General features: G+C 40.3%; 1 protein-coding gene and 1 pseudogene across 3 annotated transcripts; one reads left to right on the top strand and one right to left on the bottom strand.

Annotated features, from left to right (window-relative positions):
- Nucleotides 1-4,261: 4,261 nt before the first annotated feature.
- On the top strand, nt 4,262-5,244 carry LOC116866040 (annotated as a pseudogene).
- Nucleotides 5,245-33,870: 28,626 nt separating this feature from the next.
- On the bottom strand, nt 33,871-66,007 carry SINHCAF (SIN3-HDAC complex associated factor). 3 transcript variants are annotated; one of them, XM_032855139.1, is made up of 6 exons: nt 65,806-66,007; nt 51,250-51,397; nt 49,314-49,413; nt 47,258-47,384; nt 39,884-40,034; nt 33,871-35,957 (listed from the first exon to the last, which is right to left on the bottom strand). In XM_032855139.1, exons 2-6 carry the CDS (start codon nt 51,375-51,377, stop codon nt 35,798-35,800), a joined length of 666 nt encoding a protein of 221 aa, XP_032711030.1. In that variant the 5' UTR covers nt 51,378-51,397; nt 65,806-66,007; the 3' UTR covers nt 33,871-35,797. The 3 variants fall into 3 exon arrangements, with proteins under 3 accessions (XP_032711030.1, XP_032711028.1, XP_032711029.1); XM_032855137.1 differs by lacking the exon at nt 65,806-66,007 and adding an exon at nt 65,461-65,564; XM_032855138.1 differs by lacking the exon at nt 65,806-66,007 and adding an exon at nt 63,637-63,878.
- Between the last annotated feature and the right edge of the window lie 6,082 nt (nt 66,008-72,089).

Below are 72,089 nucleotides of genomic sequence, written 5' to 3'. Positions count from 1 at the left end.
ATGTCGAATTTGTTCAATAAAAAAACAAAAATTCTGGAGTGCCTGGGTGTCTTAATTGGTAAGCCACTGCCTTTGGCTCAGGTCATGATCCTAGGGTCCTGGGATCAAGCCTGGAATCAGGCTCCATGCTCAGCAGGGAGACTGCTTCTCCCACTGCTTGTGTTCCCTCTCTCACTGTCTCTCTGTCACATAAATAAATAAAATATTTTTTTTAAAAAAATTTTAAATAAGCAAGTAAATAAATATTTTTCTTTTAAAAAAGAGTTTCTCAGTGAACCTGTTACCTTCTTGCCAGGCCAGGCTTTATACTGGGGCAAAGGGAGCATCCTCTGGGCGCACCCCCAGAACACAGTTACTCGTGGGTTTTCTAGTCTACATAGTGTATTCAATCTCGCATCCCCACTTCTCTGACACTTCCGATTCCATGCATCGCCATTTGTCCACGGCCTTTCTTCCATCTCTGCCTCATTTAATGGGGCTGGTACTTTTTTCCGGTTTCGAAGAGGCAAACTAACAGTATATTAGCGCCATCTCCTGGGCTCCTTGTTGAGGCGTAAATCCTGTGCCAGGAGGGAAGGCTCTCCTGGAAACAAACGCTGCGGTCTTCGGATGTTATATTCCGTGCACCCTCGGGAGCGGGTCCCTCGCGAACACTCCCACCTTCGGATTCTTCGTGCTGACCAGGTCCTACTTCAGGGCGTAGTCCCGTTCTCTCTTCTCAGGCCCAGCACTTCTCAGCCAAGTTGTGTTGTGATTGGACCCTATAGGGAGCCTAATGGCCAAGAGTAAGGAGACAGAGAAGCCTCCTGAGAAAGGCATGGTGTTCTTGCGAAGCAAGACCTTCTGCATCATCTACAAATAAACAAAAGGCTAACTAGTCTTCGGGAGGGAAGATGGAGGGAGGAGCAGAGGGAGAGAGAATCTTAAGCAGGCTCCGTGCTCAGCACAGAGCCCACACGGGGCTCGAACTCTGGAGCCTGAGATTAGGACCTGAGTAGAAATCAAGAGTCTGACGCTTGCCGGACTGAACCACCCAGAGGTCCCAGCACTAGTCACTGAAGCAGGAGTGTGGGGCACCAGAGTGGCTCAGTTGTCCAAGTGCTAAAGCAGGACTCTGGCTTCACCTTTCCCATTGTACTGCTAAGTAATCATCCTAGCCTTTCCTTGTCCCTCCCCAGTGCATTCCTGACTCCAAGCAACCGCCATCTAATTCCACAATCCTTACTTAATTCCCCCTCCCCAAAACCCTCCAACCTCGGGACATTGCACCTACCAATGCATTCGTTGCCTTCCATCAGAAAAGCCTATCCCAGTTCTCAGCTGTACAGATTTTCACAACCGCACTGGAACTGTATGCCTGGCTTCCCCCTACGACCAGCAAGGGCATCTTTATTCCATTCAGCCCGGTCCAGAAACAGGATCCCGTTTCAGAGACAGTTCCTTAGGACCCCATCCAGGATCAATTCACAGGATGGATTTACTGGGAAACAAACTCTGAGACATTGAGGTTTCTGTGCAGAGGTTATCGGAGTGTCCTTGCAGAAATAGAACCTGTGAGTGGTGAAGAAAGAAAGACCCAGCAGACAAAAGGGCTGAACTGTAGCGTAGCTAAGGGGAGGGCTCAGCGGATCCCATGGGGATCCTGAAGCTGGCGCAGCTCTAATAAGATATCCCACATCAAGGCAGGGTGGACATGTCTTTGTGCACACATGAACCAGTCATCAGATCTGCATGGTCCTGGGGGTGGGGGTTGGGGGCTCAGGGTGGGTATCACATAACCTTGGAAAAAAGACACTTCGGCTGAGGACAGTTGCAGAAAGCAGTCCAGCTGAGAGGCATCTGCCCATAGCTGCTCCCCTGCCCCCGCAACCCAACCCCGGAACTGGAGGAATGAGGGAATGACCACACCCCCTCAGTCCTGAAGGGGAATCTGGCTGGCAAACCACAGCATCCACAATGCTCAGCAATTCTGGGGATGTCACTCACCTTGCTGAGACTGTTCCCTGACCTGCAAAATAAGAGAATAACACCGACCTCACAGGATATCCAAAGGAGCAAATGAAAACACAAATGCAAACAATCTGTAAGCTGTTAACAAGGTTATTCTTTTCAGCCTGAATTCTGTAGCAGTCTCAACACCACCCTGCTGTTAAGCCCCACACTCAATTCCCATCTCTAGAATGGTTGACATTTTACATCGCTGCCAAGATTTCTCTTTCAAGTCAATTTTATTACTTCTCTAAAAAGTTACAGTTATGGTGTTGACACATAGCTAATTTATTATGTGTGTCTTCGGATTGTTTTTCACCGTAAATTATTTCAACAATAGGCCTTACAGTAATTAAAAAATTAATTATTCTATTATCTGAAACACTACAAAGAATACAATTCAAGAATTTGTAGTTCTTAAAAATTGAAAACTGCTCTTCAAAAACCAGTTCAACGATTCAGAAATGAACCATTCAATTTTAAATAATTCTCACTAGAGGGAGCTATTTACAAATAAATCCTCGTACACTTAGCCTCAGTTTGAGCTTAAACATATTTCAGACATGTGTAAACTACTTTCAGACATATGTACACTAAATCTGGTCCATATGAGCATATTTTTAAAACTCAAAGATAATTTCAATTGAAGATAGAAGATTAGACCTTACACAAAACCTTAACGTAGAACTTAACAAATCTTACCTCTTTCCAAACATTTTATTTTTTTTTTTACATTTACTTAATAATCTCTACACCCCATGTGGGGCTAGAACTCACAACCCCAAGATCAGGAATCACAGACTCTTCTGACTGAGCCAGTCAGGCACTCCAAAACATTTTAGAACAATTAAAATATATGTACAGTAATTCCAAAGCATTCACATTAGTATTTAAGGAGAGAATATCAGCTCTATGATCTGGAAATTTCCCTCCAACTTCAACCTTCTGTGACCTATAAAATGATCAAATTTGGTATATGGAGTATAGAGGCATGATTTATAGAGGCAATATTTATAAATACATTAGAGTTACTTTTAAATGTTTTTGTAATGAATGGAGCTACAGCACAATGAACTATAAGAAATTTATCATGTGTTGATTTGATTTCATTTATTAAAACAAGGCAACAACTTGAGAATAGAAAACACTTTACCTACACCATGTTTAAACATGATTTATCCCATTGATTCAGTTCCCTCTAAGGTGTCATTAACTATGGAAAGCCCTTGCTTAAAAAAGAATTGGCAATGAGGGGTTGGGGAGGAGAGAAATATCCAAAATTTGCCATCTGGAATTCTCAATTATTGCTGTTTTTCTGAACTATCCCAAACAGAGTTACAAGTGTTGAATTTCTGCTCCTTCTTTTCCTCCTCCTCCTTTTTAAAAACTTCATTGATGTCTTAGGACGCTTGGGTGACTCCGTTAAGTGTCTGTCTTCAGTTCAGGTCATGATCTCAGGGTCTTGGGATCGAGCTCCACGTCAGGCTCCCTGTTCAGTGGGGAGTCTGCTTCTCCCTCTGCCTCTGCCTGCCACTAACCCTGCTTGTGCTCTCTATCTCTCTCTCTCTCTGTCAAATAAATAAATATATTTTTTTAAAACTTCATTGACTTCTAAAATCTGAACATTTTCTACTCTTTCTCATTTTAGTTTCTTGTCTTGTAAAGACTAGGACAAAATAATCCAGAAGGAAGCAGGAAATAGAGTCCATTCAACGACTTTGGCTCTAAAGTCAGATCAACCAGAATCTGAACTCAGTTGCACTGCTTGTTAGCTGTATGCGCTGGGTAAATTCCATAACCTCTGGTAGCTTCCCAGTTCTCCTGTGTCAAAGGGAGACAGCATAAGATTCTTGTAAACCTTCAGTACATGTGAGCATGCTAAGCAGTCAACATAGTGCCTCACAAAGGAAAAAGGCCTTTGGTACATGTTGGACATTGTAATTGAAAGACAATTACAGGGGCATGGGCATGACAGGATGACAGGCTGTGTTCTTCAACCAAACTCCTGAAAATCAAACCAGGGACTAGGGATCAGGAAGAGACCTCAGAGATCAGCCAACCCAATACTCTTTTTTTCTTTTTAAGTGATGCAAACCAGGACCAGAGAGGCAATGTGGTTTTCAAAAGTACTCACAACAGGGAGATAGCATGCCCACGGGCACAGAGGGGCCACAGAGGAAACTGAGAGGTCCTCTCAGTGACTCGGACCCTAGATTTCTAAGGTTTTATTACTAAAGGGTTCAGCTTCCAGAAAGCTGGATCTGGTTTTGAGATGGTTTAAAAAAAAAAAAAAAAAAAAGTGGGGGTGGGTGCTTCAGGTCGATGTTAAATGTTTGCTTTGTAGAAAAAGTCTCTGGAGTCGATCGACCATAGGCTCCAACTCTATAAAAAGTGGAAAGTACTTGCCAGGGTACATGTAAACTCTGAAAATGTCCAGACAGGGCAAAGTGAAACCGGTCACCCTTGCCAACCACTGCCCAGCCTTGAGGAAACCTGAAATAGAATACTACGCCATGTTGGCCCAGACTGGCACTGGGGTCCACCGGTACAGTAGCAGTAATACTGAACTGGGCACAGCAGATGGGAAACACTACAGAGTACGCACATGGGCAATCATTGATCCCAGAGATTCTGATATCATTAGAAGCATGCCAGAACAGACTGGTGAAAAGTTAATCACACAGAATTCTTCTTCAGTAAAACTGACAAGGGCTTGTTCAAAACAAACAAACAAACAAAAAAAAAACAAAAAAACTTCTCACCATAATCTGTCCACGAGACAGCCAGTGATAGATCTGAGGCTTCCTGGCAATTTGTTCCATTGCTTTGTCAGGGGCTTTGATCCATGACCCAGACCTCAATGAAGAGGGCACCAGGCTAGGGCTCAGGAATACACAGATCGCCAGAGGAGGGTGGGACTTTCCCTGGAAACTGCAAAGACTTGAGAAGCTCTCACGAGGCTAGCCCATCACTCTTTTTCCATGGTGATTTCTTTGGGGCTCATCTTCCTTTGGATTTGTATCAAGGACTCAGTGGGATCGGGATGGGGCTCAGAGGCCAGGATACAAGGGCTAAGTACTTAAACGCGGAGATGTTTTGTTGTGTTTGCTCAGTTTTCCCTTAATAGGGCTGTAATCTTTCCCACTCATCCAGAAAAAGCAGCAGAGCACCGACAAATGCTTTAGGCTGTACCTCAATCTCAAGGGGCCCCAAGCTCCTGTGATCCCCCGAGGCTCTCCCAGGTTGCTACAGTGACTAGCTGCTGTCATCAGGAGGAAAAGCCCTGGGCAGCAAGAAGGGCTGTTCACGCCCCAGGATGGCCAAGGGGAAGGCCTGAGGGTTCAGCGACTGGGTCAGAGTGGCTTCTCTCCGGGTGGCGATAATCACGTGGCAACTCCTTCCCACAGGCTGGGCATTCCACCACCTTCACCTGCATCTTTCTATCATCTGTGTGTTCTGGGCAAATGAAACTGCTGTTTTAGTCACATTTCTGCCTTTGAATCATGGATCCAAGACATAAGCTGTGGCACAAATTAGCTGATGTCAAAAATATCCTTTTTCCCGAGTCTTTCACTTTACACTCTTGTTCAACATTAAACATTATAAAATGTATATCCTCAAAATCAGTTGGTTTAATCTGGGACATATGGAAATAGCATCAAATAAGGGAACGAAATGACTCAAAAGCAATGACATCTACTAGTTTTCCCAACATTCTTCTCTGGCATAATTTTGAGAAACTATTTTTAGAGAAGAATGGAACGAAGAGTTGTTCCACTTTTTTTTTTTTAAGATTTTATTTATTTATTTGACATAGAGAGAATGAGAGAGAGAGATCACAAGTAGGCAGAGAGGCAGGCAGAGAGAGAGGGGGAAGCAGGCTCACTGCCAAGCAGAGAGCCCGATGCGGGGCTCGATCCCAGGATCCAGGTGCCCCAATTTGCTGTTTGGTTTTATGTTTAATGACACCCTGAGGTTTAAAATTTTTATGCAGTCAAATGGAATGTGATATTTTCTTTTGTGTGTAAGTTTAGAAAGTCCTTTCCTATTCAAGGTAAATGTAAATATTCATGTTATAGTATAGTTTTTGTTTTTATTATGCTTGGATCTCCAAATCATTGAAATTTATAATTTTTTGTATCACCAAATAGCTAGCTATCTTTACAACACTATTACAACACTATTTATGCAATAAATAGAACAATTTCCCCATGTTTCCCGTTGATAGTGATTTTTATATATTAAGTTCTGTTAAAGTCTAGTGCCTGTTTCTGTGCTATTTGTTTCAGTGAAAAACTCTTCTTGTATCAGTATCACTCTACTTTAATTATTGTGGTTTAGAATGTTTTAGTAAATGGAGGGACTAGTCAGTAGAATGACTTTAAGAAGTATGACCTCATGGTCTCACAAAGCTGCAGAGCTTTCCAGAATGCTATCAGATGCCATTCAAAAATGTTGAAGAGTTGGGTGGCCCTTCACCTGAGAGTATGAAAGAAGGCAAAATTTCATACCAATCAGAGGTCTGTGGAGCTGGCCAGAAAAAACATTTTAACATTCTAAGAGCCACAGAAATGGAAAGTGCAATCAAGTGTTTTAGCAGCCTGGGTGAGAGTTGCAGACATCCATGAGTAAATGGAAGAAAGCAGTCATGATATTCAAACTCAGAGATGTAGATGAGTTCTGCTGCATAAACAAAGTTTGGCCAAGAAATTAGTTTTCATATTTTCGTGCCTGTTTGTCAAACCATGGAAAGTAAAATTCTACTGCAAAACTAACTGAGCTTGGAAAGCTTCTGTGGACATTCCTTGGATAACTTAAACAATATTTCTGTTATAAGTTTCGGGTTTTCAACTTTTGAGTCAATTCTGGCCATCACAATTTTTCCATTAATCATTCAATGGGTATTCTGTCAATACTGAGATTTCTGTTTATCTCCGTATATTGATATTCATTATTTTGTAATAAAACATTTCCAGTATATTGCCCATTTCTTATTTTATTTATGTTTTTCTCTCCTTTGTGTGTGCCTATCAAATTTGACAGGAAATGTTTATTTTGTTTGTTTTCTCTTTCCTCCCAAAACACCTATTGGATATATTTGTTCTATTGGTTACATTTTCTTTTGATTTAATTCTATTTTCTTTATTAATATATTAACTACTCTAATTTTGTAAGTTGAATAGTTTGAATTTTTTTTAAAGATTTTATTTATTAATTTATTTGTTTGAGAGAGAATGAACGAGAGAGAGAGTACAAGAGAGGTGGAGAGGCAAAGGGAGAGAGAAGCAAACTCTTCGATGAGCAGGGAACCCTGAGATCATGACCATACCCAAAGGCAGATGCTTAACCGACTGAGCCAACCAGGCAACCCCCAATTTTTTTTTTTTTTTTTTAAAGAAGGAAAGCATTTCAAGTCTAAGGTCATTTACCACTGAGTACAGATTGGTTACATCTCCTAAACTAAGTCTTCTATATATTATTCTCATTTTCATTATTTTGCAAATAGTTTAATATTGTATTTGTTTTTCTCTTTGCCTCAATATTATTTTACTAAAAAAATGAAGTCCTGACTAAGCAAATCACTTCTCTCTCTTTACATTCTTAAAAAGTGGAACAACTGGGGCGCCTGGGTGGCTCAGTGGGTTAAGCCTCTGCCTTTGGCTCAGGTCATGATCTCAGGGTCCTGGGATCATCCCCACATTGGGCTCTCTGCTCAGCAGGGAGCCTGCTTCCCCCCCCTCCCCCTCCTGCCTCTCGGCCTACTTGTGATCTCTTTCTGTCAAATAAATAAATAAAATCTTAAAAACAAACAAACAGCAACAACCAGTTGAAAAACATAACCAACAATTTAAATGATTAATGCCCTTTATTGATAAAGAGTTCACACAAATTACTAAGAAAAACACTAAGATCCCAGGAGATTAAGCAAATTATATATGAAAGAGGATTCCCAGAAAAGAAAATACAAATGGAAAAGAAATATGAAAAAAATAACCTACTACACTACCAACAGTGAATTCTAATACAAACTATAGACTTTGAGGTGATCATGATATATCAATGTAGGTTCCCAGGTGTAAAAAATGTACCACTCTGTTAAGAGATGCTGATGGGGGGTGGTGCTCTGCTTATGTGGGTAAGGGGGTTTATGGGAAATCTCTGTACCTTCCTCTATTTTATTGTGAACCTAAAACTGTTCAAAAAAAAAAAAAAAAAAAGGCTAGGGGCGCCTGGGTGGCTCAGTAGGTTAAGCCTCTGCCTTTAGCTCAGGTCATGATCTCAGGGTCCTGGGATCCAGCCCAGCATCGGGCTCTCTGCTCAGGGGGAGCCTGCTTTCCCCCTTCCTCTCTGCCTGCCTCTCTGCCTACTTGTGATCTCTCTCTGTCAAATGAATAAATAAAATCTTTTTAAAAAAAGAAGGCTAAAGAAAGACTATAAGAAAAAAATATTAACCTCACTAGAGATCAAATAAAAGCAAAAATTTTAAGTGGCAAAATGCTCACTTTTTTCTATGAAATTAACAAAGATTACAAAATTGAACAGTCACTAGTGATGAAGTTGTAATAATATAAGCACTCACTCATAGTTCTGATGAGAATTAATCAATCTAACATTTCTCGAAAGTCATTTAACACTATCAACCATGTTTAAATGTTCCACCTTTTAATCCAGTTTGTCTATCTATTACTAATCTACTGTGAATAACAAAGTACTCCCAAATTTAGCACCTTATAGCACATTTTCTATTGAGATATATTTAACATATAATATTGCGTAAATCTAAGGTGTTCAACATGTAAATTTGATATTTATACATTGTAATGTGATTACCATTGCGGTGATAATTAGCTCCTGTATCACACGTTCCATAATCATCATTTCTTTTTAGTGGTTGGAATAACTAAGTTCTAGTCTCTTACAGGTTTGAGGATTATAATACAATATTGTTGTCTATATTCACTATAGACAATAACATTTATCTTACACAGTTTCCACAGGTCAGGAATCTGGGAGGAGCTTGGGCTAGATGGTTCTGGCCAGGGTTTTTCAAGCTGTTGGCCAGGTCTGCAATTATCTGAAGGCTTGACTGAGGCCAAATGATCTGCTCCCGGGACAATTCATTCACATAGCAGTTGGCAGGTGCCTCAGTTCTTTACCACAAGGACCCCTCATAGAGATGCTCAAGCGTCTTCACAACACATCAGCTTTCTGCTGCCAGTGTGAGTGATCCCACAGAGAGAGAAAACAGGCCACAATGACTTTTGTGACCTAGCCTCAGAAGTCACCCTTCACCCTTAACCAATATCCTATTGGTTAAACAAAAAAACTCTATTTAGTGTGGGTTGGAGGTAGGGAGACTTAGACAAGGGCAAGAATACCAGAAGGGGATCGTTGGGAGCCATATTGGAGGCTCGTCACCACAGTCTACTTGCAGGAATCTACTTAATCTACTTTAATCAAATAATCTGAAATGCAGAGAAGACTTTAGGCATTAAGATAGTCATCAAAATAGGGGCACCTGGGTGGCTCAGTGCATTAAGCCTCTACCTTCGGCTCAGGTCATGATCTCGGGGTCCTGGGATAGAGCCCCACATCGGGTTCTCTGCTGGGCTCCCTAGCCTGCTTCCCCCTCTCTCTCTGTCTGCCTCTCTGACTACCTGTGATTTCTCTCTCTGTCAAATAAATAAATAAAATCTAAAAAAAAAAAAGTCATCAAAGTAATATTGATCATAGTAACAATTTGGAATCACAATATTCAGGAACAGAGCTGTTCAAGTAAATTATGGCATAGTTATCCAATGGAATATGATATTCGGTCATACATTCATTAAGTAAAGGTTTTAAATTGTTTTGGAAAATGCTACGCTCTGGTGTTATATGGCAAAAAATATTTAAACCTTACATATAATACTGAGTGTTTATGATGTGCTAAGAAGAGTGTTAACATGTATTAACTTAATCCTCACTATAGCTCTACAAAGTAGATCACTACCTTATTCCATATTATAGCTAAGGAAACTGAGTTACAACTGATAGTAAGTAAATTGCCCAGATTACCATAATTAGAAAGTGGAAAAGCCAGAATTCAAACCTAAGTTATCTGACAATGTTAACCACTATACTATATTATCTTACATAAAGTATCATAGTATCATATAAAATATATCATTTTCATATTTCTGTTTATACTTATTTGTATAGCAAAAGGACAAGAAGAAAACACACCAAAATATTAGTGATTACTACCTCTGGATGATGGGATTGTGAGTGATGATTTACTTTATCTTTTGTACTTCATTTTCAAAATTTTCTTTTTTTTTTAAGATTTTATTTATTTATTTGACAGAGATCACAAGTAGGCAGAAAGGCAGGCAGAGAGAGAGGGGGAAGCAGGCTCCCTGCTGAGCAGAGAGCCTGATGTCAGCTCAATCCCAGGACGCTGGGATCATGACCTGAGCCAAAGGTGGAGGCTTTAACCCACTGAGCCACCCAGGCACCTCATCATTTTCAAAAAAAATTTTTTTAAAGATCTTATTTATTTACTTGACAGATGGAGATCACAAGTAGACAGAGAAGCAGGCAGAGAGAGAAGAGGAAGCAGGCTCCCCGCTGGGCAGAGAGCCCCATGCGGGGCTCCATCCCAGGACTCCGGGATCATGACCCGAGCCGAAGGCAGAGCCTTTAACCCACTGAGCCACCCAGGCACCCCCATTTTCAAAATTTTCTAACATGGGTGTCTACTACACAGATTACCAGAAATAACACTTCCAAGGACCTACAAATACTGCTGGGACACTGTGCCTAGATTCTAGAAGCAAGAAAGCACAATTTTAAAAAACTCATTGATCTGGGACGCCTGGGTGGCTCAGTTGGTTGGACGACTGCCTTCGGCTCAGGTCATGATCCTGGAGTCCTGGGATCGAGTCCTGCATCAGGCTCCCGGCTCCGCGGGGAGTCTGCTTCTCTCTCTGACCTTCTCCTCGCTCATGCTCTCTCTCACTCTCTCTCAAATAAATAAATAAAATCTTTAAAAAAAAAAAAACTCATTGATCTTGGAAGAGCATTACCAAAACAATTTCATTTTCAGCCCAACACACTGCAAAATCTTTTTGTGGAAGGTGGATTGTATTAGCCTATGTGCATGCATTGTGTACACAAATACAGAAAGAATGACCACAGATATTTTTAGAGCGTTTTGTGGAGTTTACAAAGCTCATTCACATCTTCACTTGATAAGCCAGCTTACTTCTGCAATTAACACCCTTCCCAACAGCTTAGACCACTCTTGAGGTGTTTGAAAAATGCCCTTTGTTCATCGGAACTGAACACAGCCAGATTGTTCTAGGACACGTGGTTGTACAACCTTCACTGAGGAAAGCAAGCAACTGTATGTGTGCACACCGCAGGCTGAATTAGTTCAAGAGAACTGAAGTATGTTTGAGTTGAATCTTTTCCTCCTCTGGCTAAATGGTTACTTTAACTGTGCTCCTTTGAAAGCTTTATTACACAGCCATGAAAATACTGAGCTTTTAAGTCTGCTGATGGGAAGCAAGTAATCTCATTCTTTAAAGGTGCACTCATCACTCATTCTTTCAGGTCAGTAGGGTCACATTGCAAGATCCTGAAGGTTAGTGCACAGTTGGATTAGAAAGTTAATGGTTGAACGTCCATAGCTAAGTATTTTAACCACTGCTCCTCGGGTGTCCCCAACAGAATTTTGTGGAAGGGTATATTTTCATTATTTCTTTCCAAGTTTTAAAGCACGCATGTTTTATTGCAGAAACTAAGTAATTCTCCATGGGGCAAGGGGGTGCGGGGGAACAACGACCATAGCACATATTATATATATATTCTAGTTTCTTATGTAAGAAAACATAAAAAGGTATTGCCAGGTGAGTAGACTATTTTATTCTGAATCTAAATGATAAAGCAATCTTTTAGAGGGTGTATAATCAAGGAAAAGAAGGACATTTGGGTATTTTTTCTATAGTTAAGGGAATGGTTATGTGCATAGGGATGATGCACTACATAATCCCCAGCTTGTTCATTTATGTTTAAAAGTGACCAGATATCGGGGCGCCTGGGTGGCTCAGTGGGTTAAGCCTCTGCCTTTGGCTCAGGTCATGCATGATCCCGGGGTCCTGGGATCGGGCCCCACATCGGGCTCTCTGCTCAGCGGGAAGCCTGCTTCCTCCTCTATCTCTCTCTGCCTGCCTCTCTGCCTACTTGTGATCTTGCTCTCTGTCAAATAAATAAATAAAATCTTTAAAAAAAAAAAAAAGTGACCAGATATCATAGAATGGCAGGGAAAGCCCATATAACCCGGAATATGCCCAGTTGGCTTCCACTGGTGTGATCTTCTGACCAGCTGCAAACTGTCATATGCTGCATGTTATGGTCAAAACTGTGTAGTGTATGAGAAAAAGACAAAAATAACGACAAATTCCTTGCAGCAACTTCTATAAAAATGTTGATTTTATTTCCCCACCTCTTGCAACTGTATTGGCTTGTGACTTACTTTGGGTAATGATGGGACATTAGCAATTGTGATGCAAGAAGTAGCTTGAAAAGCATTTATGGGGCACCTGGGTGGCTCAGTCAGTTAAGCATCTGCCTTTGGCTTAGGTCATGATCTCAGGGTCCTGCAATGGAGCCTTGCATTGGACTCTCTGCTTCTCCCTCTCACTCTCCCTCTTTGCTCTCCCTGTCTCTCTCTCAAATAAATAATTTTTTTTAAAGCATTTATGCAACAAGGCAGGTCCTTTCTATTTTTTGAAATAAGCTGCTAAATTAGGTTGAGATTTCTCTTCTTTTTCTTTCTTTCTTTTTTTTTTTTAAGATTTATTCACCCATTTTAGAGAGAGAGAGAGAGAGCCTGCATGCATGAGCATGTGGGAGAGGGGAAAAGGGAAAGGGAGAGACAGTCTTGAGCACTCTGCGCTGAGCAGGGAGCCCTACACAAGGCTGGATCCCAGGACCCTGAGATCACAGCCTGAGCTGAAACCAAGAATCCAACCTCAGCCGTGTCCCCTGTGGGTGACCACTCAACTGCTCCACCCACGTACCCTTTCTTCTTTTTCAATAACCATTAAGCTCAACCATTTTGGTAAAACAATTGGTTTAATCTCAATGTTATTTTGGGGGTAACTGGGTGGCTCAGTCGTTAAGCATCTGCCTTTGGCTCAGATCAAGATCCCAGTCCAGGGATCGAGTCTGCATCAGGCTCTCTCCTCGGAGGGGAGCCTGCTTCTTCCTCTCCCTCTGCCTGCTGCTCCCCCTACTTGTGCTCGCTCTGTCAAATAAATAAAAGTTTTTAAAAATAAAAATAAAAAAAATTTGTTTGGGTTAAGACATATTTATATTTACTTGACAAGGAACTATGGAAGATTTATGAAAGTCATGAAAATGAATACATTCCTGTCTATGTCCTAGAGGGAAATAAAGTAACTGGAAAAGAAATAAGGCAATAGCCCTCAAAATATACAATAGGGTCCCAACTAACACATAGGTCCTATTCTAACAGTCATTTATAAGTCAGTGGTCTGAATCTTAGAATACATAACCAAGCATCTATGACAGTGTTTGGTAAATGGCTAGGGATCAAGATACAGTTCTTGACAAACTGAGGGTTGATGGAGGGAGGCGGGTGGGGGATGGTTGTAATGAGTGATGGGTATTAAGGAGGCACTTGTTATGATGAGCACTGGGTGTTGTATGTAAGTGCCAAATCACTGAATTCTACTCCTGAAGCCAATATTGTACTGTGCATTAACTAATTATTGATTATTTTAATAATAATAATAATAAATTATTTTATTAATCTAAATAAAAATTTGAAAAGGAAAAAAAATATATAATTCTTGAATAAACAAATGAATGAACAAACAAACGGAAAGGAGAAATGGCTGTTATATTTCCTGACCTACAGCAAGAAAGAAATTTGATGTGCTTTGTGCTGGTTGGTTTTATGTGTCAGATTAGCCTGGCCATAGTACCGCAGTTATTCAACTAAACACCGGTCTAGGTGAAGGCCTTCTTTAGACACGGTTAACATCTACAGTTAGATTTTAAGTTAAAGAGATTATCCTGAGAATTTGGGTGAGCCTCCCACAATCAGGTGACAGGCCTTAAGAGCAAAACTAAAAGAGAGAAGGGTGGGAGTAGGGAATAGAAAGAGAAATGTCAACGATTGGTGAATCTTGGTGAAATTTTCAGCACTGTTATTGTAACTTTTTGAAGTGTAAATTTTTTCAGAATCAAAAATTTTTGTAAAGGCAGGAGGACGGTAAGTGGGGTAAAAGTGCTCAAAGCCCTCACACTGTCCAGGCAATGGTAAAAACACATATTTACATTAAAAAGTTTAGGGGAGGGACACCTGGGTGACTCAGTCAGTTTGGCATATGTCTTCACCTCAGGGTCTCGGGATTGAGTCCCATCCGGGGCTCCTTGCTCAGTGGTGAGTCTGCTTCTCCCTCTGCCTGCTGCTCTCCCTACTTGTTCTCTCTTTCTCTGACAAATAAATAAATAAAATCTTTAAAAAATAATAAAAAATAGAAGTTCAGGCGTTCCTGGATGGCTAAGTCAGTTAAGCGACCAGTTCTTGGTTTCAGCTCAGTTCATGATCTCAGGGTTGTAACATCAAGCCCCCCATTGGGTTCCGTGCTGTGTGCAGTCAGCTTAAGATTCTTCCTCCCTCTTGGGGCACCTTGGTGGCTCAATCGGTTAAGAAACTGCTTTCGGCTCAGGTCATGGCTCCGGAGTCCTAGGATTTAGTTCTGCATTGGGTTCCCTACTCAGCAGGGGAGTCTGCTTCTTTCTCTTCCTCTCTCTCTGCCACTGTTCATGTGTTCTCTCTCTCACTCACTGTCTCTCAAATAAATAAATTAATAAAAATAATTTTCCTCCCTCTGCCCCTCCCCCCACTCACACTCTCAAATAAATTAAATCTTTTTTTTAATTAATTATATTTAATTAACCAAGGAGTCATGGCATAATGTTTTGGGTAACCACTAAAAAGTGTAGTAAAAAATAACTAACAAGCTAATGGGAAAAGGAGTGGGCAGCAATGAAAGAATAAAAGATAATTATGCCAAAGGAAGCAAGAAGTGAGGGGTAAAAAACACAGAACATATTGGATAAAATAGAAAACAAACTGTAAGATTTTTTTTTAAAGTCCAAATGTATTAGTAATTACATTAATTGTAAACAGACTAAAAGAGAATGGTTGTCAGACTGGGTTAAAAAAGGATTCTGTTTTTATAACAAAAATAAGACATTATATCCCTTTTTCACTCTGTTCACACCTGCACTGATGGTGGAAAAGGCAGTGTTACAGGGAAAACTGCTGGCATTTAAGCCCAAGTCACGGCAGTGACACCAAACTGTACCAAGAACCGTTGTATTTTTCACTGCCAGGCACTTGCCAGAGCAAAAAGTCCATTTCACTCAAGAATGCCCTTGATGGGGATGCCTAGGTGGCTAAGTCAGCTAAGTATCTGCCTTTGGCTCATATCATGATCTCAGGGTCCTGGGATCAAGCCCCACATCAGGCTCCCCACTGCCTACTGCTTCCCCTGCTTGTGCTACCTCACTCTCTCTCCCTAACAAATAAATAAATAAAATCTTCAAAACAAACAAACAAAAATGTCCTTGATGAATCATTAAACATTATCAATTTTATGAATCCAATTCTCAAATACAGTACTTTTAATTTTTTATTTATTTCTTTAAAGATTTTATTTATTTATTTATTTGACAGAGAGAGAGACACAGTTGAGAGAGGGAACACAAGCAGGGGGAGTGGGAGAGGGAGAAGCAGGCTTCCTGTGGAGCAGGGAGCCCAATGTGGGGCTCGATTCCAGGACCCTATGATCGTGACCTGAACCCAAGGCAGATGGTTAATGACTGAGCCACCCAGGCACCCAGTACAGTTTTTTTTTTTTTTTTAATTTTATTTATTTATTTGAGAGAGAGGCAGTGAGAGAGAGCATGAGCGAGGAGAAGGTCAGAGGGAGAAGCGGACTCCCCATGGAGCTGGGAGCCCGATGCGGGACTCGATCCCAGGACTCCGGGATCATGACCTGAGCCGAAGGCAGTCGTCCAACCAACTGAGCCACCCAGGCGTCCCTACAGTTCTTTTTAATACAGGAATCTTAGCAGTCTTTTCCTCCAGTCCTATTCTCATATACTAACCACCTCTTCAGGATTCTAATAAATGGTCAATTGGTTTTGACTTGAATGCTGCAAGGATAGGAATGTGTTCCCCAGAATACAGTTTATTGAGCGGCCATCTATTCCTACTGTCATATCCCTGACCAGCCTCTGAGTACCCCTAGGGAACGGTTGTTCACTTCCCTGTAAAGCAAATGGTGCCATCTTTAATGATGCTAGTTGCCAAAGGCAACATTCTAATAGCTTGGAAAACACTTGGTTAACAAGGCTAGAGATTTCATAAAAATTATGAACCACATAATACCAAAAGAGCCAGGAGTTTACTATGTTTAAGATCATAGAGGAGTACCTGGTGGCTCAGTCAGTTGAACACTCAACTCTTGATTTTGGCTCAGGTGGTGATCTCGGGTTGTGGGATCAAGTCTCACAACGGGCTCCATGTTCAGTATTGAGTCTGCTTGAGATTCTCTCTCTCTCCCTCTCTCCCTGCTAGAGCACCCCCACATGTATACATTCTCTCTCCCTCTCTCTCAAATAAATCTTTTTTTTTTTTTTAAAGAGCCAACAATAAAACAGTCAACACTCTGTTTAGATTGACAAATAATGTGGAAATGCTAGCCATGTTTAATATTGGTCACGAAGGCTCAAGGAGCCAAAATTCTATCTGATGGCCTTTACAGTTACATTTTTGGAGAGACTATTTCTGACAAAGTTACATTACTGATGTTCCAAAGAATTACCAAGGACGTTCAGGGCAAAAACCTGCCTGACCAACTTCTGTGGTAGATCGTATTCATAAAGTGTGTACTACCATCAAAAAGGGACAAACTCGGGGCACCTGGGTGGTTCAGTGGGTTGGAGCCTCTGCCTTCGGCTCGGGTCATGATCTCAGGGTCCTGGGATCGAGCCCCGCATCAGGCTCTCTGCTCAGTGGGGAGCCTGCTTCCTCTTCTCTCTGCCTGCCTCTCTGCCTACTTGTGATCTCTGTCAAATAAATAAATGAAATCTTAAAAAAAAATTATAAAAAAAAAGGGAGAAACTCTGATGCACACATTCATGGCAAACAAGCAGTTGGTATTTACCTTCTTTAGATATTGGATTTGCATATTGGGTTTACCAAAAACCATACAAGATTTCTTTTTTTTTTTCTTTAATTTTTTTTTTTTTTAAGATTTTATTTATTTACTTGACAGGGAGAGATCACAAGTAGACAGAGAGGCAGGCAGAGAGAGAGAGAGGGAAGCAGGCTCCCTGCTGAGCAGAGAGCCCGATGCGGGACTCGATCCCAGGACCCTGAGATCATGACCTGAGCCGAAGGCAGCGGCTCAACCCACTGAGCCACCCAGGCGCCCCCACACAAGATTTCTAAAATCTCTGATAGCCAGCTGCATTCATCAGTATCCAGTAGGTGTTTCCAATATGGAAAATGATGGAAATCATGTCAGAAGATATTTTTTAAATGACTTCAAATAAATGCTCAATAACCTTGGGAATGACATAGAAAAATCTTACTGATCTAAATCTACTAGAAAAAGATAAAAAAAAAAAAAGCTGAAGAAGCCTAAATTTGAATTGGACAAATTAATGAAGGCAATAGTTCTGGAAAATCTTCTGGGAAATAAAAATGCCTAGCTTAGCAAAAGATGGTGATAGATTTAAGCTACGGACCCAAGAATCTTCATAAAAGCAGAACTTTTAAACACTGACAAAGAAGAATTCTAACGGAGAGAGCGGAGGAAGCAAGTGAGTGGTTGAGAGAATACAACATGTAACATTTTAAAAATATCAAATAAAATTTTTTGCCCTCACAAAATCTATTATATTCACTTCATGCACAATTTATTATCCTCTTTGTTCTATTGTCTTTAACTTCTTTGCCAAATGGTAGCCACTATTTAAATTATTTCTTCATAGAAGGAAACCACAAAAAACTATTATTTAAAAACAGCAGCAACAACAACAAGGGTGAGCCTGGGTGGCTCAGTAAATTGAGCATCTGCCTTCCACTCTCAGGTCATCTCAGGGTCCTGGCATCAAGTCCCACATCAGGCTCTGCTTGGTGGGGAGTCTGCTTCTCCCTCTGTGCTCTCCATGTGTCTATCTGCCTCTCTCTCTCTCAAATAAGTAAAAAAAAATTTTTTAAACTAAAATTAAAAAAATTTTTTTAAAAATCATAATCAGTGTATATGCAATCACATTTATATACCAGTAGAAAAGGATGGTGAAAACCCAATCAGGAATGTGAAAACAGTAGTGACCAAAAATAAAAACCCATTTTTAAAATCAATCACACAGTGCCAGTAATATTAAACATTTATTGAGAGGGCTTACTATGTGCCAGACACCATCTACCATTTGTCATATACAATCCCACTGTTTACAACCAATCTGACTGTGTCAGCTGGATCCTCTGGGAAGCAGATGGAGCTTTACTGCGGCACAATGCCTGCAAAAGATAAAAGGGTGGAAAAAGTAGGATTGGGCAGGGAGTCTTCAGAACACACTGAAGGTTTGACATCGATTAAATGTCAGGTTGGACGGGGAGAGTCTCACTGAGACCTCGCTGCTGTCCGACAAAGCCTTGGCCATCAGAAACACTGGAGCAACATTTGCCCATGGAGGAGTATCATCTTGGGCTGAAATGACTATGCCCACACTTCCCTGAGCTCAGTCACTGGCTGGGGGGCTATCTAGGAGGATCATGATCTCGCCTCAAAATCCGGGTTGACTCCTGAAGGTCCTAAGAGCAAAAGCACTCCTCAGAGCTGAAGAGCTAGCTAGTTCCTTCCTGCAGGGAGCTCTGCACGGTATACCTTGTGGCCGCCACAGTGAAAAAGGTTTTATGATGATCCCAGTTTTTCAGAAAGTAAAATGAAGCACAGAGGTTATGTAAACTTCCTGAAGTTACACAGCCAATAAAGAGCTGATAAATGTCTCCTCTGTTCTTTGTGGCCGATAGTAAAACTTATTCTATAATTTATTGGAGTTTTTAGAAATGCTCAACATTTATCAAGAAGTCATTTAAAAATGCCTTCTTTAAAACATCAACTGTTTCATGTTGTTTTTTAAATCTGCCAAGCATACAAAAAGACTACCATGCCAAAAACAAACAAATAATTAAAGACTGGGTAAAAGTTTTCATTTTAGAAAAGCAAAATGATGTGGGAGAATGTATTCCAAGCTCCAGCAATGTTCAGTCCTACTTTTCTTTTCCTTCCAGGCAAGAGGTGGTGTTGTTTTTAACAATTACATCTCTGGGCTTCAGTCAAAGGTGCTAGGTTTCAAGGCGGATGAAGAGTTTACAACGGTAGTTCTAAACATCTGAAAACTGGAATCGCAGGAAAGTGCTCAGAGACCCATAATTACAGGAGCACTCCCAGGTGTTGCTATAACAATTTTATTGCCAACACACTGCTCTCTTTTACCTCCTACACTAGGGAAGTATGAAGGGCCAGAGGAAACTGTCAAGCACCAGGCAGTCCAGCGGTTAGAGGTACCATTTGCCTAATGACATTTTCTAAATCGATTTATTACCTAGAGACCCTTCTCCTTCCTCTTCAATTGTCATGTTTTCCTGACTCTGAGGAAAACACCGCTTTGTGCAAGCCTGAGAGCCCAGGTGGCATAGGTCTTAAGAATTCTAGACTCCTCCATTCTTGCTAATTCTTTCACCATAATCTGTCAAGGGAAACAAGTAGAGGGAAACCTAGGGGAGAAAATTTTAGAGCCAGAGTTGGGATCACCTTTGCATGAAATATAATTCTTCTGGCTCTTTAGCTTTGTTTTTGTTTTTTAAGATTTTATTTATTTATTTGACAGAGATCACAATTAGGCAGAGGGGCAGGCAGAGAGAGACGGAGAAGCAGTCTCCCTGCTGAGCAGAGAGCCCGATGCGGGACTAGATCCCAGGACTCTGGGATCATGACCTGAGCCGAAGGCAGAGGCTTTAACCCACTGAGCCACCCAGGTGCCCCTTTAGCTTTGTTTTTAACATAACTTTTGAAGAACACAGCCTAAGTTTATTGTAGAACAATCAGAGAGGAGGAGAAAAGAGAGAAAGAAGGAAAGAAAGAGGGAGGAAGGGAAGGAAATGAAGCACCAGAAGGAAGGAGAGAGGGAAGGAAGGAAGGAAGAAAGGAAGGAAGAGAGGGAAGGAGGGAGGGAGGGAGGAAGGGGACAGAAAGAAAGGAAGAAAATCGCCACCCAGAGCTCCCTGACAGGTTGTTGCAAGTCCTTCCAGTCTCTCACTCTGGTGTTATTTTGTTGTTATTCCTTAACTATTATTTTGTAACCAGTTCTTCTTTACCCATCATGAACTTCTTTTTATGACAGTAAATTAATTTCTATAAATTTGTACATGTCTGTAACACAATGTATTCAAAGACTATCCCATCATGGAACATGTAAAATTTTTTCTTTTTCTTCTATTTTTAAATTAAAAATAACCATTAGGGGCATCTGGGTGGCTCCATCAGTTAAGCGACCGACTTTTGGGTTTCGGCTCAGATCATGATCTCAGGGTTGTGAGACTGAGCTCCACCTTGGGCCTGTGCTCAGCAGGGAGTCTATATGTGAAAGATTCTCTCCCCTCCACTCCTCCCCCAAGTCATGTGTGCTCTATCTCACACACAAGTGCGCTCTCTCAAATAATCCTTTTTAAAAAGTAAAAAAAAAAAAAAAGGGGGCGCCTGGGTGGCTCAGTGGGTTAAAGCCTCTGCCTTCGGCTCAGGGCATGATCCCAGGGACCTGGAATCGAGGCCCGCGTCGGGCTCTCTGCTCAGCAGGGAGCTTGCTTCCCTTCCTCTCTGCCTGCCTCTCTGCCTCCTTGTTATCTCTGTCAAATAAATAAATAAATAATCTAAACAACAAAAAAGGAATTATGATAAAAAAAAAAAGTAAAAAAAAATAGTGAACATCCTTGTAAGCCAAATATTTTTGCAAGTTTTTTAAATAAAATTCACAAAACAAAATTTATCATTTTAACAGTGTTAAAATGTACAATTCAGAAGTTGCTTGTATAGTCACAAGATTGGGCAACCATCACTGCCATCCAGCTCCAGAGCATTTCCATCACCCCCAAAAGACTCCCCATACTATTAGCAATCACACCCAAGTCCCCTGTTCTCGAACCCCTGGCAACCACTCATCTACTTTCTGGCCTATGGGTTTACCTCTCCTGGATGTTTCATATGATTAGAAGGATACTATGTCTAGCCTTTTATGCCTGGCTTCTTTCACTTAACATGTTTCAAGATTCATCCATGTTGTGGCACTTTGGTGCCACAGGAATCAGTGCCTCATTCTTTTTAACGGCTGAGTATTTGGCTGATGTTTGGGTCGTGCTGACAAAACTAGAGAAAGGGGAGCCTGGGTGGCTCAGTCGGTTAAGCGTCTACCTTCTGCTCAGGTCATGGTTTCGGGGTGCTGGGATCGATCCCGCAGTGGGGGGGGGGGTCCCTACTCAGCGGGGAGTCTGCTTCATCCTCTCACTTTGCCCCTTTCCCAGCTTGTGTGCACTGTCTCCAACTCTCTCTCAAATAAATGAATAAAATTCTTAAAAACAGAAACAACTAGGGAACCATCTCTGTGACTCTTCCGCCATATGCTGATGTGGAAACCTGCTTATGTGGCAGAGGCGCAGGAACAGCCCCTGGGAAAGAGCAGGGCTCGAGAGTGAGCTCCACAGCCAAGGACAAAGACAAGGCTATTAGTACACTGGGGGTTGGGAATGGAAACTTGGATTTACAAGTGATTTTTTTGCTTTGTTCTTAAAAATGTTGTTCCATTGGGTGCCTGGGTAGCTCTGTTGGTTAAGCATCTGCCTTTGGCTCAGATCATGATCCTAGGGTCCTGGGATCAAGTCCTGCATCAGGATCCTAGGAGCCTGCTTCTGCTTGTAACTGCCACTCCCTGGCTTGTGCACTCTCTCTCTCTCTTTCTGGCAAATAAATAAAATCTTTTTTTTTAAAAAATGTTGCTCCATTATCTTTACAATGAGAATACTTTTTTCTAAAGCCAGACGGCTTGGCTTCGTGGCTATGGTTATTGTTCTGACGCAAAGAGGGCCATGTTTAATGTGCCCATTACACCCTACATAACATGAGGTATCTGCAGCCAAGGAAAACCGAGTGAACTTGCTCACCTAATGTGTGTGTGTATATATATATATATATATTTTTTTTTTATCAGAAAAAGAAGAATCCTATATCGAGCCAAGTATTGAGTTCTCTCACAATGTGGAAAAATAACTAAAATGTGGGCTTTAAACATAGTTAAGGTCTAAAAGTTCTCTCCTTCGGGTGAGTAAAGAATCTGGCAGCTTGGTCCTCTAAGCTGACTGGCATAGCTGATTCAAGGAATATGCACCACAATAAGCTCCAGTTGGTGTATTTTCTGCACAGAGCACACTTTGCAGTTTCACTTCATACTTAAAGCCCTAGCAATGCTGTTTTCTGAGCTCCTTTGATTGGAGAGAGACCATTCCATACAATGCTATTTTTTCCATGCTTCCTATCAACGGTAAGTCTCCTTTTCCATTACATACAATGTCCATTTCACTAAATACCTTGCAGTAAAGATTTCTTAGAGAAGATATAAAGACAAAACCACGGGGGCACCTGGGTGGCTCAGTCAGTTAAGCTTCCACATCTTGATCAGGCCTCAGGTCACGGTAGTGAAGTAGAGCTCCGTGTAGGGCTCCGCGCTCCGCACTCAGCATGGAGTCTGTTTGTCCCTCTCCCTCTGCTCTTCCCTGCCTCTCTCTCTCCCTCTCACTCAAATAAATAAATAAAATATCTTGGGACACCTGGGTGGCTCACTTGTTGAGTGTCTGCCTTCAGCTCGGGTCACAATCTCACTGGAATCGAGCCTTGCATGGGGACACATTTTTTTTAAAGATTTTATTTATTTATTTGACAGAGATTGCAAGTAGGCAGAGAGGCAGGCAGAGAGAGAGAGGAGGAAGCAGGCTCCCTGCAGAGCAGAGAGCCCGATGCAGGGCTCGATCCCAGGACTCTGGGATCATGACCTGAGCTGAAGGCAGAGGCTTTAACCCACTGAGCCACCCAGGCGCCCCTAAATTAAGAACATTTAAAAGATCGCACTAAGAGATCTGAAAGGCAAAAAAAAAAAAAAAAAAAAGAGAGATCTAAAAGGTAACCTACAGGGTGGGAATAGATATTTGCAATACATTTATGTACACATACATTATGCACACACATACACACACACACAAAGCCTTCAAAGGATTCATATCCAGAATACATATAAAACGCGTATGAATCAGTAAAAAAAAAAAAGAGAGTCAAGTAGGAAAATACAAGACTCCAGACATTTCACAAAAGGCTATATGAACGGCCAATAAACACCTGAAAATGTGCTCAACTTATCAGTCATTAAGGATATGTGGATTAAAAGCTAAAAATGTGACCAGAATGACTAAAATGAAAAGATGCTGAATACCAATTGTTGGCAAGGATATGGAACAAATGGAACTCTCATACACTGCCGGTAGAGTACAAAATGGTATGAACACTTAGGAAAATCATTTGCCAATATCTCTAAAAAGTGAACATATGCAATATTCTATGATACAATAATTCCACCCCTACTATATATACTCAACAGAAATGTTATCCATATGTTCACCAGAAGACATGTACTATAAGGTTCATCAAAGCCACCAAAGTATCTATGAAAAAATTATGGGACACTCAAATGATGAAAATTATATTGTAAGGAAAAGGAGCGCTCTAGAACCATATACAACAATACAGATGAATCTTAAAACACGGTATAGCAAAAAAAAAAAAAGGATAGAAAAGAATACGTGTTATCCAATTCCATTTATATAAAGTATAAACACAGGCAAAATTAATCTACATTATTGGAAGTCAGGGAAAGGTAGTGACTGGAAAGGAACATGGGTGGGGGGGCTTCTGAAAAAAACTAGTAATGTTGCATTTCTTGAACTGGATTCAAGTTACATGGGCGTGCTCAGTTAGCAAAAGTCATTGAGCTATACATTTATGATAATGCCCTTCTTTTTTTTTTTTTTTCAAGTAGGCTCCACACCCAATGTGAGGCTTGAACTTACGATCCTGAGATCAAGAGTCACATGCTCTAACTGACGAAGCCAGCCAAGTGCCCCGATAATGTCCTTCTTTTTAGGTTTTACACTTTGATGAAAAGTTTAAAAATAAATGTACCCAGGGAAGCTTAAATTTTTAGTGGCTAAATGTTTCTCTTATCTGCAAATACTTTTCAAATTATTGTTTAGTTTTTCAGATTTCTACTTACAGAATTTTTGGTACTAACATCAAATTGTTTCTTATCAGTTGGCCTTTCTGAACCTCTGTTTTCTCATCTGTGAAATGAGGACAACAGTAAAATTTAAGTCAGTGTGATTTTTAGGGGTTCCTGGCTGACTCAGCCAGAAGATGCAACACTGGATCCTGGGGTTGTAAACTCATGCCCCATGTTGTGTGCAGAGATTACTAAAACAAATAAATAAACTTTAAAAAGGAAATAAAAGCCAGTGTGATTTTTTAAAGTGCTTAGCATGTTGCTTGGCACAAATGTTCACTGATAATTTAATGCTTTTCTCTAAACCTATGGGACTTCCCATGTGGCTCATATATAGCATCCTGCACTAACCTCTGTCTTAGCATTTCTTACTGACGATTTTCCAATACTGTGAGGCACTGGACAGCTGGGATACTGTGTAATATACAATATTCCCAGAGTCTAGTTCAGCATCCGGCATAGAATAAGAACTTGGTATTTATTAAGTAGATGACTGAATAAGTAAGTTTGCAGTATATTTTATTGCTAAATTATGGAATCGCATTCATTTTCCCTGAAACAAGTTTTCTTGGTTTCTTTCATCCACTAATAATTTCTCCCTAAATATCCTTTCTACCCTCCCCTCATATTCTTCATTACCTGTCTTGTTAGGGCAGCTGTAGAACTTCATTTTTACAACTGCTAAATCTAAATAACTTCATTTCTACCCCCCACTCAACCTTCTTTAAAAAGCCTTTCAAGTCATAATTCTTCTGCTCTGGGCCAAATGTAGAGACTTAATTTTGATGAATAAACTGGTTTGGCCATTCCAAATGTTATAATTTCTACAACATTTCAACATGATTAAGAGAAAATAATCTGGGGCTAAGAACTGTGGGCATCCAGCTGAATGGGAGGTGAAGGAAGAAACCAGAAATCCCCAGCTAAAGCCAGGTTTTTGTTTGCTTTCCACGGATGACGTGACATGCTTAATAACTTTACTCCTGAGGGAGGATATCCCATTCTGAAAAGCACACTACGTGATCAAGGCAAGGGAGAGGAAACAACTGCTTGGTAAACATATAATATAAAACAGTTCTGGCTGCTGTCACTCCTTCTCCCTCAAATCTAGGAGGTTCATAAACCCACTTTCATCAAAATCATCTCTTGGGCTTGAAATTAGACAGCCCCCACCCCCAGCCTTCCATGGCGCTATGGTTTCCTTCAAATACTTTTCATCTTATTGACATGTGATACACACACAGAGAGGTATACAACTCTCCAAACCTTTCTGATCTCTCCTTACTTTATTTTTTTTTAACATTTTATTTATTTATTTGACAGACAGAGCCAGTGAGCACAAGCAGAGTGAATGTCAGAGAGAGAGGGAGAAGCAGGCTCTCCACTGGGCAGGGAGCCCGATGTGGGGCTCTATCCCAGGACCCTGGGATCATGACCCAAGACGAAGGCAGACACTTAACCGAGCCACCCAGGGGCCCTTCTCTATTTTTCATTAGGAAAAAAATGAATATGTACCCATTTTTTTAAACATGTTATGCAATTGTAGCACTGTGCTGATATTATATATACTATAAAACATAAAATAATGCATAAGCAGATCTTAAAATGTATCATAAGAAAAAAATTTTGGAACTATGTATGAGGAAAGATGTTAACCTAGACTTACTGTGGTGATCACTTTGCAATATATACAGATATCAAATCACTGTTTTGTATACCTGAATATATTACGTGTCAATTATACCTCAATAAAAAAGGAGAAAAAAGAATGAGAAAAAAATAAACAGAAATGGCAGTCTTCTGAGATAAGGCCATTTCAAGGAAGAACACCTTCCTTCTCCTTTGTAATAATTTAAAGTTAATCCCAGAAAATAGTAAGGGCTGGTTTTTAGTTCTTATTAAAGAGTAAAACTGTTTTTTCCACACTTGATCTTAGCCAAAAGGCCGAGAAGCGGTATCAGTAAAACTGTTTTTTCCAAAAGGAACTAAACTCTCCAAACATTTAAACGTTTCTAAGGCTTACATTTAAGCTAAATGACTACTTAGCTATGGATGAAGCAATGGATTAGCTCGTTTTAGCTCTACACCTACCTACCTATGTGACGGGTAGGTAAATTTCATTTGTAAAATGGACGTGCTCACTTGGATGATGCCCAAAGCTTCTCAAGAGTGTGATGTGTGACTAGCACCACCTCGTGGACATTCCTATAGAAATACATGCTGGGGCACCTGAGTGGCTCAGCGGGTGAAGGTTCCGCCTTCAGCTCAGGTCATGATCTCAGGGTCCTGGGATCGAGCACCGCATCGGGCTCTCTGCTCAGCAGGGAGCCTGCTGCCCGTCCCCCGCCCCGCCTGCTTCTCTGCCTACTTGTGATCTCTGTCAAATAAATAAAAATTAAAAAAAAAAAAAAAAGAAAGAAAGAAAAGAAAAGAAAGAAAGAAATACATGCTAAGGGAAGTTAATGGCCAGGGCAGAAAAGCTGCTGATTAAAAGAGCAGTAAAAGGTCTTAGTCGCTCAGGTCTTTCTGGCAGCCTCCTCAATAATTCATAGTTCACTGGGAATATGCAAAATGGTTTTAGTTTTTCAGGAAAAAAAAAAAAAGAAAAAAAGAAAAGAACTATGACATTTCTTCCTCGTAACACCTGACAGACCGACATACCCAGGATGCTCTAGAAATAGCCAAACCTATCCCTACCGCACTCCTCCCTCATCCCTGGCTTATTTGGAAAAGAAAAAAAAACATCACAAAGAAACCTGAAATCTGTCTAATGAAGAGTTTAAGTTACAAGAGCCAAAACACCTCTGAAACTCTGCACTCCAGTGCCACTGTCTTTGGCACCAGCCCAACAGAGAGAAGGGGGCAGCATTTCAGTTACACAGTGAATGGTGCTCCCTTGGAGCTGTTCCAGGCCAGGCTGGTGGAAGCAGGCCACTGGCCAGGCTTAAACTGTTCAGAGATTTGGACCTGGAGGCTAAAAGGTATTCTGTACTATTTCAGCATGTTTGATGAATTGATTCCACTGTTACAACACACCCAAATTTTACCCTTCAAAAACCATCCCAAGAGCCTATCTTGGCCACTCCCTGCATTTCAGGACACTTTTGTGCAGCTTAATTGTAGTATATTTGGCACCGCCTCATGCCCTTTATACACTTTCCCAATCCTGGGATTCATGTGTTGCCAAAGCACAATCATCTTGTAGTGAATACATTTTCTCCTTTAGGCTCGGAAACTTAAGCTGTAGAGCTCTTTTTTGAGGGGGTAGGTGTCTTGATGTGCGATACTGAAGACCTTTCCTGTGTTCACCCTAACTACAGATAATACAAGTTTTCATTCCTATTGTAACCACTTAGACCTCATGAAGACGAGAAGAACAAATGATGGCACACACCTTTCAGTGCACACCTATTTTAGGCCAGGCCCTTTATGATGCATTCTCTCATTTATTCTTTTTGGGTTGTTTTGCTTTTTAGATTTTAAATATTTATTTATTTGACACACACAGAGAGAGAGATAGTAGAAGCATGGGGAGCAGGACAGAGAGAAGAGAGCACTCTGCTCAGGACCCTGCAATCAGGACCTGAGCCAAAGGCAGATGCTTAACCGACCGAGCCACCCAGGCACTTCATTTTCTTCTTATTACAGCTCTACTATAGTTCCTCCTATTTACATAGGGGGAAATAAGCTCAAAGAAATTATCAGAGATCATAAAGCCAGAAAGTACCAAAATTAAGATTTGAACTCAAGTCTTCTGACTCTAATTCCATTGTTTATTCATCTATGCCCTGGCGATATTTACTCACAAGTTCATGTGCCAAATATAACCCCTACACCTTATCCACAACCACCTTACTTCTGAATGGAAACACAGAGAAATCTTCATTATGAGTCAAGGGCCATGAAAGGACAAGAATAATAAGCACAACACCCTAAGCGAGCCAAGATCCTAAAAGGAGTCAACAATGACACAATTTCTCAAATGTAAGGGACTATTTAGAACATGTAATAGGGTGTTGGACACAGATGCTCAATGAATACTTGAATGAAAGTTTAAAATGTCTCACAGTACTTACCACCCCACAGATTGTTCATTTACAAAAGGAAAAAATGTCCTTTAAAATGGAAAGGTCTGGCCACCAGTATCTTAACCAAGTGATCAATCCTAGCATTAACCAGTGGGGCAACCTGACATTGTGTGCATCTTGATGTGATACAATAAGAGATGAACCACATAGCTTGTTATATATTCTTACCAAAAAGTATAGTCCAAATCTACTAAGAAAACCAGAAAAAATCCAGGATGTGGGACATTGTAAAACTGACTGGGACACTTCAAAAAACTCAACATCATGGGGGGAAAAAAGGCAGGGAGGACTATTGCAGAATAAAATGTATGCAAAAAACCTTGATTACATCCTGGATGAGGAGAAAGTTTTAAAGATTTTTATTTGAGAGAGAGAAAACCTGGGGGGATAGTGGACAGAGGGACAGATGAGAGAAAATCTCAAGCAGATGCCCCACTGAGCAGAGCCCAACACAGGACTTGATCCCAGAATCCTAGGATCATGACTGAGTTGAAATCGAGTCAGACACTTAACCAACTGAGCCACTCTGGCACCCACAGGAAAAGCTTTTAAAAAACATTTTTGGGGGCGCCTGGGTGGCTCAGTCACTAAGCGTCTCCCTTTAGCTCAGGTCATGATCCCAGGGTCCTGGATCAAGCCCCGAATCCGGCTCCCTGCTCAGCGGAAAGCCTGTTCCTCCCTCTTCCACTGTATTCTCCTCTCTCTCTCTGTTGCTGTCAAATAAATAAATAAAATCTTAAAAAAAATAAAAATAAATAAAAGACATTTTGGGATAATAGGGCAAATTTTCCCATACAGATTGTATTAGATGTTACTGAGTTATTAATTATCTCATGTGTGGTGGGATGCCTGGGTGGCTCAGTTGGTTAAGCAACAGCCTTCGGCTCGGGTCATGATCCCTCTGTCCTGTGACAGAGGCCGGCAGAGAACCTACTTCTCCCCCTCTGCCTGCCTCTCCTCTCCCCCTCCTCGTAAGCATGCTCTCTCTCCAACAAATAAATAAAATCTTAAAAAATTGACTTTCAAATGATTCACCAAAAAAAAATTAGACAAAGTACATGTGGTAAAACGTTAACAGTTGGTAGATCTAGGGAAATGTTAACAGTTGGTAGATCTAGGGAAAAGTTACACCGTTGTACTTTCCTTCCACTTTTAAATGTATTTTAAATTCTTAAACTTCATCAAGATCATTAGCATAGGAACACCTGGGTGGCTCAGTGGGTTGGGCCTCTGCCTTGGACTCAGGTCATGATTTCCAGGTGCTAGGATCCAGCCCTGCATCAGGCATCGGCCTCCCTATTCAGCAGGGAGTCTGCTTCTCCCTCACCTTCCATCCCTCCTCCCCCTTCCCCACTTAGGGTCTAAAATAAATTTTTTTCTTTTTAGTATTTATTTGACAGAGAGAAAGATCACAAGTAGGCAGAGAGGCAGGCAGAGAGAGAGGAAGAAGGAGGCTCCCCGCTGAGCAGAGAGCCCGATGCAGGGCTCATTCCCAAGACCCTGAGATCATGACCCAAGCCGAAGGCAGAGGCCCAACCCACTGAGCCACCCAGGCACCCCTAAAATATTTTTTAAAAACAGACCATTAGCATATATTCAACTCTCCTATGAACTTCTGAAAATACACAACATAAATATGTATTGTGCTATTTACACAATAGTAATCACTGTGCTAGACTCTGGAAACAATAGTGGTGAGAAAAGACATAGTTCCAGCTTTCGCAGAACCTACTCAGCATTTAATTATGAGCAATGTGGTGGTACGGTGGCTGAACTGGAAGGCTTCTCCATGTAGTACCTGAGCGGAAACCTGAAGCAAGAGTAGGTGATGCCTAGCTGGAAGGTGGTGGGGAAATAGGTCAGGGGGACCAAACAGTATGTGTTAAGGCACTAATGATGGAGTTGGTCAATCTGGAGAGTGACAGGAATGTATATTCCTGCTGTTTCCCACAATCTCCCACCCTTTCTACAGTGGGCCTCCTGGTTCCATTAACCACTTCCTCCCTTCAAACTTTCAGACCTAAAGGTGGTAAAAGCACCCCAAGATTACTAGTCCTAGTGTTACTGGGCCTGAGAACTACATTCTACTCAGGTTTCCCTACACCCTGTGCACCGCTTAAGTCCCTTTATTAAGTTTTCCTCAAATTATACATTTTCAGTAAGTCATCTACCTCCTGCCCAGCACCCTGAGTGATAAAAAGCTCTGGAGATAGACTTGAGAGATGCCAACATATTTTTAGATAGTATCTGGGATGGTGGGAAGTGTAGATGGCCCAGAAAGAGGGCCGAAGATGACCCTGGGACCAGCAGGCATCTGAGGTAGGAAAACCTAGAAGTTGCTGTGTTATCAGCCAAGAATATTTGAAGATACTATCCACTCTATCAAGTGCAACTGAGGGGCTGAATGAAAAAACTGATGGCTTTGGAATGTCCCATGAGAAAGCTACCAGTGGTCCCTGGATGGGCATAGAATCAACACCGGGGTGGACTGTAAAGGTGGTTGGAGGCAAAGAACACACTTGTTACCTTAAAAAGGTTATGTGTGGGGAAGACATAATTGTTCAGGTTCCTATTTTAATCCTACTGATCAATGACTTGCTGAATAATCTTGAGAATTTTGAGTCTTAATTTTTGATATTTAAAACAACTGCTCTTTCTTGTAACTATAAAAAAGCAAAACCAAAAACCCCGGGCAATGTTAAAGCTAATGTAAGCTGAGCATAGACAACTGAAGTTCTAAAATGGAGCAAATTATCCCCCCCCACTTTCAAGCACTGAAACAAAGGACAGGCTTTGCCAAAATCTTTCCAGTTCTCTAAACTACAAGATTAAGCTCTTTTATACTGAAGCCTGCAACTAAGTATGTCCAAGACCCCCTAACTCGACATACAATAAAAAGCAGCTGCTAACTAGGGTGCAAGATATCGGAAACCTAAAGCATTCTCATGATCACAATGAGTAACCGAACTCTACAGTTCGAGAAATTGTTAGAACCCTCAGATCCCTTTCTTTGAGAATGTAAGCCTGTGAAATTATCTTTGATCCTATTTGGCATTTTCCTCCCTTCTCAGTTCACTGAACATCACACAGAAATGATTGCCAGAGTACCCCAATGCTATATCTGGAGCAGTAGGAAACTGTTATAGGAACGCTGAATCAAGAGGATCCCCGGACATCTTCCATCCTTCACTGCAGAGCAAGCCATGGGCTCTGGCTACCTTCATTTATTTTGAGAATATCCAGTTGTTTCACTACACAGAAAGACAGTATATTACTAGGTACACCACAATGGAGAAACAAAACCTGATCAACTGATTTAGACTGCATCAGCCAACCTCTCAGCAAGGTAACACTTGCCTCTCATTTTCAGCCTTCAAAACAGAACAAGGTAACCACCTCCAAAGATAGGTTAAGACAATACCACTGCTATAGTAGGGACGGGGCCAATTCAGTGAGGAAAGGCTTTGGATCAGCAAAGTTGGTTTCATTTAAGTTACAAAAGACCTCCTGGCACCTCCACTCACCTGTGAACAGGTTTTTGTTGTTTTGTTTTGTTTTTAACTTTGCAAAGTTGTTTAAACCATGTTTAAAAGTGTCTGACCCACAGTAGAGGAACTTTTTTAACTTGCTACAGAAAGCACTTGTAATGTAGGGCTAAGAGGCCTAAATTCAAGTGATTCAGTCAGAAAAGAAAATGAGGTGCCATGGCAAACACTTCTAAGATGTCCCACATGAGCCCCACACCCCACCTCGTTGTGTTCATTGTGTCATCTTCATCCGACTGTTGGCAGGACCTGAGGAGACTTGGACTCACTAACAAACTGGCTCTGGAGACCTGTGGGCTTGATGCAGCAAGCAGTCACATCAGAACTGGGTGGCAAGGAACCCAGAAGCCCTGCAGCCAGTTAATGAATCTGGATTCTCCATCCTCAAGTCATAGGAAATGATTTCTGCCAACAACCCGAGTTTAACTTCAGGTTAACTTGGTAACGTCAGAGTACTAGATCAGGTGTTGGCAAATCATCTGGACCACTCTAAACCAAATTTAAACCTTAACTGTATGGGGTGCCTAGATGGCTCTGATGGTCAGGCATCTGCCTTCCATCTCAGGGTCCTGAAATCAAACCCCACAAACTCCCGGCTCAGCAGGGAGTCAGTTTCTCCCTCCCTGTTCTGCGCTCTCGCTCTCTCTCTCCCCCTCTCAAATGAGCAAATAAAATCTTAAAACAAAACAAAACAAAAAAACCCTTAACTGTAGCTTAGAAAGTTTGGCCCACAGGATTCATCTTTCCCAACTAATCACCTGTTCTTAAAACTTTGATATGGCAGCACCTGAGTGGCTCAAGTCAGTTGAGTGCCTGCCTTCGGGTTCATGACCTCAGGATCCTGGGATCGGGTCCCATGGAGAGCCCCCGCATAGGGTTCCCACTCAGCAGGAGTCTGCTTCTCCCTCTCACTCCGCGACCCCCCCCATACCCCTGCTCTCTCAAGGAAATAAAATCTATTTTTTAAAAGATTTTATTTATTATTTATTTGACATAGAGAGATCACAAGTAGGCAGAGCGGCAGGCAGAGAGAGAGGAGGAAGCAGGCTCTGGTTTCTGCTGAGCAGAAACAAGATGCGGGGCTCGATCCCAGGACCCTGAGATCATAACTTGAGCTGAAGGCAGAGGCTTAACCCACTGAGCCACCCAGGTGCCCCTCAAATAAATAAAATCTTTAAAAAAAATAAAGTTGATATGGATCACACCCTTAGATTCCTCATAATTCTGTAAATTATTTTACAGAAGTTTGGAGGCTCACAAAGGCCAAGTGACTCAAATGGCTAATAAAGAGGCAGAGCCAGAAATTAGAGACCATTATCTGACTCCAATGCCAAAATCCACCTTTCCCTATAATGAGTTTTATAATTTCTTTAAAGTCTCAATGAGGATTCCCACTATGCCAACAGACAGTAACAGTAAAACCACATCATAGACATTAAAACACTGGAGACATTTTAAAAAAAATAGTAAGACAAAATAAAAATAAAATACAAAACAGAAGCACAGAAAAGAAATAAGGAAACAAAAGGAATAAACCAACCACTGGAGAGATTTTGTTCTTCATTATTAAAATCATCTTACCTACTAAAGTTAATTATTGATCATGTCAGTTACAATGTCTTTTATTTTAAAGTATCTCTCAGTAAAGAGGAGATTTTTTCTTCATGGCTTATTATAAAACTTACGGAGTTAAACTGAGTATCTGGGAAGGCCAAAAACGTTAGTTTTTCTTAACTAAGAACACCTTTTAAACAAAGCCACGAAACAGTTGCTTTTATTTTCTAGTAAGACTAGATTTATTCAATACCCTAAGTAAAAGTTTTGATTATAAGTATCCAACAGTATAAAAAGTACAAAACAGATTTGTAGATTTCTAATATATTAATACAAAGTGCATGACTACATACAGTACATCCTACAGGCAAAGAGGTGGAAGGGGAAAAAGAAGACTGTGGTTGAGGTCTAGTAATAAATAAATAAATACAGAAGTAGAGATGATCCATATTATAGTATATTCTACCACCAACACTGTAGCCAAAATGTACAAAAAAAAAAAAAAACCATTTCAAAATAACAGGAGGAAGATGATAATGGCTGGGACTCTTGTAATACACCTCAAAGGCTGTGGGAGAGCCAACCCAACTCACTGTGTAGTCTGTGCATATGGTGGCTTGTAGTTTTTGCCATAAGGAAGAAATATAAAATTTTAAGTTTAGATTAAGAACTATAAAACTATAGGGTGCCCATAAAAAGTGGCTCACTCCTTACTGTTATTTATACTATCCAATTTTAAAAATCCAGTTTTAAAAATAAGCACTGAGTTATGTTACTATAAGGCAGGCAAATGATCCTCCCTTATTATGAAAAGTCTGAACTGGTGATATGTTCTTCCTGAACGTTTAGAAAAGAGGCAATGAGAGTACTTTGGTTTGGGTTCAAATAAAAGGCTTTCAAAAGAAGACTTTAGAACTGAAGAGCTCCGTGTTCAGGATTTATCATCGAGTATCTCAAGGTTCACAATGCCTGACTACAAGAAGCCAAACCTAAACCAACCCACTCAGCATTAACACACACCTCTTTTCTTTTAGTAGAATTTTACTTTAATATAGAGTGAAAAGAAACCCAAAACCCTAATAGGTTAAAACAAGTCAAACAACCACTCTACACAGATAAAACCTTCACAAAGGTCAACTGAAGTAATCCAGAGCTAAAACTGAATTGTGCAGATTTTCAATGAAGTCACCAGTCATGTAACACAAACAAAAGTCAATTATTTACACACTAGGCAAGCCCTCTAAGAAATGTGCCCCAAGAAGCATTAACCTTTGTTTATTTGTGTGTGCCATCCTGAAGACTTGCACATTTTTTCAGATAATTTAACCTTTTTAATAGAATGTGATCTCTACCATGTGGTAATGCTTTGGTACTATTCCTTTAGGATTGCTCATCCTAAAACTTGACATTTCCCCAGAGGAGCTTTGATTCTGTTTTAGAAGTTTCAGTATAGATTAAAATCTTTATCAACTATCAATATGGAGGGAGGTGACAGAGGATGCAACATATACAGTCAAGTTACCTCTCTGTATATTTAGAAATTACTCCTTCAAGGTATTTGCACCAGAGAGCTCAGTCTGTCCTGCTTCATATTCAGTAGTACAGGTTTGAATCATCAGAACCTTGGCAAGACCTTATTATTGCAAAATTATTAACAACTACCTCTAGGGGCAAGTCCATGTTACTGAGTTATGACAAATTTATTATCATGAAGGAAACAAGTATAGCCAGCCATCTTAAAAAATGCCCCAACCACTGCTTCTCAATATAGAAAGACTAAAACTACATACGTTTATCATACAACAAATCCCATCTCTGTCCCCTGAAATTCCCCTAGTTTCATTCATTAGAAGGGGATTAAGAAAAAAAAAAAAAGACTTAAAGAGCACTTTACAGCAGCATTCAGCTTTCCTATGAGATACTCAGCATCTTAAATATTATGTACACTTTTTTTTTTCTTTTAGTAAGCTAGACACTGGCTTCAGAGTTTGTGGAACTGGAGAAGTAACAACCCATTCAAAACTACTCTAGAAATTGTCTTTTGGCAGAATAGCAGGTATCCGAGTTAAAAATAGGAGGGTTTTTTTGCTTTGTTTTCTTTGCAAAATTTAAATCATTTTTGTTCCCCTTCTACCTAAACCTCAGTCACCACTCCTGAGTGGAGATGGGCAGAGGCTCTGGCCCCTGCTCCTCTGGCTTCTCAGCAGCTGTTTTCTTATTGCTGCAGCAAGGCTTGAATAGGTGCGTGTCAATGAGGACTTCCCCAAAACGGCCTTTATAGATAATCCCACAACATATTTTCTGTCTAAAAGAGAAAAATGGGAGAGAAATAGATTAATAAGGTAGAAAACTATTAGTACAAGAAAACAAAGGGGAAAAAAATCTACATCCTTATAACTAAGTACAGGATGAGAGCAAACTTTCCAACTGAAAGGCTCCTAGAGAGATCCCCCAATTAGCTAAGTTATGTGAATGACCCAGGCCCCTTAAATGTCACACTGGAAGCTTATCAAATATTAAGGGGATCAGCAGTCATTCTTGGGGGTCAGCAGTCATTCTTAGAGACAGCAGTCAGGTTCAGAAGCTGCTCCTAACATTACGAACTGTTTCCTCTAAAAATCACTGACTCTTAGAGGGAAAAAAAACAAACAGCCATCATAAACAGGCGGATACAACTGGTAAATATAATCAAATATACATAAAGCATAAAAAATGACAGTACAACAAAACATCCATGGATCACATAATCTATGGAAAAAAATAATGATGTACCCCCGTATGCCCCTCTCCAATCCCACCCTACCCCATCTCATTCTCTCCGCCTTCATTTTAAGCTTATCACTGCCTTTTTCCTTTACACTTCATAGTTTTACCACATCTGCATCTCAACATATATTGCTTGGTTATCTCCTATTTAAAAGAAACACATATATGGAATCATGTTCTATGCCGCAATTTTTTTTGCTCAACATTGAGGTTCATACCTATTGTTAGAGCTTTTATTGTATTTTATGTATAGTATTCTACCAGGTAAACATACCACAATTTATTTATCCACTCTGCTTTTCTGTAACTTCCCCTACTACAAACATGTTACACGCATCAATGCGTACCTAAATGTTTTCTATATTATGTTGCTGGGATACAGAAATGGAAACATGTTCATGTTGACCTGTAAATGACAATTATCTATCAATGTGGTTCCCTTGTATTCCTATTTACTTAGGGTTTTATTCTAAACTTTGAAGAAACATTCAAATTTATCAAGCATCTTCAAAGTACTGCTAAGAGGATAGGCATTTTCCCCCTCCTTTATAAACTGTCAGTGTGACAAATTTCTATCAGGTGATTTTTAATGTTTAAACCAATCTTTTATCCCTAGAATAAATCTACTCTGGTCATGATATACTCTTTTGGTTTTGAAGTTATGTTAGCCTCATAGAATGCCTGGAGCCTTATGCCCTCTTTTACTCATAATCTGAAAAAGCCAATGCAAGATCAGAATCATTTGTTTCTAGAATGTCTGGCAGAACTTGCCTAAATGTACCTGGGGTTTATGGAGGGAAGACTAACCGATGAATCAACTTATTGTAAGACTATACAGGTTTTCTATTTTTTTCTTGAGACAATTTAGGTAAACTTTTTCTATTAATGTATCCACTTCACCTATATGTTCAATTTACTGGCATACAGATGTTTGTAATGTCCTACTTACTTTTAGATTTTTTTTTTTTAAGATTTTATTTATTTATTTGTCAGAGTGAGGAACAGGTAGAGAACACAAGCAGGGGAACAGTAGGCAGAGAGAGAAGCAGGCTCCCTGCTGAGCAAGGAGCCCAATGTGGGACTTGATCCCAGGACCCTGGGACCTGAGCTGAAGGCAGATGCTTAACAGACGGAACTACCCAAGAGTCCCTAAAATTTGTTTTATTTATAGCTAATCTCCCTTTTGTTATCCAAGATGCTTATGTGTATTATCTCTCTTTTCTTTATCTGCTTCATCTCTAGTAGTTTATTTTTGGTCAGGTCTTTTTCAAGATCCAACTCTTATCCTTACTGATCCTACTCCCTTTGTTTCTACCCATATCTCCAAGACCTCCTTGCTTTTATTTTTCTTTGTAGTGGGCTTCATTAATCTTTAAACTGGATACATATCACTTCATTTATTTTTAGTCTTTCTTTTCTAAGCATTAAAGACATTAACTTGGGGCGCCTGAGTGGCTCAGTCAGCTAAGTGTCTTCAGCTCAGGTCATGATCCTAGGGTCCTGGGATCCAGCCCCACGTCAGGGTCCCTGCTCAGTAGGAAGCCTGCTTCTCCCCCTCCTGTGCATGTGCTCTGTGCTCTCTTACACAAGGTCTCTGTCAAATAATAAATAAAATCTTAAATAAATAAATAAAGGCATTAACTTTCCCTCCAACTCTTTTATTTTTTTTTAAAGATTTTATTTATTTATTTGACAGACAGAGATCACAAGTAGGCAGAGCAACAGGCAGAGAGAGAGGGGGAAGCAGGCTCCCTGCTGAGCAGAGAGCCCGATGTGGGGCTCGATCCCAGGACCCTGGGACCACGATCCGAGCCGAAGGCAGAGGCTTAACCCACTGAGCCACCCAGGCGCCCCCCTCCAACTCTTTTAAACTTCATACCATATGTTCTGATTCGTGCTATTTTTCAGTTACTCTTTATTTATAAAGGTTTTCTCATTTATATTATACTTTCTCCTTTGGACTCATGGTTTCTTAATTTACAAATATATAGGTTTCCTACTTTCATCTTGTTTTGTTAGGTATATTTCAGTAATTTTTAAGCTTTCTGCCCTCCCCTTTTTGACTCTGGAGGTTTTCACTCTACCTATTCTTTTAGTGGTGACATAGTTTATCTAGTCACAAAGTTATTCAATGTATTTATTCTTAACATTGCAAAGGATGCTAGGATACCTTAACTCCTATCACTTTTATTGTCTAGACTTAAATGATACTGTTGTCTTGTAATTCTTTCTCTGTTTTTACTCCCACAACTACTCTTATTTCAAGCAGTCAGTGTTTGCTACTTTCTTTATCTACCCTCAGAATTTTAATCTCGGATCTTTTTCTACCTGTAGAACTCTCATGTTTAGGGTCAAGTTGGCAGCAAATTCTCAAATTTTTTTCCCAGTCAAAAAGTCTTGGAGCACCTGGGTAACTCAGTGGGTTGAACCTCTGCCTTCAGCTCAGGTCATGATCTCAGGGTCCTGGCCCACATCAGGCTCTCTGCTAGGTGCGGAGCCTGCTTCTCACCCCCGCCTGCCTGCCTCTCTACCTACCTGTAATCTCTGTCAAAATAATAAATAAAATCTTAAAAAAAAAAAAAGTCTTATGTCCTTATTCATAAAAGATAATTTTTTAAAAAGTTCATTTATTTTAAGTAATCTCTATACCCAACGTGGGGCTCAAACTCACAACCTCAAGATCAAGAGTCGCATGCTCTTCCAACTGAGCCATCCAGGTGCCCCACACAAAGGAAACTTTTGCTACATATAATTCTAGGTTGAGAGTTACTAACCCTTGGTCCATTAAAGATATTAATCTATTTTTTTTTTTACTTCCTTTGTTCATGCTGAGAACTCAGCTTTGTATGTTTGCTGTTCCTTTGAAAATAATGTCTTTTTTCCCTCACTGACTACTTAAAGATCTGTTTTTTATGTTCCACAGTTTCACTGTAATAAGCCATCTATGGGTGAATTTTCTCTATCATGAGATAAATGCTTATTATCTCACTTTCATTAGTCTTCCCAAATCTGTGAAAAAGAAAAATCCTTAAATCACTTTCTCTTTGACTATTCTTTCCTGATCTATTCTCTCTTCCTTGACTTTGGGGGTCCCACATTCACTTAGCAGTTTGGTCTCTGATTATTCCTATTCATTTACTTATGAATGCTATTTTTAAAGACTTAAAAAAATATGTATTTCTAGCTTTTACTTTTTTCAGTGAGAGAAGTAGTCAGAGAACAGTCACACTAGTCTATTCCATTATAGGAAATTTAGGTTCCCTAATGTGATTTTTATTTTACATCAATTTTAATAGGAAAGCACACAAAATCCCAACTCTCAGCTCAATTCTTGCTTAATCCACCTCCAACCATGTGTGCTACCAGCTGTTTGCCAAATGCCATTTAATTGCTAAGGAAGTGGGAAACCATTGCCTGTAATTAAGAAGGTATGCTGGTTATAGAGATATTTTCTGTTGCTTTTACCTTTTCCAGTATGTGAGATCTAAAAAGGAAAAAACTGGCGTTCTGTTAGAGCCAGAGGCCATCTCTGTATCTGAGCCATCATCTGACTGGTTACTATAGCAAGGAGACTGAGCTGGGGAGGCACTTGAGGTGGTACTGTGAGCATCAGAATCTGTAATAAAGACAAAAAAAAAATGTATAATTTCATTATATGCAACTAAGGCTCAGCATAAAAACTGTGAATGAATTAGTAAAAAGAAAAAAAGAATTTATTTTCTATTTACTACTGGTATTTGAAGACATTTGTACTAAAGTGTTTTTGAAAGAAAATAAGGACTATAAGCCTCCAGGAAGATAAGAATAGACACCTTGCCCCATTCTTCCTACTAATAAAGTACAACTAAAAACCCTGGATATTACATACAAAACAAACCTAAAGACTCTGAAAGCTGACAACAGTTAGAGAGCTTGACCCAAGGAACGACGCAGTGGTGAGTTCCCTAGTTTTCATGGGTTTTCTTTTTGCCTCATAAATCCCAGTCTTGAAGACAGAAAAGCCAGCAACCCAGGAATGCCAATAGGTGTAGACCGCCCCCCTCAAAAAAAAAGTGCCAACAAAACCCTGATCTTTAAACAAAAGGCCAGGAGGAAGTGGCAGCCTAATAAAGACAGGAAACTTTTATTAGACAATAATCACTCTATTCAAGCACCACAGAAAAAAGAGGCCCAATTGCACCCACCCCAGCACAGGCCAAGTAGGGAACCTAAGATTTCTATCTTCATTAAGATTGGTATGAAACCTACAATTGGTATGAAACCTACAACTCCACCACACTGTCAAAGGGAAGCATGTTGAAGAGTCAGGACTTTCACCATGGCCCACCAGGAATGAATACCCCTACCATGCGGGAGCTTTAACTTCCACCCCCATCCCACTGCAATGAGGAGCTCCTTCCACCTTAGGTGTCACTGGAGCTGGGTGGGGGGGGCCTGACTTTTAACACCACTAGGCAGTAACTTTTAACACTTCTGCTATAAGGGTGTCCAAAAAAGCCAGTAAAATCAAAGGTTTAAATAAGAAGATCCATAACATAATTTTTAAATGTCCAGGTTTCAATTTATTTTTATTTAAACTCAATTAACATATACTGTATTATTAGTTTCAGAGGTAGAATTCAGTGATTTATCAGGTGCATATAACACCCAGTGCTAACTAAAGTGCCCTCCTTATTAATGCCCCATCACCCAGTTACCCATCCTTCCACCCACCTCCCCACCTTCCCCACCAAGTTTATTCCCTAGAGTTAAGAGTCTATTAATGGTTTGCCTCACTTTCTATTTTCATCTGATTTTATTTTTCCTTTCCTTCCTCTATGTTTTCTGTTTTGTTTCTTAAATTCCACAGGTTTCAATTTAGAAAAATGTCTCGGGGTGCCTGGGCAGCTCTGCCAGTTAAGTGCCCAACTCATGATTTCCGCTCAGGCCTTGATCTCAGGGCCATGGGTTTGGATCCCATTTTGGGCTCCATCCCAGGCATGGAAACTACTTTTTTTTTTTTTTTTTAAGATTTTATTTATTTATTTGACAGACAGAGATCACAAGTAGGCAGAGAAGCAGGCAGAGAGAGAGGAGGAAGCAGGTTCCCCGCCGAGCAGGGAGCCCGATGCGGGGCTCGATCGCAGGACCCTGGGATCATGACCTGGGCCGAAGGCAGAGGCTTTAACCCACTGAGCCACCCAGGCGCCCCTGGAAACTACTTTTTAAAAAAAAGAAAGAAAGCGGAAAAAAGAGGGGCATCAGGTGGCTCAATCAGTTAAGTGTCTCTTGATTCCAGCTCAGGTCATGATTTCAGGGTCCTGGGATCAAGCCCCATGTCACGTTCTGTGCTCAGCAGGCAGTTTACTTGAGGATTTCTCTCTCTTTCTCTCTGCCCTTTCCCCTGCTTGTGTGCACTCTCTCTCTCTCAAATAAAGAAATCTTTAAAAAAAAAAAAAAAATCCCTCATAGGGGCACCTATGGTAGAGCTTAGTTAATAGAGCACTCTACTCTTGATCCTGGGGTCATGACTTCCAAGTTCCATACCCAGGGCACAATTTACTTGAAAAAATAAAAAAAATAATTAAGAAAGAAAGAAAGAATGAATGAATGAAATAATTTAAAACCCCCCATATCCAGAACCAAGATCTCAAACTTAAAGAAAAGGTAAGCAGATACTAGCACCAAGATGCCAGAGATGTTAGAATTAACTGACCAAGATTTTAACAACTATTGACAAAAATGATTCAGTAAGCCATCATGAACATGACTGAAACAAATGAAAAAAGAATCTCTGTGAGTAGATCTCAGTTTAAAAAATAAACAAAAGCTACAAAGAAGAACGAAGTGGAACTGAAATTTGAACTGGGCAGGGGGTGGGGGTGCGGGGGGAGACAACAAATGAAATAAAAAGCTCAGTGGATGTGCTTAACAGCAGAATGGAGGGTAGAGAGGAAACAATCAGTGAACTGGAAAAAAGAACAACAGAAATTACCCAACCTGAACAACACAGACAAAACTGAATAGAGACTTAGAGACCTCTGGGACTATAACCAAAAATATGCATGTGTGTCATTGCAGTCCTGGAAAGAGAGAGAGGGCGGAGGTGAAAATGTACTCAAAGATATATAAAGGCTAAGAATTTGCCAAATTTGGCAAGAGACATAAACCGATATATTCAAGAAGCTGAAAAAAACTCCAAACAGGATGTACTCAAAGCAACAATACTAAGAATTTAATTTCTTAAAGCTTAAGACAGAGGGGGGCGCCTGGGTGGCTCAGTGGGTTAAGCCGCTGCCTTCGGCTCAGGTCGTGATCTCGGAGTCCTGGGATCGAGCCCCGCATCGGGCTCTCTGCTCAGCGGGGAGCCTGCTTCCTCCTCTCTCTCTCTCTGCCTGCCTCTCTGCCTGCTTGTGATCTCTCTGTCAAATAAATAAATAAAATCTTTAAAAAAAAAAAAAAAAAAAGCTTAAGACAGAGGAAAAAATCTTAAAAGCAACCAAAGAAAAATACCTTACCTATAAAGGAAAAACAACAGATCTTAATTTCAAAAGGCAATTCATTAGATACAAGCTAAACATGATTTATTATTTTTACCCTTAAAAGACAAGTCAAATTTACAAGCCAGAAAGTAAACCTTTTGGTTGATGGTCACCATGCTCTAAGGCTTTCATATTGCTATTCTCCAGTGACAACAGTTTCACAAATAAGGGCTGAGCTTACCACATTCCCCACTCCCCGTAAAGGTGGATAGAGCACTCGCCCAATTCAAAGAACCATATAAATCTTTTTTTTTTAATTTTTTTTTATTTTTTATTAACATATAATGTATTATTAACATATAATGTACAGGTCTGTGAATCGCCAAGTTTATACACTTCACAGCACTCACCAAAGCACATACCCTCCCCAATGTCCATAACCCCACCACCCTCTCCCTACACCCGGCAACCCTCAGTTTGTTTTGTGAGATTAAGAGTCTCTTATGGTTTGTCTCCCTCCCGATCCCATCTTGTTTCATTTCAAATTAATCGTTTTTAAAGATTTATTTATTTATTTGAGAGAATGAGAGCATGCAAGTGGGGGAAAGGGCATGGGGAGAGGGAGAAAGGGTCTCAAGCAGACTCCGTGCTGAACATGGAGCCCAACTGGAGCCTCCATCTCCTGACCCTGAGATCACAACCCAAGGAAAAACCAAGAGTCTGACACATATCCCACTGCGCCACCCAGGTGCCCTCCCCAATCAATATTTATTAAGGACATATCTATTACATATCAAACCCCATGTTGTTTCCTACACGGCAAGAAACAGACTGAAAAAAAACCTATGACTAGAGCTTATGGTGCTTTGTATTAACAAAAGTTTATCTACAAAATCCTCAAGAATAGCAGGCTTTAAGAAATAAGTCTCCTGGAATGTTTTTAAAAGGCTTCCCAAACAATTAGCAGCAGCAATCAGCTCTATGCTGATGAAGAAAACTCACATCCTAGGAAGTGCTTAATATCTAACAAACATTTGAAGCTGCAGTTTATTAGACCATTTTCTACCCATAAAAATGGCAATTTCATATGGTTTAATCTAACACTTGGGATACTAGAATACAACTAACTATATAAAAATGCTGTTAAGGAAGAAAATTCTCTTCTAGAATGCAGGGCTAGAAATTCTTCAAAGAAATTACAATTTTTAAAATCTTAAAAATTGTGGGATTTGAAAAGGCACAAAGGAGTAATTAGTTAGCATGGGGTAGGTAGGGACGATGAGCAAAGTAGTAGAAGCAGAACACACTATGCACAGAAAGAGAACTGATTCAGCCCAAATATTCTTTGCCTAAAATAGGACTTCCAAGAGGCTCACTATGGATTTTCAACTTTATTCCACAGCAACCAGAATTCACTGTAGATTTTAAGGATTAAAAAAAAAAGAATAACAATTATATAGGAATTTGTTTTGTTTTACAAAACCCTTTTTAACTGGATTATCCCCATTTCTCAGATTAGAACAATATAGTTCAATGTTAAGTACCACAAGGGTCACATATTTGTTAAGTTTCAAGAATAGTAACTCAAAAATCCAGATCTTCAAGCTCTAGGTCTAATGTCTTTCCAGTACACCACACAAAAGAAAGCCTATCTCAGAAAGAAAAATAAAGGTCAGGCACACGCAAGATGCATGGAAGCAATATATAACCAGAGGCGGGAACACCATTTAGTGGGTGATGTATATAAATTCAAGTAACTCAAAACTGTGATGTTGCACACAGGTGCTAACAATTCACAATGCACATGGGAAAACACCATTTCAGTCTAAGCCTACAAAGCCCACACACCTTTTTCAAAGGGACTTATTTTCAGTCTTCAATCCCTCCCTCCACAACACAGCTTTATAATAAAAATCTAAAATTACACCAGACATATTCCCTTAGGTAAGGCAAAACTGAGTCAGGTATCACTTTCCCCATAATTAAAGGGAGGAGCTGAGAATATACATATGAATAATCAATTCCTTTAACCTTCAAGTGGTAGAAGAAAATTGCTATTTCCCAAATGTTCATTAAAACTTAGTAAGAATGGAGGGTAGAGTTAGTCTTTTGCTTTTCCCCAGGTGATAGCTGATTAAGAAGGGAACATACATAAACAAATAATCCAGTTACAAAATGGACAGAGGACCTTAATAGACATTTTTCCCCAAAAAAGAGAAAAAGGACAAAAAATAACAAGTGTTCATAAGGATGTGAAGAAAAAGGGAACCCTTGTGTACTGTTGATGGGAATGCAAACTGGTACAACCACTGTAGAAAACAGTATGGAGGTTCCCTCAAAAATTTAATAGAAATATGTGATCCAGTAATTCCACTACTGCATATTAAATGAAAATGAAAATACTAATTTGAAAAGATGTATGCATCCCTATGTTTACTGTAGCGTTATATACAATGGCCAAGATACGGAAGCAACCCAAGTGTCCATCTATATAAATAAATGAATAAAGATGGGGGGTGGTGGGTGTGCATGTATGTGCGTGCACTCACACATGATTACACAACCCTAAAGAATGAGACTTTTTTTTTTTTAAGATTTTTATTTATGTATTTATTTGACAGACAGAGATCACAAGTAGGCAGAGAGGCAAGCAGAGAAAGAGGAAGAAGCAGGCTCCCCACCGAGCAGAGGACCTGGGACCATGACCTGAGCCGAAGGCAGAGGCTTTAACCCACCGAGCCACCCAGGTGCCCCAAGAATGAGACTTTTAAAAGAAGGTTTGCAATGATGTGGATAGAGCTACAGAGTACTATGCTAACCAAAATAGGTCAGTCAGAGAAAGACAAATACCATATGATTTCACTTATATGTGGAACTTAATAAAAGAGATGAACATGGGGGTGGGAGTGAGGCAAAGCAGAAAACAGACTCTTAACTATAGGGAACAACCTAGACGTTACTTAAGGGTGGGGGGGAGGGAAAATGAGCTAAATGGGGGATGGGTATTAAGGAGGGCAGGTATTGGAAGGAGCATTGTTCATTATCATATGTACATATGTATCATGTGTAAGTAATAAATCACTAAATTCTACTCCTGAAACTAATATTACACTGTATGTTAACTGGAATTTAAGTCAAAACTTAGAGGAAAAAATGTTTTAAATAAAAGAACACATATAATTTAAATATACATATATCTGATAATACCTAAATATTTTACTACAAAGTATTAAAATATTTTAGTCGAAGATTAAATAAATCTATCATCAGAGTAACTATAGACTAGTAACACCTACTTAAAAAAAGCAAAGAGTCAGCAGAAGAACTGCAAAGCCTTCAAAGTTGTGAGTATTGATTATACTACCCTAAAGAGCAGGGTGATATTACTCAAAGAGCACAGGGCTTTGAAAGTCAAGACAAACCAGAGGTTGAATTCATCTCTATCATCTTTACTAAGTGACCTGGGTCAAGGTTAAATCACCACTCTACTTCCTATTCTAATCTCTAAGACAAATCATTGAGATGGCTATGTATGTAAAATGCTTGGTACATACACCAAAACATCCAAGAGATGAAGTTCTCCTTTCCTTACTCTACCTTATCAGTGTATTTAACTATCTTTTACCATTATTCTAGAACAAGCACTGGGGCACCTGGGTGGCTCAGTCAGTTAAGCATCTATCTGTCTTCAGCTGAGGTCATGATCCTGGGGCCTTGGGAAAGAGTCCCACATCAAGATTCTTGCTCAGCAGGGACGCTGCTTCTCCCTCTCCTACTCTCCCTGCTTGTGTTCCCTCTCTTGCTGTCTCCCTCTCTCTTTAAAAAAAAAATATATATATATATATATATATATATATATATATATATATATGCGCGCCCATTTTGTCATTCCTTTCCCATTCCATCACACATAACACACACTGCCCCAGAAACCTCAAGTCCTGAGGCTAGCTTTACTGCAATCTGTGAATTATGATTTCGGAAGTTACCTTCCTAAAACCTGGGCCTTAGTGTCATACCGTCCACTAATTATTTACATACCTTTTCTGCACATCTCCAGAACTCAATTTCTTTATGCATATAAAAGAAGCGAACAAGCTTGAAAAACCACCTTCTAGAAAGTTTCAGATGGTAATAATGAGATCTGAGTGGTCAGAGGGGTCTCCACACATTCTGAAGAAGTAGCTGGTCAAAGTACTTTGATGACATCAAAATTAGAGTTCCACAAGTCCACAGAAATAGCTCTATAGTACACAACACCCTCAAACACGTTTTTAAAATAAATTTAACAAACCTATACATACCATATGCCACCCCCAGACAAAAATAAAAAACAAACAACGATTCCTAAGTACCTATATTTCAGTATCAAACTTACTGTGACGTTTAAATTCCTTCTGTAGTTTACTGATCTGGTTGCTTTTTATCCTGTTTCCAGATAGAGTTTTCACTTTCTTTGGTTTCAATGTAGTCTTCAGACTGGGTCCTGCCCTTGCATCTACCACCTGGAAGAAAATACTGAATATTTAATACCATTTAAAAAAAATGATACCTCTTGTATTCCTTCAGTTCAGGTAAATGCCTATTTGAAGGAGCCAAAATTGAGAACCAGCTTTCTATTCAGAGTATTTGAGAGTCCACATGTACTTTTAATCATCACACGGTATTAAAAAATACCATGTACAAAAAATTGAAATAGATTTATATACAGCAAGAATGACCCAAGAGGTTAAAGAAAAGCAGGCCTAGTAACAACTAACATTCCTATGAGACAGTGTTTTATGGTTTACAAAAAGCTTTCATACACTTTTGATTTTACCCTCACATAGTAGTAACGGGACTATTTTTGTTACTCCAATTTAGGGTGAAGGAAAACAGGAGAAATTATCTTTTCCTTTATTTCACTAAGCTAGTAAATGGGAAAAAATGGGTAGAGAGGGGTACAAGACTCAAATCAAGGTTTTCACACCTATGCTTTATCCTTTTTTCCATTACATGCTTTAATCCCTGAGGTCACTTACAGGATGGCAATGGTATATTCTCACACCATCTAGCATGGTCACTGGTTCAGCCCTGCACGGTATCACTTCTCATGAATTGATTCACACTTACTATTTGCACATTTCTACCCTTAAAAAGGTTGCCATCACCTTCAAAATCACAATTTGGATCATCTCTAAATAAAGCTAAAGAAAACTCACTTTTTTATAAATTTTAAGACTCACAAAAACCTAATAATGTAACATGGTCACCAAACGACAATGTTAGGCTAGTGTCAGGAAAAAAGATAAAGAATAAATGCCTACTTAAAAAAAGATTTTGTATAAATGCCATAAATGTTCTCAAAGCTAGCATACAGAAGAATTAGGGGCACCTGGGTGGCTCAGTGGGTTAAGCCTTTGCCTTCAGCTCAGATCATGGTCTCAGGGTCCTGGAATCGAGCCCCGCATCGGGCTCTCTGCTCAGCAAGGAGCCTGCTTTTCCCCATCCCACTGCCTGCGCCTCTCTGCCTACTTGTGATCTCTCTCTCTCTCTGTCATATAAATAAATATTTTTTTAAAAAAGAGAGAGAAATGGGGCGCTTGGGTGGCTCAGTGGATTAAAGCCTCTGCCTTCAGCTCAGGTCATGATCCCAGGGTCCTGGGATCGAGCCCCACATCGGGCTCTCTGCTCAGCAGGGAGCCTGCTTCCTCCTCTCTCCTCTCTGCCTGCCTCTCTATTTGTGATCTCTGTCTGTCAAATAAATAAATAAAATCTTTAAAAAATAAAAAAATAAAAAAATAAAAAGAGAGAGAATTAAATAAGACTTAACAGCGTCGTTCTGGTCACTGAAAACCAGTGACAATGAGCAAATACAACACACATTTACATACCAGTATGACCTCAACTAGACCTAACTAGAGAATAACAGCTTCCCCATAATTGATCACTATGTGTTAGACTTTATACACATAATCTCATTCGGTTCTCACAAGAGCTATAAGATAGTTATTATCCTTGTACTTTATAAGTAAATGTAACTTGCCCAGAGTTCACAATTAGTAAGTGGTAATGGCAGGATTCAAATCCAGTTAATTCTAAACCCTACTGTGCTCATGATGGTACCACAGTGAGTTAGGATAAACGTTATCCTAAGAGTTTAAAAAACAACCCGTGTCTAATTAACTGGAGGAATGTATTAAACCTAAAATACGAGAACGTACACAGTGAAATCTCCAAAATGAGGATACTGGATACAGCCTTACAGAAATGTTACACCAAGCTATTCTGCTTCTAAAAATGCCAAAATGTTAAAGTAATTATATCTGAGCAGTAACTGGTGTTTTTCTTTAGTTTTTCCACTTACCATCTGAGGGACATACTATTTCCTAAATTAGGGGAAAAACTAATGTTACTTTAAAGGTATAACTGAGAAAGACAAAAGATGAACTAACATGATTCCAGTTTTTTTTTGATCCTGCTGGCAATTTCTTCCATCTTTTCACAAGCAGGACACATGCATTACAGATGTCTCCTGAACGAGTCTCATGCAACCTGATAAGAAAACAACCAAACCTTTGTTAGTTTCATCATTTACATTAAAGAAGTCATGCAGGGGTACCTGGCTGGCTCATTTGGTAGAGCATAGAACTTTTGCTCTCTAGGTTTTAAGTTCGAGCCCACATTGGGTAGAGAGATTACTTAAAAAATAAAATGTTGGGGAGGGAGGGAAGAATTCATGCAATTACATTTCTTTTAGAAAAAAAATACACCCGATTATACTTTATAGATGTAATTTCTAATTGTCCTGGGTGATCCAGTTCCATTGTTACATTTTATAAATATAATTAACTCCTTGAGCCAATGAACCATTCATTCTATGTACTGCAATTTGGTCATTCTAAAATAACATTTTAAAAGTTAAGTAATAGTAAAATTTAAGACCTAGAGGAGATCCTGGTCACCATGGTTTCAAACAATGTAGTCCAATTAATCTTTTTCAAGTGTGTAGGTACTTCCACAAACAACAAAATGCCACCTTTTAAGTAAACTAATGTATCATGATATTCTGGTTTTAGACACATAACTGGAGGCACTGTAGTTTTTTCAAAATGACTACATCTGCATGGGGGGGGGGGATCTATAGGACTAGTCACCAAGCTCTTTTTAAATTCTGTCTTTGAAGAACTTTCATTTAGGTCTACGGCCATACCACCCTGAACGTGCCCGATCTCGTCTGAAGAACTTTCATTTAGTGCACTATTATAAATACATACCAAAAAATACTGGTAACGTTTATCGTGTATACCACTGGAAACATTAGGAGAAAAATGTAATTTAAAAAGTCAATGTCAGGAGAAACTCTTTGACAACCTTCAAAATAATTACAAAATCCAGGATTTACAAATAAAAATTCAACAAGTATTTTGATAAAAAAAGAGAAGTGGTAAAAATAACTTCTAACATGGGAAATGGTTCAACAGTGAGTATTTTGTCCAAGCACTTTTCAGAAAATAAATTCCATTTTATTAACCAGAGGTTTATTTTCAAGAGATAAATGAGGGGCACCCCGATGGCTCAGCCAGTTGAAATCCAACTTTTTTTTTTTTTTTTAAAGATTTTATTTATTTATTTGACAGAGTGAGAGAGGGAATACAGGCAAGGGGAGAGGGAGAGGGAGAGGGAGAAGCAGGCTCCATGCTGAGCAGAAAGCCCGATGCAGGGCTCGATCCCAGGACCCCAGGACCATGACCTGAGCAGAAGGCAGATACCTAATGACTAAGCCATCCAGGCGACCGTGAAATCCAACTCTTAATTTCGGCTCAGGTCATGATCTCAGGGCTGAAGGATGGAGTCCCACCAACTGCGTGCACTCAGTGGGGAGTCTCCTAGAGAGATCCTCTCTTCCCCTCCCTCAAAATAAATAAAGAAATCTTAAAAAAAAAAAAAGATAAATGAAGAACAGAATCATAAAATGAAACATACCCTGACAGACTTCAGGGCAGAACATTAAGTCCTGTTATTATCCTCAGGAGGTGGAGTTAAAATACATTTCCATAATTTAGAAAAACAACGCAAAGATCAGAAAACTCGGAGAACCACTATTAAGAGAAAATAAGAGTAAAGTCTCTATATATATCTTGAAGTTAAAAATGAGAGTTTGTTTGGTATAACTAAGGGGCTTCCGATTTGGTAGTTCCTTATAATCTGGAAAAGAGTAAGTGGTATTGTTTGATCGTTTTCAAAGCAAGAACCTTAAAATAGCCTAGATGAGAATGCAGTGATTTAATTTATTAGCACATTACTCCAACTGCCTGCCTTGCTCGGAAATATTTCGTAAGCTGTGATCTTTTTCACCTTAAGAATGGTAAAAACATCAGATGATCTTACCCAAAACAGCTCTGAAAGTCCTTTTCATAGCGTTTACTGTCAGTGAATCGAGAACTGGAGGACTTCGCTCTGCAAATACAGCAGCCCTCTATACTTCGGTACATCTTTGGCTTGTGAAAACCAAACATCTTTTCTTCTGGGCAATAGTCTGTAAAGCCAAGGGAATTGACACAGCTTTGTGGAGGGCTGTAACAAGGAACCATTAAAATAGAGTTCTCTGCTCCACCCCACCCCCAACAACTTGATAGTATATGACCGAGCCAGACAGGAGGGCTCTGGGGAAGACCTCCTCGATCTACCTCCATTCTTGGCACTAGCATGCATGGCAAATGTATAAAACACATAGAATACATTATACGTTAATGAGAAAAAAGAAATTGAAGGAAAAAAAAACACCACACAAAATAGCTCAGTTATTTAACAAGGCCTCTACAACACCTCCTTTTACCCTCTTGGCAACACTCATTCCAAAAATGAGGGGAGGGAAGCATTTTTTTTTTTTTAATTTATTATTTATTTGACAGAGAGAGACACAGTGAGAGGGAACACAGGCAGGGGGCAGTGGGAGAGGGAGAAGCAGGCTCCCGCCGAGCAGGGAGCCTGATGTGGGGCTCGATCCCAGGACCCCGGGATCATGACCCGAGCCAAAGGCAGATGCTTAATGACTAAGCCACCCAGGCGCCCCGAGGGAAGCATTTTTTAAAAATCAACTTTTAAGTAGAAAATGTAACAAACTCTCCCCACTATAAAATGATGGAATCCTATACAATGAAGGACACATCCTAAAATTTAAGGTAAGGCACCCGCCCTTCTGTTTTACGCCTTTGCATGTATATGACTCCCTGCTGGGGAAGTTTTGAGCATTTACCATGACCACTATTTGATACTAAGAACACAAGTAGCTCAATATGCATCAACCCACAATACTCTGCCCTATGGGAAGTTAAAGGGGATTTCTTCTGTGATAAATGGGAAGTTCTAAGCCAGCAAGTTGACTCTGAATTCAAACTACTGCAGGAGGATGTAAAATTCACAAAAATCCAGGGTCAGGATTCAAGAATAATAATTTTATAAATCATTAAGATTAATTAAAAACAAGCTCATATTTCCCGACAGCTCTTCTATGAAGACCTGTCCCTGAGAGCAGTAATAAATACTGAGAGGCAGAAGTCCAAGAAATGCAGGTGAGATAAATTGTGATTCTCATGATGAAAAACATCTCAGTGTCAAGCAAGGAAGGAAGGAACAGCTCTAGAACTTACATGTAGCAAAAATGTAGCTGGCAGTAAATACCCACCTTAGAAGAAATTTAGAATATCCAAACCAAGAGACAGTTTCACCAGAACATCTGGTGTTCTTTTATGGTATCCCATCAGAGAGAGACTAAAAAGTCAATGAAGATAGAAACTAAATCCCAATGGGCAAGTGTTAAGAATCCAACTACAAATCATCACAAAAGCATCACATACAGTATCAATAAGAAAAACATTATTAATACCAAGTAGACTGGTACCCATAGTTTTAGGAGTCATAACCACAGAACACCATCCTTTTAAAGCTCTTTTAGATACACACTGAAATAAATAGGAGTAAAACAAAAACTTTGGTATGTCTTTGGATGATCTGTCTGATCCCCATTCCACCTCAATTCTGGTTAGTACACCAGAGGAAGTATTTACAAAAGCAATTCACAGAAATAATCAAATAACCCATGCTGTGTTATGTGTCTGAGATTGAGGGATTCTGAAATATGGACAGAAGATTTAGGATTTATTTTTTAAAAAAGTTTTATTAGCAAACAACTAAACACTCAAGTTTTCCTTTTAAAAATGGGCTATTATTTATCAAGTGTTCTTCTTAAATGTTTTTGTTGGTGGGGGAAGCAGGCAAAGAAGGGAGATGCGGGCCAGGCAGAAGGCCACTGACGCACTTCAATAATTAAGCCTAAATAGTTATTTCAGGGTGGCTGGGTAGCTCAGTGGGTTAAAGCCTCTGCCTTCAGCTCAGGTCATGATCCCGTCGGGCTCTCTGCTCAGCAGGGAGCCTGCTTCCTCCCCTCTGCCTGCCTCTCTGCCTACTTGTGATCTCTGTCAAATAAATAAAATCTTTGAAAAAAAATAAACAGTTATTTCAATTTAAGAATTGTTAAAACAAGAAAACAAAATATCCTTAGTTGATTATTTTTGTTAAATGAAGCACTTGGGAATTTTTTTTTTGAGAGGAAAAAAACGAGGAAAATACTCCACACAGTAGGAAGAGGTGTAGTAAGGCCTGTGAAATGAGATACAGATTTTTCTCCAAATAACAAGCCCAAATAATAAATGAAAAGAAATGTCCTGAGGGGTGTCTGGGTGGCTCAGCCAGTTAGGCTCTGCCTTCACCTCAGGTCATGATCCCAGGGTCCTGGGATTGAGCCCAGCATTGGGCTCTCTGCTCTGCTCAGCTCAGAGGAGAGCCTTTTTCTCCCTCTCTTACTCCCCCTGCTTGTGCTCTCTTTCTCTCTCTGTCAAATAAATAAAATCTTCAAAAGAAAGAGAGAGAGAGAGAGAGAGAAGGAAAGAAAGAATGAATGAATAAAAGAAAATGTCCTAAAGAAAATGATGGTATATTCCTCAGTTTTGAGACAAAAATGTTACGTGACTCTTTCCAGCTCTCACAACTAACCTGTGGGCTCTCCAAACTCCCCTAACATTCTCCATTACCATCAAGAAGGTCAAAAGTCCACACTTCCTCTTACAGTGGCCAGCTTCATCAATAGCTCTAGGAAACTTCAGCCTCCCTTCTCAGCAAGGACAAAGGAAGTACAGCAAGAAAGGCCAGTTCATTCCCTTAATACACAGACCAAATCCTATTACAACAGATTCCTATCTCTCCACTCACAATCCCCTTCCCTCTCCACAAATAAACATGCCATCAAAACCATACAGCATTCGGATGATCTCCAAGATAGCAACTACCTTCACCAAGGCTGGATTTGACCAAGAAACACAGTTTGTGCCAGTTACTGCATGGGCAAGCTTTTAAGGAATGTTAGGGTTATAGCTAAATACTGAGGCCTTCCGTTTTATAAGCAGCTATTGTGAATCAAGTGTTCATCTTCAATATGATTTTTTTGTTGGTGGGGATCTCCAAAAAACTTACCCAACAGTCCCCACAAGACATCCCATTCTTCAGACTAACATTTTTTTTAGGAATTGGGCAAAATAAAATAGCCTAGTATCTTCTGACTGACAATCCTTTACACAGCTCTGAAATCTTATGTTCATCCTGATAAAATTCTGCTTCAGTGTCTGAGAGGGGTGTCCCTGCTTTTCTGGGCAGCGCTAAATGCAGTAAGGTGCAAGGCACCCGCCTGCCCCAACACAAAAGAAGTGTATGAACCTTTTAATGGATTACTTAAACCTATTAAACCTTTTCGGAGCTTATTCCTGCACTTGGGAGGCACCTGGAATTTGCAGCAAATACACAGGGGTTTCATTTTGGGCTTTGTTTACAGCAACCCATTTAAGCAGTGGTTAGTGTTTAACCATTTTGCGCTTTGGGGAGCCCAGAAATTAATGAAAGCATTTCACAGAATCTAGAGACCCACTAATGTTTTAAAAAACAAAACAAAACAAAACAAAACAAAACAAAACAAAAAACAACCCTATAAAACCTACCCACTGTCTGGAGGAAGAGGACACAAAATGGCTCTAAAACCAACTTATTTTTTGTATTTATAGAGAAGGTGGTAGGTAGATGTAACACAACTAGATTTTAAACCTGGAATTTCTGTTATTTCAACAAACCTGGTGGTTCTTTAGAATATTTCTTTCCTAGAATATTCCTAGAAATTTCCTAGGATATTCTTTCCTAGTCCCACATTTGTGCAATATTAAATGATTCCTCCAAACAATTTATTTTATTTGTTCAAATGACACTGTAAGCTATTAAACTATTTGTGACTTTTGCATCTATTCTCACAGGAGTCACATCATTCACACTGTTTTCACAGATGGAAGCTAATACCATCTGCTTCCTAATTGATGAATAATTACAGAAGAGAGTGGACACCATACAATCTTGCTCTTAAGTGTGTGGGGAAAGCAGAAGAAAATTAAGCTTTGAGATAAAGCCAAAAATCAGTAAAGATTTAAAATGCTTATTAAAAGCTGCCATTTGTCTTCTAAAATTAGAACAGTGGTGATGGTTGCAGAATTCTGTAAACACACTAAAAACCACTGACTTGTTCACTTTTAAAGAGTGAATTTTATGGTGTGTGAATTATATCTCAAAAAGCTTGTTTTAAAAATGAAAACAGACTGGGTTAGGAATTCTTTGTATATCTTTGTAACCTCAGCCTTTAAATAATCCCCGTCACCTAATAGGTACTCAATAAATGTGATTAAACTTTTTTTTTTTTTTTAATTTTTATTTATTTATTTGACAGAGAAATCACAAGTAGGCAGAGAGGCAGACAGAGAAGGGGAAGCAGGCTCGCCGCTGAGCAGAGAGCCCGATGCGGGGCTCGATCCCAGGATCCTGGAATCATGACCTGAGCTGAAGGCAGAGGCTTTAACCCACTGAGCCACCCAGGCGCCCCTGATTAAACTTTTTTAACAAGTTGCTGTGTTTTTTTTTAAAGTTGTTGTTTATACAGCATCTCATGTTTTATAAGGCACTTTCATTAACATTATTTCTTTGGCTGCTGTCAGCCAAACAGCCACAAATTTTTACTGTTCTGTCCAACTTAATTCAATCTCCCAAAGTTAAAAAGATTAAAGTTAACAGTTAAGTCAGCAAAAACCATAAGAGAAATAAGTTTAACTATATAGGCAAAATATCACAGACAACAAAAAGTGGATTTTTAAAAAATGCAACAATTAATTCTAAACATCTGATTAATTTCTGGGTTTTTTTTCCACTTTAAAGCTGCACAATTCATATAAATCTAATGATCAAATTAATTAAAAGATGGGGAAAGCAACTTTAGTGTTAACACAAGGAAAGGGTGGGGTCAATGCTGTATGTCAAGGATACAAAAGGACCAATTCTATTCTTTATTTATTTATCAAGTAATCTCTGTGCCCTACATGGGGCCCAAACTCAACCCAAAGATCAAGAGTCCAATACTCAACTAACTGACTCAGTCAGCCTGGAGCCCCATCAAAAGGACCAATTATAATCTAATCTAACAAGATTACAAAGCCAAAGAGCAGGGATGGTATCTATTTTATACTTAATTCAACATGCAGAAGGTAAGTACACTGAGTACAACATAATATAAATGGGAAAGAAAAAGAAGCTTTACAGCAATAGCTAATACTGAAGGGATGCTATTTAAGAAAAAGTTTTCTGATAAACAATTCAAGCCTTAAAGAGGGTCTTTTAACAATACTAAACTCCTTTTAAACTTGACTTTAATCAGGAAACAGTATGAAGAATAGTGAAATGCAAATATCAAAGCTTTTAGTATGCTTTTTAATATGGAATTGGAGACAGTGAGGTGAAGAACTTAATTCTACAGAGTATTCTTGTCTTTTATCTCTTGCAAGGGCATTAATTTAACATTTAGGAAAAGAGATTTATCTTCTTATGATAAATGCAACATCTAATAGGATCACTTTTTTTGGTACACTTTGAAGGACACCAATAGTTCCTCTAAATATAACTTCCCCAATTCCACTTTCTAGATTCCTTTTAGGAAGTAAAGGGTTTTTTTTAATTTCCAAAAATACCTTTCAGAACTACAAAATGCCACTGGATGGACTGGATAGAAGAAAACTAAAAGAGAAGTATGTATGCCAAGGTGATAAGTCAGCTTTATAGTTAATGTTACAATTTGTCCATGCCACTTTGGGAGATGAAATTCTGATTACAATTACAACATGTAATTATAATTACAAATGCAACCTCCCAAAAAAAAATTCCTAAAGTGTTTTTCATTTCCAATAGACGAAAATTCTACAGCTTCTAATCATCACTTTTATTAGAAACCAATGGACACAGACCTGGCGGGGGGGGGGGACATGACACTAGAAGCATCCTATATGTCCATGGATTCTTAGATTGGTTAAATTATGATGTCTTCATACTACAGAATACAGTTCTAGCCCCTAAAAAGAATGCAGATTTGTGACATGTACAGCGTGGAAACTATCCAGGATAACTTGTTCTGTAAAATAAACAAACTTGAGTAACACAGTTACACAGTACAATCCCATTGTGTGTTTTTGAAATGGGACCTTAACTGGCTTTTTAAAATCGTTTTCTAAAAACTAATAACTAGTGCCTCTGAGGGGAGCAAGGATGAAGGAAGCTTACTTTCACTTTCCTCTTTCCAGCACCACGCCCCCAAAACCTTAGTATCATCGCACACCTTGACTTAACTAAAGAGGGATCTGAGAGAGCCCAGAGAGCTTAAACAAACTTCCTCAAAGACACAAGATGGAGAGATACACATTAGGAAATAAACTCCACAGCAGAGAGAGTACAGGACAGACATGGAGCAGGATGGGAAGGAAGCTGCGGAGAAGAGACAAGCAAAAGATTTGTAAAGTGGGAAGGAAGTAGCGTTGAATAAAGACAAAGGGAACCCAGCAACCAAAGACAACTTTGGGAAGTGAAGGAGATGGCATTTCTTTAGAGCTGAACTTTAAAATGACAGGATGATGGGAAAGGAAGAGATATAAACACTGAAAAAATACCCGTGATCAAAAGTTATGAGCAACCTTTAGTTGCTGTAATTAATTGTTAATGTCACCCTCGACACCATTTTTAGTCAGTGGTATGCTATCTTTAATCATTTAAGTACAGGATCCAGTAAACACTAACAGTGTAACTGGAGCAACACTTCAGAGTCAAACAGGACTAAGAGTGTTTTGTGTTCTCATGCTGCCAGGCCACTTGGTTGCAATGTTCCCCCACAATGAGACCTGTTTCATCAGCCTTGATTAAGGAAAGCCATGGAGACACTGAACATTACTCCCTCTTACCTCCCTGTTACCAATCCATATCGCAACACCAAAAATTTTGAATTTACTTTACCTGTTCACTTTTAAGAGACAAATTTTAACTTGGCTGAAAAAAAAACTGAGGAAGGGTTATGGACCCCACTTCTTTGCCAATGGCTTCTTCACACATGTACCCAGTCTCTGAATTATGTGGTAAAGTATTTATTATGGTTGCCTGTGGAATTCACACTTAGCAGAAGAACCTAGAACTCATCCTACAGGAAAGAGGTCAAACTCAGGAATAAAGTCTTCAACTGAAATAGCCTAAAATAAAAATAAAAAATCCAGGTCTCTGAGTTTTAGATAATATTAAAAAAAAAAAAAAAATACTAGGTCCTCCCATTTTTAACAGTGTGACAAAACACTGGTATTCCAATTGTAGATTAGGTCTGACTCCAGTGGATGAGAAAATTGTAAAGGTTAGGGAGACAGGATTTATCTGCTTCTAAGGGGTGATTATCATCATTTAAGAAATGCAACTACCGTTGAATCTGCTAAAAAAAAAAAAAGGCACTGTAATAGTCAAGTTGGAGTCTATTTCTGCTTTTCTCTTTACAACTGAATGGGAAGTCACTTCTAACTTTATTTGCCCTCAGCAATATGAGTGAAATCTTATTTCTACTTTCCAGGGATGCTAGTAAAGCAAGAGTATGAAAATACCAGTGTCTGTATACCATTTATTTCCTTAAATTTATAAGACTTGCATATTAGGGGTGCCTGGGTGACTCAGTGGGTTAAAGCCTCTGCCTTCAGCTCAGGTCATGATCTCTGGGTCCTGGGATCGAGCCCCACATCGGGCTCTCTGTTCAGCAGGGAGCCTGCTTCCCGCCTCTCTCTCTCTTTCTCTCTGCCTGCCTCTCTGCCTGCTTGTGATCTCTGTCAAATAAATAAATAAAATCTTTAAAAAAAAAAAAAAAGACTTGCATATTATAGAAATATAAACTCTATTTATCCCAGGACATATCCAACAGATTAAACTGAGGACAGAACCCTGATTTCTGAAGGTTTTCTTTTAAGCCCAGATTTGTGGGAAAAGAAGAATCTGGTCATTTCAGGGAGATTTTAAGGTCATGAAATTGAACCATATTCTTTTCTGTGAAGCTGTTTTGTTTCCAAACTTATGAAAAATGTTAAGAAATGGGATATGGTAGCATATACCTGGTCTGACCCAAACCTCAGAAAATTTCTCTAGCTCTCTGACCCTTCCATTTCTGAATGGTACCTATAAAGCATCAACACAAGGGCTGGAAAGTCCTAACCTTTAAATACTCTACACTAGGGGCGCCTGGGTGGCTCAGTGGGTTAAGCCTCTGCCTTCGGCTCAGGTCATGATCCCAGGGTCCTGGGATCGAGCCCCGCGTCGGGCTCTCTGCTCAGCAGCGAGCCTGCTTCCCTTCCTCTCTCTCTCTCTGCCTACTTCTGATCTCTGTCTATCAAATAAATAAATAAAATCTTTAAAAAAAAAATAAAATAAATAAATAAATAAATAAATACTCTACACTAATTCTATAATCTCTTCCAAACATGTTCTTCTGGTATTCACCTACCTTAGTTATCACCTATATAGTCACATAAAAAGTCTGGAAGTCAACCGGGCTCTCCTTTCTCAGGCTCTGCATGGACCCCAACATGCTTCTACTATTAAGTCCTTAAAAATTCTATTTCTGCCTTCACTTCTTTGGTTCATGTCCCTTCTGTCCTCACTGCCTACTTGTTCCTCATTATGGTGCTGGAGCCTTGTAACTGATTTCCTTAGAACCTTCAAACAGGTGGTCCCTTCCTAAAGCTCAAACATTAATCATCTCTTTCAAGGTATCAATACGCACTTCAGGATATTATCTAAACTCCCTGGCAAGAAATGCAAAGCTTTTCAGGATCTGGTCCTGCTTACCAGCTGCTCCCAACTTGGAATCCTGATATTCCAGGAGTGTCAAACCAACTTTAATAATAGCTACATCTCTACCCAGGTTGTTATCTCTGTCTTGGGGATGGTTTTACCTCCATCCTCTTAACTCGGGAAATGATTTTTTTTTTTTTTAAACAAAAGCAGTCTATACCTGTATTATAATACCTAATACAGGATTTTTATACACTTGTTTGCTCTATTACCTCCTCCTCTCAATGGTAAACTGTTGCAGAGCAGGAACTGTCTTATATTACAACCAGGTGCTACCTGTACATGATACACAGATACAAGCAGAATTTGCTAACGCCTGAAGAATGGGATAGGCAAAACACATCTGAACAGTATACTTAAGCACACAGAATGGGAAATGGGGTCCACAATAAAGAGGTGTATTGAAAAACTGATACTTTGAATGGAGTCATTTTTAACATTTAGTCTGTAGACTTTTGTAGAAAAAAAGGTTCAAAGATTTCCAGGGAATGTTAACCAAGTGAATCACTTTAATTAGAAAAGACTAATAGAAAATAATTCAATGCTTTCATAACAATCAGAAAAAAATTTCTTGCTTATTTGAAGCAGGCACGTGGGGAGGAAGGAAAGGTTAGGAGAATAGTGTGGAACAAAATGAAATCTCAAAACGAGAACTATTTAAACTCAGTATATATTAACATGAACCAAATTAAAATTACATTAAGACAAATCGAACTTATGTAATAGGTGGAAACAACTCAATATAAAGACAGAAATGAATTATTTTAGTTCAGTTGCAACTCTCATACTTCTGGTGCAAAAAGAAAACCTTCCTTGAAAACAAATTGCCTTCTCTTAGACTAGATGCATTTCCAGATCATTTCTATAATACAGAAAACCTTAGTTACAGACTCAATTAAAAGAGAAACTGAAGAGGCAAAAGACAATGAAACGTTTTCAATTTGTAACCTCCCAGAGTCAAAACTAAGTGTGGAAAATCCAAGACTCTTGTGGACAAGAGAAATCAGGAAGAAAGAGAATGGCGTTTTCTCTATTTCCACAAGTTTTTGCTGTAAAATGGTTCAATCAAAATTGGACAGGCAACCTGGTGTAGAAGACAGTGTCTTCCCAGAACCAGTTTCTGAAAGTAGGGGAGAGGGCCAAAGACACTCATACTTTCCACTCAACATTTACTGAATTATTTCCTCCAGCAATGTAACTGGCCCCAGGGCTCAGTTTTGTCTCCTGTAAAATGTCTACTTCCCAAATATGTGAGAACAGCCAGTATTTACCAGGCATATCACTTGCTTAATTATTTACAGCCTTGTGAAGTAGTAGGTATTATTATTACTGTTTTGCAGAGGAGAAAATTGGACAACCCAGTGACTTATTTAACACGATCACAGCTTTGAAACCTAGGCATTTTAACCTGAGACTTCCAAACAACAAACCTAATGCCTCAACAAATGGGTTCCCTTCTTTCTCAGCCAATTACATTCCCTTTAAGTGGAAAAAAAAAAATTGTTGCATTTTTAAAGCAACCTACTATGTGTTAGCATGTTAAATTAATTTGTCCTCATCACAGCATACAAAGTTGGCTTATATTTCAAATAAGCTTAAGCTTTCCCCAGTGAAAAACTCATTTTACATAGAAAATCATTCTCAAATTGCTTTTCTGACATAAATCTACAGGAGTCTGAGCCCCAAGAGCCAGGTTTTTCCAGGCCCTGATTACAAGTGGGAAAATAAACTGACCATCCAGTTAAGAATACTGTGGGACAGCAGCTTTGAGGCCTGCTGCCCACCAAAGTTCCAGAATACACAACCTATTGAACTTTTCATTTCCAAACTCCTGAAAAAAGTTATGCAAAAAGGAAGGCAGTCTTTCCCACTCTCCATTCATTCACCTTGATAAATCAAATCTCCTCTGCACATATGATATGATACTTAAAACAGAAACTATTAAGCTCTATTGTACTTGAAATCTCCAAGAACACTGAAATTCTAGCTGTATCCCAGGTATAAAATACTAATCAAGATAAACAAATCAAAGAATCTTAGTGTACTTAAAAAACATCTCAACACATTTTAATAATAGCCCAAAGAAATAACTGCACAAAAGAAACTCATAGTTATTAAATACAAAGTTTTTCATATTCTTGATATGTTCCTTCTACCCACTTCAGAAATGTATTGTTACTTAATTGGCTGCCCTTAAGTATTTGTACTTTGGTCAACCAAAACCTGGGAGAAACAGGTCTATTTAATATCAGAACAATGAAAAGAGCAATTTGTAGTTTTTTTGTTTGGGCGTGGCATCTAAGGATATTATTTTTTGGTAACAATCACTTTTAGATCCTAACCCTTAAACATTATCCAAATGTGGGAGAAATCAGGAAAGAAGCTGCAGATCCGGTGCTGCTTATCGGTTGTCTAGACTGCAGGCAAACCCCAAATACCAAAGAAGCATCCATGTGTCAAACCAGCATAATTTCTGAGCTATGCCTGGGGCCACATAACAAAAAAAAAAAAAAAAAAAAAAAAAAAAAGTTGGCTCCAAAAGAAAATCTAAGAGGGGTAACCAAAAGGTCAAACCCAGTTCTCGGGAACTAGGAAGCAGCTAGCAGGGATAGCTATAGCTATAGCCTTTTACCCTGTCAACCCCCTTAGCAGCTTCCTCCCCAACCACCATATAAAATCTCCAAGAAAGGCCCAACTCACCACGAGCTAGCTTCTTCAAGGTCATCCTAAGATAACGCAATGAACAATCACCAAACATTGAGCCACGCATACCTTTAGGGGCTAAGAGAGATTTTCCCCCTTCCCCAAATCGTTATATACTTTAAATACCATCAGGCTTTTCTCCAATTCCATCAGAAACAAACTCCTAGACTTTAATTTAATTTAGAATGACCACCTAAATAAACGTGTTCGGTTTTGCGACCTACATTATTAAAAGGCTTTCCAAGTCTGGCAAACTCCAGTTCAAAAACAGGTGCTTTCAAGGTACTTTTAATGACAAGATCAAATTCATATTTTTAATTACTAGAAGAATAAGGTTGTTTTTTTTTTTAACCTTCCTCAGGACTACGTGAGGCGTGGGAACTGGGGGAGTACTGCTAGGGTAAAACTCCCTCGCACAGGGTCAGTACTGGCGTAATCAGTAGTTCCTAGTCTTCCCAGTGTCTGTAGTTAGCCAAGGTTAGACGAAGAAAATAAAAACAAAGAAACCTACTAGGTCTAGTTACCAGAACAAACTGCACCGCCCTGCCACCCCAAAAAACCAACCCCACCCGCAACCAAAACAAACCTCGCCCCTCCCGGAGCCCCCTCCCACACGTAAACACACAAAGAAAACAGCGGCACGCACAGTTCAGCCACAGTCCTCACTTCCCTTTGTACAACGGGGAGCCCCGAAACTTCCCCACGGTGGTTTTTTCGGGTGTCGTCGGGGCTAGGCGCCCTCAACGTGCCGGCCACGACTCGACTGCAGGGGGTTGGGGTGCTCGCCGCACGCACCCGCTTCCCAGAAAGCAGCAAGATGCCTCCCCAGTCCTCCTGCGGCCCTCGGCACCCCTCCAAACGCGCTTCCCCCTCCGGCACGCGGTGACGGCCGAGAGGCACCGGGGCAGCAAATAGAAACGCTCCCCGATGGGTTTGTTGGTAAATAGAACAACTTGGGTCGGGAAGAAAGTTCCTGCGGAAAGCTGCTCGCCAGGGCGAGGGCGGCAGGAGGTGACCCGCGTCCCTTGCCGCCTCCTCCCTCACCTGCGCCGGAACAACGGGCCCCCACGCACGCCCGCCCGCCCGGCGCCTCCCGCAGGCCGCGCCTCCCGCACGCCGCGCTGCCGGGGCTTGTTCCTCCTCATGGCTTTGCCCTGACGTAATTCAAACATGGCAACAGTTCGACTTCAAAGGCGAATCCACAGACCTCCCAGACACAGACTCCGGGCCACGGGTAACGGGCCAAGAACTCGGGGCCACGCTCTCCCGGCCCCTCGGCCGTCGCGGCACTCGGCTCCCGTACTGAAGCGCCGGGGCCCCGAGACCGCCGCCTCCCTGCCGGCCCGGAGCGCGGAGCACGCCGTCTCCCCGCGCACCAGCATGGCACCTCACGCCAGCAGCGCCGCCAAAGTTTCCCAGCGAGGAGCTGAGGGACAAAAGCCCCTCTCGAAACTCGCCCAAAGTTCGGGGGGCCGGGCCCGCACGGCCCTCCGCCGGGCGGCCGCCCCAGCGCCGGCGGGGCCAGCACGGGCACATGCAGCTCTTTGTTTTCTGTCCAGCCGGGCGCTGCCTACGTGCAGCATCAGGGATGTCGGATTGTTTCTCAGAGGCGAGAGACACTTGACGATCACCCCGGGTTAGGGTCCGGACCCCGCGCCCCAAGAGCTGGGAGCCTGTACCCCCGTCCTCCCCTCAGCAGCAAGCCCATTTAATCAAAGTTTTTCAGTGTCCTTGATGAGAAACGCCCGATTACCCGCCCCGCACCGGCGGAGAGTTGGCGACTTTCACTCTGCTTTTTAAACTGGCAAGACGCCATCATCAGCAAATCACATTGTCCTGCCGGCCAGCCGGCCCCGACAGCACCCGCATCTCACTGCGGGCCCGGAGCCGGACACTCACACTGACCTCCGGCGAAAACCGGGGTCGCAGCCCCAAGCACGTGGTCTGTCATGTACAGCACAAAAAGCAGTGCCCTCCGGAGTTCCTTCACTCCTTCGGCGCACACAACGCCGCTGCCTCCATCCCCAAGTCAACTTAGCTCTCACTAGCCATCTTAAGCCGCACACGGCTGCCCCAGAAAGCCCTCGCCGTGGCGCCCACATCTACGCTACAGGTGAATAAATTGCGAACAAAACTTGAGGCTCCACAGACACATGGGCCCCCCGCGCTGCCTGGGCGCGGTCGCGGGGGGGGGGGGGGAAGAGGCGTTGGGGAGCCGGGCTGCTTCAAGCGGCCGCGTGTTGCTCTCATTGTCGCATCCGCATCCCTCAGGAGTTCGGCAAACAACGCCACGCCGCGTGCACTCCGGCCACCGGGCGCTGACCCAAAAGGCCGATTTAAACCCTCTCACGCCCGCCAGCTCGCAAGCAGACGGCAACTTAAGTTTCCGAGCGAACGGCGTTTATTGTCCACCCTTCTCAAACACGCGCCGGGGGCTGCAACGAAACTAAACCACGAGGTTCAACCACGGCGCCCGACCACTCCCGGGGCACGCGCCCACGCGGATGCACCAGCCCGGGGCCCCTCCGCAGTTGCCAGCAAGTCGTTTTTCTCTCGGGCCTTCCAGCCACCAGCTCCTTTCCGCCACACAACACTACGGCTGAGAAAAGTCATTGTCACCTTCAACGTGGATCCCTCAACTCCGGCGACTCCTCAGTCGTCTGCAGCCTCCACTCACTTCCCCCACCCCAAGACTTTCGGTTTGCCTCCAATACCCTCCCCAATTTAAAAAGACACACTAAACGTGTATACAAAAGAACCCGGGGCTTGAAGATCACGAGAACACTGCTCCCAGCAATGCCATCTCCAAGACAAAACTTCCTGTGCGTGCGTCTGTGTGTGCGTATTTGTGTGGAAGGACCGGGGGAAGTGGGGGAGGTGAAAAGAGGAAAAAAAAAAACCCCACTCTGAAATCAAAGCCTCGTGAGACAGTTTTGCACCAGAGTAATGGTTAGAGTCACTCACCTTCCAAAGGCAGCCGTTCCACGCGCAATAACGTTCCCGAGGTGCGGAGTGCACGCCAAGCCAACCCCCCCCTTCCGATCGCTCCCTCCTCCTCAACTGCCTTGTCTAGAAAGATTGTCTCCTGCAGTTCTGCAGTTGCTACCGCTGGCCGGGAAGGTGTAGATTCCGCTTTCCCTCTGCGCACGCGCGTCTCCCGGTACAAAATTCTCCTGAATCGAACTTATTTGCATACGGGCGCGCGCGCGTCGAGGGCTGGGAGGGGAGAAGGCCTGGCGGCCGCGCGCGCTCCCGAGGCCTCTATTGTCCTTTTAAGGGGAGAAGTGCCGGGGCGCGGGAAACGAGGCGGCCAGAGGGAAACGGGGGCGGGGACTGCTTACTACGGCTGACGTCACGTAAACAAACGCCCCCTGGCTGGAGGCTGCAGCGGAGAGGGAGTGGCGGAGTGGGAAAGGCGGAAAGGTTAGCGAGGGAGGGTGGACGTTCGGCTGCGTGACGTGCTTTCCACCCTGAAGTTCTTGGGGCGCACCTTCTCTCGTGGAAAGATAGTTTTGGAAGATGTTTTTGCAAAATTGTCACACCTGTGCCCACGTTCAGCCTGGACGCGACCGGAGGGGTGGTCTTCCAGGCAACCAGACTGAATTTATCCCTCCTATATTTCCTAAATTTTGTTTGGAGTTGGGTTTTTGCAGGTGTTTTGTTTTGTTTTGTTTTGTTTTGTTTTTTTAGTCCTCTGGAACCAGGAGAGATTCGTTTTCGTTTTTCGTGCAGTTTTAATGAGTCGTTTAATAAAGTCCCATTTTGACACTCTATCCATTCATTAACTCCCGCCTGCCTTCCTCAAGCAGTAACCCAACCCATAACTATCCAATTTTCCCCCCACTTCGGCCTTAAGATTTCAAGCCTGTCTGATTGAATAGTTAACTTCCGTGGGAACAGTGTAGCTTTCCTAAACGACTAGTCGGTGGAAGTCAGTAATCTAGAAACATGCATACCTCCTCCCCCTGCTTGTAAAGGGTGTTTCACTTACCCAGAACTAATACCACTAACTGGTGGTCCTGGGAATGGAAAAAGTAGCCATCAAGTGCAGACTTTCCCTAATGAAATGTATAATAAACCAACAATTTAAAAGCTTCCTGTCCCAGGAGGAAAGAAAAAAAAACAACTGAAAAATTGCAGTAACTCTTCTCATGTTAAGTAAAAAAATGAAAAAAGAATTGTGATACACCTTTGTTTGGAGAACACACCTAACACCAACAGATTGAGCCCCTAATGAAATGATAGAGGGAGGGTGGGGAGAGAGGAAGGATGTTTTTCCCAGAAACTTGATATTGTTCCCAAGCTACAAAAGTATGGACATCAACCATAAAACTTAATCATCTGCTGACAAGTTTCACCGCTTTCACTGTAATGTCAACAATATGGAATTAAATAGATACTTCTGAAACACTAATTTAATTCAACAAACAATTCATAGTACAGTCAAGACAAACCCACTTCCAACGTCTTTCAAGTAATGTTTCTTTTTTTCTTTGGGTCCTATAACATACTGTTTCCCTAATTGTATATGAAAACCACATATTAAATACCAGGAAAAAAAAGACACCCCTCACTAAAATGTGAACTCCCTCAGGGCAAGAATTTTATATTGTGTTCATTTTTGTACTTCAGTGCCTAAAACAGTACGTAGCAGAAAAATTGAAAAATTGCTTGTAAAATAATAAATTGATGGACATTTTCAAAGTTATTTATCAGACTTACCTCAAGTCAGCAGCTTTACTTTAGTGTAGAATTTTTGTATTTAATCTAAAATGAGTTTGGAAGTTATAGTGATCACCTCAATTAATATGATGCCTATAATGCTCAAACAGTTCTTATCATAATAAAGTGGAGTGGAGTAGGCTTCCTAGCTGCTTCTGGGCTTTCATTGGTAACAAACTGGACCCTGAGTATAAACACCTACCTTCTTTTTGAAGAAAATTTTTATAAGTTGTCCTGGATTGTCTCATGTACTTATTTGGTTTATGACAGATCTTCCAAAAATAATTTCAAATTGACATATGCTTTTACAAATATGAAAGTTGCAAGTGTGATAATATTTTTCAAACTTCAATTATTGCTTACAGGATCTATCTATCTATATATTATATATTATATAAAATATAAAAATGTGCCTTGAATGCCTTTTCTCTTGAAAGTTTATATAAAGAATATATATATAATGTAATCCAGGGATGGAATAGGTTCAACGAACAAGCTATGTAGAAATTACATACAGTATTTAGGATATACTGTTCAGATAAAAAAGTACCTGTAAGCTTCAGAGCTACTGAGTTACCTAATATTTCATGGCAAGACTTCCTGTGCTCTCAAAGTAGAAGTCAAGAAGTAATCTGGGTAATTTTTGTAGGAAAGGTAGCAACAAAATCCTTAAAGAGGAATTTGAGTTTCTTAGAGTCATTAAAAAAAAAAAGGCAAAAAACAACAACAAAAAAACCCTCCTAGTTTTGAACAACTAGATGCATTCCAAAGGTTCTTTTGTTTATTCTGTTTCTTTAACATGTTGTATGGCCGTCTCTATTCAGGTGCAATAGCTCATTTATGGGCTACTTTAAAATACTATTACCTAAATATCCCAAGTGAATTTTTCTTGGAAGGAAGGAAGGAAGGAAAGGAAGGAGGGAAGGAGGAGGGAGGAGGGGAGAGAGAGAGAGAAAGGAAGGAAGAAGGAAGGAGAAGAAAGAGAGAGGGAGAGAGAAAGGGAGAGAGAGAAAGGGAAAGAGAAAGAAAGAAAAAGAAAGGGAAAGAAAGAAGTAATTTATAATATATAAATTTGGATAATAGGAGATTGAATTACACAATGTTTAAACTATTTGAGTATTTTGGGGCACCTGGGTGGCTCAGTCGTTAGGCATCTGCCTTCGGCTCCAGTCATGATCCTAGGGTCCTGGGATTGAGCCCCATGTCTGGCTCCCTGCTTGGTGGGAAGCCTTCTTCTCCCTCTCCCACTCCCCCTGCTTGTGTTCCCTCTCTCACTGTGTCTCTCTGTCAAATAAATAAATAAAATCTTAAAAAAAAAAAAACAACTATTTGAGTATTTTTAAGGACTATAATGCTATGTTGACCTCATACTGAGTTCTCAAAAATATTGAAATTAAAAATACAGTTTAAAAAAATACAGTAAAAAATAAAAAATACAGAAATTGAAATTGAAAATAAGTTACAAGATATTCTGGCTAAGCCAACTACCTTCTTATAATTTGTTGTCCCCACTGTAGAATTATCCCTAGTGCTTGAACATTTTTATTCATTTAGCAAACATTTAATGATCATAAATATGTGTCAGATAGTAAAACTATTTCAGAAGTAGAGGAGCTCAAGCCCTCCTTACATCTTCTAATTTATTTCTATATAATTCTATTTTATTTGTTAACTTTTTCTTCTGTAGCATTCATTGCCTTCTTTTAAGACTGAACGATTAAGCTACTTTACAATTTCTTGTAACATTCTTGGCATGGATGATAAATTATATGTAGAGGACTGAAAAGGACAATTCTTGCCTGGTAATGAAGGATATTATATTATTAGCAATTTAGTAATATTTGTAATACCAACTCAAACTAATGATCATTTTTTATTTATTTTATTTTTTTTTTAAGATTTATTTATTTATTTATTTGACAGAGATCACAAGTAGGCAGAGAGGCAGGCAGAGAAAGAGGAGGAAGCAGGCTCCCTGCTGAGCAAAGAGCCTGATGCGGGGCTTGATCCCAGGACTCTGGGATCATGACCTGGGCCGAAGGCAGAGGCTTTAACACACTGAGCCACCTAGGCACCCCTATTTTTGTTATTTCTTAAGATCTTATTTATTTATTTGACAGAGAGGTAGAGCCAGAGAGCACAAGTGGAAGGAATGGCAGAGGGAGAAGGAGAAGCAGCCTCTGTACTGAGCAGGAAGCCCAACACAGGGCTCAATCCTAGGACCCTGGGATCATGACCTGAGTCCAAGGCAGACGCTTAACCATCTGAGCCACCCAGGCGCCCCAGTGATCATTTTTTAAATGAAGGCTAATACTCTCATCAGACGCTGGTACCAACCACATCAAAACAATTTGTTGAGCCCAGGAAAGTGCTGATTATTATTATTAAACATTTGGTTTAGTTCCTAGCAGGTAATAGCCATAGAACTAAACTTTTTCCTCACACCAAAACAAGCATGGTATTTTGTTACTTATTTGTTCAAATCCTTTTGAAGTTCAAATAGCAAGTGGTCAGAGCAAGCCAGAAAATTTTAAGATCTAATGAATAGAATTGGCTTTGTAATCTAAGCAATCCTCCAACAACAGTTAGACAGAACCAGAAAAAGATAGCTATTACTTAAAGTTAGCTTTTTAAATTTTTTGAACTTAAAGATTTGAAGAATTGTCACAAATTTATTCTTAGAGGAACCTCTAAATTTATAGAAATTTTAAGTCTTATACTATCTTGTGACATTTGAATAGCATAATTTTAAAAATAAAATTACAGATTACAAAAGTAATTTTATTTTAAGAAGGACATTGACTGGGATGCCTGGGTGGCTCAGTCAGTAAGCATCTGCCTTTGGCTCAGGTCATGATCCCAGGATGCTGGGATCAAGTGGGGGCTCCCTGCTCAGTGGGGAGCCTGCTTCTCCCTCTCCAGCTCCCCCCCGCTTGTGTTCTCTCTCTCTTTCAAATACATAAATAAAATATTTTTTAAAAAATAACATTGACAAACTAGAGTCAGTTCACAGGAGAGTGAATCAGGATGATGAAAGAGCTGAAAACCACAGCATAAAGGCAGTAATTGAAGGAGGGGCTGTGTTTTGATTGTGCAAGAGAATAATCTGACAATCCGAGGGACCATCATTAGTAGAACCAATAGGCTTGTTCTTTTATGCCCAGGAACCAAATTGTTTTGAAAGTCGTAAGAATGTAGATTTCTGTGAAACATCAGAAAAATCTCCACACATACAAATAGTCCAAAGATTGTTCAAAATACTTCATAGGTTAACTCCCCAGCACTAATGACAGTACTCACAGAAGTAAAAGCAAAAAAAAAATTTTTTTTTTTAAGATTTTATTTATTTATTTGACAGACAGAGATCACAAGTAGGCAGAGAGGCAGGCAGAGAGGAGGAAGCGGGCTTCGAGCAGAGAGCCCGATGTGGGGCTCGATCCCAGGACCCTGAGATCATGATCTGAGCCGAAGTCAGGGGCTTTTAACCCACTGAGCCACCCAGGCACCCCTAAAAGCAAAAATTTTATTTCAGTGAATTACATACATTATTTACAAAATAAAGCCTGCTATCTCTAAGCTCCTATAGAAGTCTATGGATCTATGATTCCTGGGATAAATGAGTGGTACCATCAATAAGTGCCTAAAGTTCAAGAGAGGGATTTATCACTGTGGCTGAAGAAGTTAGGAATGTCTTTTTGGAGAGGATGGGATTTGAGCTTGAACTTCATTCACTCATTCACTAATTCATTCAATAAATACTTCCTGAGTTTCTACTAACTGCCAGTCTCTGACAATAAAATGATATGAAATACAGAAACAGTCTCTCATGGAATGTGGGACGCAGGCATTCCAAATCACCATGCAAATATAATTATGAACTGTGAGAATAGAAGGGGAAAAAAGTACTGTGAGGCTAATCATGTATGGCAAGGGAATCTGATCTAAATTGGAAGTAAGAAAAATAATTTTAGAGGAAGTAAAGTTGAATTATTAGCAGGAGCAGATGGAGAATTTGAAGTGGCAACATCAAGAACAAATTCTTAGCCATGGTACTTGGGGTGGTGGGAAAGATATGACTAGGAGAAGACTCATGTCTGTGATGGGTAAAAGTCATATATGAATCCGGTTTCAGGGAAAAGTTGGTGTCAGGTGTTGCAGACCAAGAGAAATCAGGATTTAAGCCCTCTGCATTTGGAAGTATGTACATTGAGTCAGAAGTTGATACATGCAAAAGTATTCCAGAATCAAACCCTGTATGATTGGATTACAGGTGGTTTAATCACTATGTTTTTCTTCTATGAAAATTTATTTTTCTAAATGTCAATAAGATATTGATCCCCCCCATAGAGTCCATTTCCTGGAAGAATCCTTGTTCTAATTATTCAAATCATTCCTGAAGGTTAGCATTCCACATCATCAACAGATAAACAAGTGAACAAGCAGACACATAGTGCAGAAAGTCAAAGAAACATGCTGGGTTGCCATTTCTAAGAGCCTTGGGAATAAAATATCTAGGAATATAGAAG

The sequence above is a fragment of the Lontra canadensis genome, unplaced genomic scaffold, assembly GCF_010015895.1.
Source record: "Lontra canadensis isolate GAN:19392208 unplaced genomic scaffold, GSC_riverotter_1.0 scaffold9, whole genome shotgun sequence".
In the NCBI taxonomy this organism is placed as follows: domain Eukaryota; kingdom Metazoa; phylum Chordata; class Mammalia; order Carnivora; family Mustelidae; genus Lontra; species Lontra canadensis.
This window is presented reverse-complemented; position numbering and strand designations above follow the sequence as displayed.

Bases quoted from the DNA above. Each gene is read 5' to 3' on its own strand.
- SINHCAF (XM_032855139.1), bottom strand. From the start codon at position 51,377: ATGTTTGGTTTTCACAAGCCAAAGATGTACCGAAGTATAGAGGGCTGC. The intron at 47,385-49,313 runs GTTAGTTCATCT...ATTTTCTTCCAG, and splicing joins CAAAAAAAAACTGGAATCAT to GTGGTAGATGCAAGGGCAGG. The intron at 40,035-47,257 runs GTAAGTTTGATA...TCTTTATTACAG, and splicing joins GAAGGAATTTAAACGTCACA to ATTCTGATGCTCACAGTACC.